Here is a 72089-nt window from a genome sequence, read left to right as displayed (position 1 = left end):
ATTTTCAAGAGTGTTTTTGAACCCCAAAGAATCACATAGCAAATGCTCAACAAATACTTGTTGGTGACCATCTCCTCTCCACTCCTTGTTGAGATCTGAGTAAAAAGCCAAGACTCCTAGGTCTCCACGCTGATGAACACAGTATGTCTGGTGGGACACCTGCAGGGTGGTTCTCACAGCCTAGTCCCCACCCAAGGCACTGGTCAGAAGCCTGCGGTGTCCCATTGCCCATCGAACACACAGTTCCTCCGCTCATAACAACCATTTGCCAAAAGTGTTGTCAAACAATTAACTGCACATTAATTGAGCTTCTGAAAAGAATGTGCCCTGGGGTGCGTTTAAAAGAAACCTTAAACACTAAGGTAACAGATGATTCTGTAAAACACAAACCAACACTGTCAGAAGGCTGCTAGCTCACAGATTAACAAACTCACCAAGCAGATGCGTGCGGTCCCACGGCTATACACTGAGTCCTCTCTCAGATTGCTTTATCCAGGGTTTTGCTGCCTTAGTTGTTGTAATGCTTATTGCACTCTCTTATAATCCCAGATTTGTACAAAGGGCTGATTGATACTGAAAAAAAAATACTCTCATTACTTGAGACACATTCCTGAGGTTTAAAACAAAAACTATCCAGATAGACAGGCCGGAGTTGGGGCTGCCTGAGGAAGGGCATTCTTGCTTCTTTGGATCAATGAAATTGATGGAATGATGGTTAAGTGAGTAAGAGATGAGGCCATTCCTGGCTGGTTCTCATCTGCCTCTGTGAGTGGAATGCTGAGTTTTCTCCATGGCTAAGCACACCCACTTGGGTTTTGTAGCTTTCACCCTGGGAGCTCCTCCATGTCCCGCAGCATCCACCATGGTCATGAGCACTGCCTGGAACGACTCCCACCGCCCTCACCCTGACTAGCCCCTGCCATCGGCCTCTGCCTGGCCCCTGGGAGCCCCCTCAGCCAGAGTGAAGGTGAGGCAGGGATATAATGGCTCGGGGGAACTCCTCAACCCCTGGCTGGGAAGAGTTATGGGATAGCTCTGTTCTCCTTCCTCTTGGGTGGGACAACTCTGGAGTTTGCTCTGTAGTGTCTCCTGGGGATTCCCCAGAGGTACCGAACTCAGGTACTCACTGTGGGAATTGCTCAATAATGAATGCATTTTTAAAATTTATTTTTAATTGGAGGATAATTGCTTTAACAATGTAGTGGTGGTGTCTGCTGTACATCAGTGTGAATCAGTCATATTATCTATCTATCTATACATCCCCTCTCTCCGGATCTTCGTCCCTCCCCCAAATCCCCATCCCACCGCTCTAGGTCATCACAGAGTGTTGAGTTGAGCTCCCGTCCTCGACTGCAGGTTCCCACTAGCTATCTGTTTTACACATGGTAGTGGATATACGTCAATGCTATTCTCTCAGTTCGGCCCACCCTCTTCTTCCCCGGCTGTGTCCACAGGCCATTTTGAGCACTGGTTTCCTTCCACACCTCCTCCCAGCTGATGTTTCCTAGGATCACCTCCCAAATAAACCACTTACACAAAATCGTCACCTGAGGACAGCTTCTGAGAAACCCAAACTAGGACTCGATTTAAAGAAGCACATGTCACAGAGAACAGACTTGTGGTTGCCAAGTGGAGAGGGGTTGTGTTGGAAGTTTGGGATTAGCAGATGCAAACTATTATAAACAGAATGGATAAACAATAAGGGCCTACCGTGTTGCACAGGGAACTATATTCAATATCCTGTGATAAACCATCATGGAAAAGAATATGAAAAAGAATGTATATATATGTTTAACTGAATCACTTCGCTGTACAGCAGAAATTGACACAACATTGTAAATCAACTATGTTGTTATTCAGCTGCTAGGTCGTGTCTGACTCTTTTGTGACCCCATGGACTATGGAGCCCATGGCCAGGCTCCTCTGTCCATGCAATTCTCCAGGCAAGAATACTGGAGTGGGTCGCCACGCCCTCCTCCGGGGGATCTTCCCCAACCAGGGATCGATCCTGCATCCTCTCCTGCATTGCCGGTGAGTTCTTCACCAGCGCGCCACCTGGGAAGCCTGTAAATCAACCATACTTCAATAAGATAAACACATTTTTAAAAGAAGCACATGTCAAAAGTTGAGTCTTAAGTTATTTTTGTTTCTCTCCCTGGTCCCCCTTAGAATTGATGGAACATAGCTGAGCATCTCTCCCACACTGAGACCCCAGCTCCAGGCATCCCACATCATCGCTCAGGGAGAATCACAGTGGGCAAACAGAACAAAGCTCATCCTTTCCCCGACCCACCTCAGCACCCTGCTCTGCCCCACGCTCCTCCCTGCCAGCTGCTTTCAGTTGTCTGCACCTACAGGGTTCCCAGGCAGATGTTGGGGAAAAGGGGTTCTCACCAGGGTGGAGCGGGACGAAGCCCAGCTGGGGCCGCCGGCAGTGGCCTCTGCCAGGAGCCTTCCCCCCGGGGTGACGGTGGGCCCGCCCCGGGCTCCGCAGCCCTGCCTCTGTGCGGTGACCCCGGGCTTCCCTGAGCCTCCCCGCCCAGCCCCCTGTGTATCCTTGATCTCACTTTGCTTTTCTGGCCCCTGACCCCTAGGTCGGCCCAAACTTCAAGTGTTATCAGGCTCTTTTGTCATCATCTCCGCTCTGTCCTGACCGCCTGAACCGGCCGTCAACACCACACAAACACAGAAGGAGGGGGCATTTCATGTGGTCAATTGAGTGGTTAAGAAGAAAAGAGGTTGCTTTTATTTCTTTTTTTAAAAAAAGCAAGTAACTTGTTTAACTTGCATTGGTCAACCATTTGACCTAATCGACTCATTGGTTCTGACGGTCAACCTGATAGAATTGGGTAAACAAATGGGGAAAAGCAAAGAGTTCAAGGCCTCCCAACCTTCCTTCCTTCTGATCTGAGAGTGAGAAAAATTGCTACCAAAGAAGTGGCGATTCCAAGCTCTTGCTGTCAATAGACCTTCTTTATTTCATGAGACAGTCGTGTTTGAGGAAACACAGCTTCATCTTCTCTGGGGTTTCAAAAACATTCTGTAAATCTCTTCTAGAAAAATAAAAACAAATTTCTCTCAAAGGCATCCATACTTTGGGTGGTATGTTAGGTCTTAAGATGATCTCACTGAGCAGATAAGTAGGTCATCCTGAAACCACCTGGAAAGTCTTGGTTTTAAAAAAAATCATCAAAGAAAAACATAACAACAGTGGAGGGGACAAAGTGGGGGGAAAGTCCAGAATTCCGCTGGCCACACACATATGTGCACATATGCACTTTCCCTGTAAACTCCCAAATAAGGCTTATGTATCAGTCACCTAAAAAAAACTGGGGCTTATTTTCCCAAAAAGAAAAATAGAAATACTTTAAAATGTATTTAATATATTAAGAAAAACACACACCTTGATGTTTTATCTGTTGGGGGTACAGCTAAGGCAATGTTTTTCATTCTTTCATTTCCCAGCATCATTTAATAAATTCTTAAATGGCAACCTACTTACTTCAGTATATTTTCCTGGGAAATCCCATGGACAGAGGAGCCTGGCGGGCTACCATTCATGGGGTCGAAAATGAGTCTGACACGACTTATTGGTTTTAGTGACTAAAACCAACAATAACATCCCATTTACAATGAAAATAAGAGCATCTAAAAGCTCTGAATACATAAGCAAATTGATTATTCTGACAAAACAGATTCATCAATATAATTGAAGGTGTGAGTAATTTTTTAAAAAAATTTATATCCATGTTTCAATTTTTCTGGAAAGTAATTTGACAAAATTCAAAAGAAACGTTAAAAATACTTATTCTGGGGAATTCTCTGAAGGTCCAGTGGTTAGGATTTCCTGCCTCCACCTCAGGGGGCAGTGTTGCAGTGTTGACTATAATAACACAAACCCGGAAGCAACTTACATTCCAATATTAGAATTAGACATAAGAGCAAATTATGATATATTTATGCTATAGAATATCATCAAAATTATCACAGTGAAAAAACTGTAATAATGCTCAAAAAGTAATGTTAAATAAAATAGGATGTAAAACTGCATAGTTGGTGTAATTTCAACTAACTTATGAGCAATACACACACATACATGTGATGTTGTCATTCACAGCGGCAGGAGGCCTGGAAATTTTGTTTCCCCAACTTTACAGAGAACAGAACTTTTCTAATAAAATGAGTCCTACCCATGGGGTGGTTGGTGAGACTCATTCACTCAGTACATGATTCCATTACACACTTCTGTGGTTTTAGAACTCACAACATGCAATGAATTTTCAGGAATATCCAAGGATGAGGGAAACCAAATATTCAGTCAATGACTCAATGACTTAGCAAATACATATGCATAAAAAGGACTAGAGAAAAAAAAAGGATTGGAGGGAATTACCCTTAAACAACACATTTTTCTTGGGAGTGATATTATGTACATATATCATATATATATAGAGAGAGAGAACATATATATAATCACTACTAGCCGAGGAATTGATGCTTTTGAACTGTGGTGTTGGGTAAGACTCTTGAGGGTCCCTTGGACTGCAAGGAGATCCAACCAGTCAATCCTAAAGGTAATCAGTCCTGAGTACTCATTGAAAGGACTGATGCTGAAGCGGAAACTCCAGTATTTTGGCTACCTGATGGGAAGAAATGACTTACTGAAAAAGACTGATGCTACGAAAGATTGAAGGCGGGAGGAGAAGGGGACGACAGAGAATGAGGTGGTTGGATGGCATCACCAACTTGATGGACATGAGTTTGAGCAAGTTCTGGAAGTTGGTGATGGACAGAGAAGGCTGGCCTGCTGTAGTCCATGGGGTCAAAAAGAGTCAGACATGGCTGAGCAACTGAACTGATTAATAAATAAACTATTATATAAAATCACTACTATTATTTTACATTCTCCTGCACTGTGGGAAGATTCTTTACTGTCTGAGCCACCAGAGAAGTCCCTTATAGTAAATATATGTACTATATATATATATATATATATATATACACATACATATAAGCCGTATAGGCTTATATAGGGCTTTCCTAGTGGCTCAGAGGGTAAAGAATCTGCCTGCAATGCAGGAGACCCAGTTTTGATCCATGGGCCAGGAAGATCTCCTGGAGAAGGGAAGGACTACCCACTCCAGTATTCTTGCCTGGAGAATTCCATGGACAGAGGAGTCTGGTGGGCTACAGGCCATGGGATCGCAAAGACTCAGACACAACTGAGGGACTTTCACTTTCCTCTTATCCTGGACATGGACAATTCTTTCCGCAGGGCCCACAGTGTGACTGAGTCCCCTTCACTGGCATACCCTCCATCATCTCTCTCCTTCCCGGCCTCATGTACCCCTCCGCTTCTCCCACTTCCTGAGGTGACCTCAAATGGGAAACACCTGCACCCACATCCTTGCCTCAGGCTCGGCTCTCAAGTGAGCCCAATGGGGACACTTGATTCACAGTGGGTTTTCAGTAAATGTTTCTGGATTGGATAGACTAGTGAATAAATTCTCACTGTGCCTGGTTTGGGCTTAACAGTGTCTGGCAAATCCTTTTCTCAAAAAGGGTGAGAAATCATTACCATAAACAGCCTGTGGTAAAAAAGAATCGACACAAATAAATTTCAGGACACACTTGCATCTCCTTCTTTTCATACAATTTCATTCTATACCAGTTATTTGTACAACCCATGGACTGAAGAGCCTGGCGGGCTACAGTCCATGGGGTTGCAAAGAATCAAACATGACTGAGTCGCTGAGCACACATATAAGTTATTTGTGTTAATAAATAAAGCATGTTTCCCCAAAACCCAGGCCACAGTATTGTAGCCATGTTTTTCCAGGTAAGGGAAGCAATCATTCCAACCAGGAAGAGAATCACCATTTTCAAAAGACCACCGTGGTCACAGTGTATTTTTGATCTCACTCCTTTCCAAGCAAATAAATGTCACGGGGTAGAAATCACATAGGTCACTTTTGACTAGGTACACATCACTAGGAAGATATTTCAGCTCCCCCATTCATGAGTCTCCTAATTTTCTTGGTGACTGCTTTCAACATCTGGGAACAGCTGGACAAGCCCACGGAGCTGGGATTGGCTCTTATATGGCCGAACATAAACAATCATTGGGACACTGATTAATTTCTCAAGACTCAAAAATAATTAAGGTAATAGTAATCCCTCACCCACACACTCCCGAATTCTTACAACCATTTAGTGGGGAGGTGGTGGAGGTCAGCCATGAAATCCTGTTCCCATTACTGCCCTGCAGGTTATTTCATGGTGCACCCTCGAGATTCATTAGGAAAAAAGATCCTTTGGCTGCCTGAACCTACAAGCTGGGAGTCAAACACCCATGCAAACCCCGGGGAGGGGAACACTTCCTTATGTGAACCTACACCAGAGAAGGTGCTGTGGTATGTGTGCTAAGTCCCTTTAGTCTTTGCACCCTCATGGACTGTAGCCTGCCAGGCTCCTCTGTCCATGGGATTCTCCAGGCAAGAATACTAGAGTGGGGTGCCAGGACCTTCTCTAGACACAAGAGAATATTTAAAGGTAAATACCTGGAAAGAATTGAGAGCAGGGACTCAGATATTTTACTCATAGCAACCAAAACGTTGCTACTGCAGGATCCAGCAACAGATGAATGGATAGAAAAATGTGGTCCATACACACAACTAAGTAATATTCTGCCAACAAAAGAAGAGGGTTTTCATTTCCTTAAGCATGGCTAAACTTGGAGGATAGATGCTAAAAGAAGTAAGCCAGTCACACATACTGTATGACTCCACTTTATAAGGTTCATAGAGGAGTCAAATCCACAGAGACTGAAGGTAGAATGGAGGTTGCTAGGGGCTGGGGAAGGGGAACAGGTGATTCGTGTATAAGGGGGGCAGAGTTTCAGTTTAGGCATTTCTTGCATCTTCTCAGTCCTTATCTCCAGGCTATTTATCTGTAACTCCATTTTGTTTTCAAGATTTTGGATCATTTTTATTATCAATATTCTAAATTCTTTTTCAGGTAGATTCCCTATCTCCTCCTCTTTTGTTTGGCTTGGTGGGCATTATTCATGTTCTTTTACCTGCTGGGTATTTCTCTGCCTTTTCATCTTATTTAGATTGCTGTGTTTGGGGTGGCCTTTCTGTATTCTGGTTGTCTGTGGTTCCTTTTTATTGTGGAGGTTTCTCCCAGTGGGTGGGGTTGGATGATTGGCTTGTCAAGGTTTCCTGGTTAGGGAAGCTTAGGTCAGTGTTCTGGTGGGTGAAGCTGGATTTCTTCTCTCTGGAGTGCAATGGAGTGTCCAGTAGTGAGCCTTGAGATGGGTCTATGGGTTTGGTGTGACTTTGGGCAGCCTGTATATTGATGCTCAGGGCTATGTTCCTGCGTTGCTGGAGAATTTGCGTGGTATGTCTTGCTCTGGAACTTATTGGCTCTTGGGTGGTGGTTGGTTTCAGTGTAGGTATGGAGGCTTTTGGATGATCTCTTAGTAATTAATGTTCCCTGTAGTCAGGAGTCCTCTGGTGTTCTCAGGTTTTGGGCTTAAGCCTCTTGCCTCTGGATTTCAGTCTTATTCTTCCAGTAGCCTCAAGACTTCTCCATCCATACAGCACTTGATAAAAAGATGTTCATCATGGATTTTATTTCCTTTTATTTCACTCTGAAGCTCCTGTGCATTCAAAACTTTTTCCAACTCCTTTCGAAGACAATGGGCTGCTTTTCTGGGTGCCTGATGTCCTCTGCTAGCAATCAGAAGTTGTTTTGTGGAATTTGCTCAGCGTTCAAATGATCTTTCGATGAATTTGTGGGGGAGAAAGTGATCTCCCCGTCCTATTCCTCTGCCATCTTAGCTCCTCCCTCAGAGTTTCAGTTTAGGAAGATGAAAAAAGTTCTGGAGATGGACAGTGGTGAAGGGTGTACAACAAAATGAATTAATTTAATACCCCTGAACATATACTTTAAAATGATTAACGAGGTAAAGTTTATGTATATCTTATAGCAATTAAAAAAAAATTAAGCATACACCTCCACACTAGGGCTTAGAAATTCAGTGCCTCCAGGGATCAGGCAAGTAGCTCAAACAATGAAACTGGCAGGCTGTCTTTGTCCATTCAGGCAGCTATAACAAAATATCACAGTTGTTGTTCAGTCACTAAGTTCTGTCTGTCTCTTTGTGACCCCATGGACTGCACAATGCCAGGCCTCCCTAACCTTCACTCTATCCTGGAGTTTGCTCAAATTCATGTCCATTGAGTCAGTGATGATATCTAACTATCTCATTCATCCTCTGTCGTCCCCTTCTCCTTTTGACTTCAATCTTTCCCAGCATCAGTGTCTTTTCCAGTGAGTAGGCTCTTCGAATCAGATGGCTGAAACACTGGATCTTCAGCTTCAGCATCAGTCTTTCCAATGAATATTCAGGGTTGACTTCTTTTAGTATTGACTGGTTTGATCTCCTTTCAGTCCAAGGTACTCTCAAGAGTCTTCTCCAGCACCACAATTTGAAAGCATCAATTCTCTGGCGTTCAGCCTTCTCTGGGGTGCTTCAGAACAACAGACATTTATTTCTCACAGTTCCTGGAGGTTGGAAGTTTGAGATGAGGGAGCTAGCATGGTCCTGAGAGGGTCCTCTTCCAAGTCATGGACCTCTTGCCTCGTCCTTAGCTGGGGGAAAGAACGAGGGGCTCTGTGCAGTCTCTTTTAAATGACACTAATCTCATCCATGCATCCTTTTCCCACTTTTTGCTCTTTGCCTCTCTTTCCATCTGGTAGTTCCTTTGGGGAGTGATATCTTTTACAACACAGCAACTCCTCTAGATACGAATGAGTTCCAGTCTGAGAGCACACCTGTAAGTCTGAATTGTTCATAAGTCCAACAAAATCAGCCTAGGTACCCAACCACAGGCTATATAGTTCTGTACCATAATGCATACTAAGTTGCTTCAGTCATGTCTGTCTCTGTGTGATCCTATGGACTGTGGCCCACCAGGCTCCTCTATCCATGAGATTCTTCAGGCAAGAATACTGGAGTGGGTATTCCCCAGGGGATCTTCCCCACCCAGGGATCGAAACTGCATCTTTTACAAATCCTGCATTGGCTGTGCTGTGCTGTGCTTAGTCACTTAGTTGTGTCTGACTCTGCCACCCCAAGGATTGTAGCCCGCCAGGCTCCTCTGTCCATGGGGATTCTCCAGGCAAGAATACTGGAGTGGGTTGCCATGACCTCCTCCAGGGGATCTTCCCAATCCAGGGATTGAACCCAGGTCTCCTGCATTGCAGGCAGATGCTTTACTGTCTGAGCCACCAGGGAAGCCCATGAATAGTGCAGTGGGTAATCTATCCCTTCTCCAGGGGGAACTTCCAGACCCAGGAATTGAACAGGGGTCTCCACCATTGCAGGCGGGTTTGTTTTTTGTTTGTTTTGTTGTTTTCAGGCGGATTCTTTACCAACTGAGCTACCAGGGAAATCACAGGTGGGCTCTTTACCCCATGGACTGCTGCATGCCAGGCTTCCCTGTCCCTCACCAACTTCCAGAGCTTGCTCAAACTCATGGCCATCGAGTCGGTGATGCCATCCAACCATCTCATCTTCTGTTGTCCCCCTCTCCTCCCACTTTCAATCCTTCCCAGCATCAGGGTCTTTTCCATGAGTCAGTTCTTTGAATCAGGTGGCCAAAGTATTGGAATTTCAGTTTCAACATCAGTCCTTCCAGTGAATATTCAGGACTGATTTCCTTTAGGATTGACTGGTTGGATCTCCTTGCAGTCCAAGAGTCTTCTCCAACACCACAGTTCGAAAGCATCAATTTTTCAGCACTCAGCTTTCTTTATAGTCCAACTCTCACATCCATACATGACTACTGGAAAAACCATAGCTTTGACTAGATGGACCTTTGTTGGCAAAGTAATGTCTCTGCTTTTTAATATGCTGTCTTTAATAGGTTGGTCATTGCTTTTCTTCCAAGGAGCAAGCGTCTTTTAATTTCTGGCTGCAGTCACTATCTGCAGTGATTTTGGAGTCCAAGAAAATGAAGTCTCTCAGTTTCCATTGCTTCCCCATCTATTTTCCATGAAGTGATGGGACTGGATGCCATGATATTAGTTTGCTGAATGTTGAGTTTTAAGCCAACTTTTTCACTCTCCCCTTTCACTTTCATCAAGAGGCTCTTTAGTTCTTCAGTTTCTGCCGTAAGGGTGGTATCATCTGCATATCTGAAGTTATTGATACTTGTCCCAGCAATCTTGATTCCAGCTTTTGTTTCATCCAACCTGGCATTTCGCGTGATGTATTCTGCATATAAGTTAAATAAGCAGGGTGACAATATACAGCCTTGACATACTCCTTTCTGTATTTGGAACCAGCCTGTTGTTCCATGTCCATTTCTAACTTTGCTTCTTGACCTGCATACAGATTTCTCAGGAGGCAGGTCAGGCAGTCTGGTTTTCCCATCTCTTTAAGAATTTTCCACAGGTTGTTGTGGTCTTTCCCTTCTCCAGGGGATCTTCCCAACCCAGGAATCGAACCCAGGTCTCCCAAATTGCAGGCAGATTCTTTACCATCTGAGCCACAAGGGAAGCCCAAGAATACTGGAGTGGGTAGTCTATCCCTTTCCCAGGGGATCTTCCCAACCCAGGAATTGAACCGGGGTCTTCCCGCTTTGCAGGCGGATTCTTTACCAACTGAGCTATCAGAGAAGCCTGAACAGGCAATTTAGTAACTAAAATTCTCTGTATTGTGTGAGCTACTCCAGCAAATTAATTGAACTCACAAAGGCGATTTGTAAGAACCTCCCACCTATATAGCCAGGTGGTCAGGAGGCCGGGCGACAACCTGGACTTATGATTGGCATCTGGAGCAGGAGGCAGGACAATCTGATCAGACTGAGACCTCACCCATGGATCTGATGCCATCTTCTTGGTGGTGCTGGAAAACCCACATACCAGATTCAGTAGTAGAATCATTTTACCTCTCAACAGAGTCTTACCTGCATGAGGTCAAGGATCACACCCACTGTCAGAATATCGTAGGTCATCATTAAATGTATTCTGAATACGTGTATTGTAATAACTAAGACCTCTTAAAAAGCAGTATGCTTTAAAACTCTTTAGTAATTACATGCAACTCAGGTAATTGCAATTGTATTTATAACTTAATACTTTTCTCTTTAAAATTAAATGGTTCTGAATCATGGATGGATCTAATCCTGGCCATGCACCAAGCTTGAGAAAAGCTCATTTTAATTTACCTTGAACCTTTATTTTGACATGAATTATGGAAAGAAAACTTTAAGGCTTCAGCACTAAGTGTGTGTCTACTAATAAAATGTGATTTTGGAGTAATCTGGCATCAGAAGGCTTTGAAGGAGACACAATGTAAAAAAATTCCCAAAACGAGTTGAAACTGAGTGTCTTCTGAGGCGTGGGAAGAGACAGGTGACTCACGGAGACATCATTTAGGTTGGAAGCCTTGGAGAATTCACTGCGTGCATAACTTTCATTTATAAAACCAAACATCTTGAAAAAAGAAAAGAAAAAGGTGAATAGAGAATTTAAGGCAAACGAAGGCAGAGAATGATTAGAGGTGAACACAGCTTACTATGGTGGCCCATAAAAATGTGTCATGGGGGGCAGGGCAGAAAAACTATCCACCAGAAACTTTAAAAGTCTAAAGAAGTGAGTAAAAGAATTCACTACTCAGAGGCAATCACTAAAATATTCTTGCATAACAAATATTTTAATGTGTTTTAAATCATTGCAATAACAATGAAGACACAATTTCATATCCTACTCTTTTTCATCTGATACTACAGAAAATCCATTTTTTCCCCAGATAACTATGGCTAAAAAAGAGGGAAAGTGGGACTTTCCTGGTGGTCCAGTGGTTAAATAATGTGCCTAGCAATGCAGAAGATACAGGTTCATTTCCTGGTTAGGGAACTAGGACGTCACATGGCATGGGGCAACTAAGCCTTCCTGCCTCAACAATAGAAAAAAAGATTCTAGTGCTGCAATTAAGGCCAATAAACAAATATTTTAGAAAGATTAAATTTAAAAAATTTTTGAAGAGGGAAAGCAATTCCATGATGTCTTTATAAAGGCCATAGCCTTTGATTCTGTGTCTGTCTACTAATTCTGCTTATATCTAGACTAAGAAAATAATCCAAAATGGATAAGTATTTATGTCTAGAATTTTCACTCAAGCATTATTTGTAACAGTAAAAAAATTGGAAACAGGCAGATTTTCCAATAACAGGAAAAAGGCTAAAGAAATTATGATAAAGGTGTAAGATGGACTACCTTGCAGTCATTAAAAATGATGTTTTCTAACAATGTGTATTGCTAAAAGCATGTTTAATGAGTGAACAAGCTTTGTTAAATAAATAAAGCAGGATACAAAATTACATATTTTTATCTAGCCAATATAATATACATGAATAAATTTATATACAACTATGGGCAGAAAAAACTGAATATTTGACCTGTGGGTGTTCAGCATGATTAATTCCAGGTGGTAGGAGTCAAGTGATTTTTATGTTCCCATTATATTTTTCTATAGTTTCTAAATTTTGCATAATAAGTAGGCACTAATTTCCTTATCCAGAAGGGGAAAGATAATATTTTAAGAAAGTTTCTTGATTGAGTTAATGCAGAAAAGTCATTAGAAATTAAAAAAAAAAAAGACTTGGATAATTCTACACTATACATGAGTGATAACTGTAGATAAATCACACTTGTATGACAGTCCTTAATTAGGTGGAAATAGTAGTACTTAAAAAAACTTTCTTGGCTTCAGTTTTAAAGCTTTTGCTTCATAAATTCCAAGCTAAGTACTAGAGCTGTCAGGCCCTCCAAATCAATCACTGCATTTCCAGACCACATTTTTTTTTCTTTATGACACTTCTGAAATGTTATTTCACCAGCTTAGGGGCTGAAGATGATCGAGGCGGTAGAGGATTGAATTTTACCAACTCTTCAGGTCAAAATTTATTTATTCAGGGACATATTTATGTTTCTTGCCTCTGAAACAGGGCAGTCCGTGCACAGAACAGCCTGCCAAAGGGAAAGATGCTAATGTTCCATGAAGAGCTTAAATGGGTTTTCTTATCAGTAGTGGAGTTTCCAAGCAGGCCAACCCACAAGGCCATGGGGGAGAGCAGACCCCTGAACAGGGCCTGTTGAGCTGGCCGTGAAGAAGGAAGCACTCTCGGCCCCAGGGAGGCACTGTTTTTGTCCACATTCGCTTTAAAAGTTGAGGCTGATTATTCTACTGGAAAAGACATAGACTCAGGGTCAGACAGGAGGGTAAGTCCCGGATGGACCACCTAAAAGGTGAGTAACTGCTTAGACACTTGCTTCACTTCTCCTGATAGCCTTGAGTTTATCCCTGGTATGGCAATAAGGGGGCTTCCAGAGTGGCTCAGACAGTAAAGAATCTGCCTGCAGTGCAAGAGACCTAGATTTGATCCCTGGGTGGGAAGATCCCCTGGAGAAAGGCATGGCAACCCACTCTAGTATTCTTACCTGGAAAATCCTATGGTCAGAGAAGCCTGGTAGGCTACAGTCCATGGGTCACAAAGAGTCAGACAGGATTGAGTGACTAAGTACACATATGGTGATAAGGATTCTTCCAACAGTGAAAAAAAAAATCTCCAACTTCTGCGATTTTGGCCATTGATTTTTGTTTTCATTAATTTTTTTATTTGTATTTTTTGACTGAGAGGCAGGTGGAATCTTAGTTCACCGACCAGGGATCCAACTTTTGCCCCCGAATGGGAAGTTCAGAACGGCAACCCACTCCAGTATCTTGCCTGGGAAATCCCATGGAGAGAGGACCCCGGTGGGCTACAGTCCATGGGGTCGCAAAAGAGTCAGACATGACTTAGCAAATAAACAAAAAATTTTAATGATATATTGCATTAAACCAAGTCATCAATCAGCAATTTGAAACACTTGATGCCTCACGCAATAGATTGTTTATGTATGGGTGTGTGTGTGCTGAGTCGTGCCCAACTCTTTGCAACCCCATGGACAGTAACCAACCAGGCTCCTCTTGTCTATGGAATTTCCCAAGCAAGAAGCCTAGAGTGGGTTGCCATTTCCTACTCCAGGGGATCTTCCTGACCCAGGGATCAAATCTGCATCTCTTGCATCTCCTGCATTGGCAGGCAGATTCTTTTCTACTAGCACCACCTGGGAAGCCCCAGTAGATTGTTTGATGCTATGCAAATGCCTGGATCCCTAAGAGGCCAAGAAGCCTTAAAGAACAAACATTCAAGGTGAGAATGTTTCACAGCTATTGACCAACTTATTACTGGACACTTGGTTCCATTCATGGGTCATTGAGGAAAAAGAGTTCAGTTGATATATCAATAGTATCAGAACAAAACTCTTTAAAAAAGAAACAATTATTATTTAAAAACTCGGTGGAATAATACCATTCTCCCCCAGAGTCCCCACTCTGGCTAAGATCTTCTCTGACTTCCAACAGTTCAACCTGCCCTTCCAGGCTCCCAGATACTTAAAGAGCTCATTTGAACTGGCGGTGCCCATAGTGTCATATCTGGGAAGCAGGCCAACTGGAAAGGCAGGGGTTAGTCAGCAAGCCAGGATCTGCCCCAGCCACCACTCCAACCAGGCCCTCATTCTTGATGCCCCCCCATCACCATGGCAACAGATGCGGCCTTCTTCACTTCCCATCTCCACCCGGCTTTCGTTCTGCTGGTTAAAGCAGCCACATCAGCATGTCAGCACGATACCCAAGTATGTGAATGCCAGGAGATGTGGCTCACAGGGGTCACCATCCACCACAGGCAGTTAGAAGAGACCCTCCCTGAGGAATTCAAGCAGACGGGGGCTGAGATCTGGAAGATGAGTGTCTGGTTAGCACGGCAAGGAGTTAGGAGAATAGTATCCACAAAGAGAAAGAAAACTACTGCAGCCGGAGCATGGGGACCAAGGAGGGAACAAGGAGGGATGTCCGAGACAAATGAGGGAGTCCGGGTTTATCTGAAATGTAACGGGAGGCTGTTTAAGTGCTTTTAGCCAGAGCAGTGCACCATCCAATTTGAGTTGTGTTAAAAGATGCTGCCAACTTCTGTGAGCAGAAGAGCTTGCAGGGAGCAGCAGGAAACGCGTGGGCGGCCAGGTGCAGGGCGACTGCAGGAGTGCAGGGATGCAATGGCAGCTTGTACCAGGTGTCAGAGGAGAGAGGAAGGAGTGGATGGATGTGGGAGACTTCTGGAAGTCATCTTGACAGGACTCATGATGGATTGGAAGCGAGGAATGTGCAGGGAAAAGATGCCAAGAAAGCCTCCAAGTTTTCTAGCTTGAGCACTGCAAGCAGGCGAGACAAGGGGAGAAGATTTAGGAAGGAGAACGTATTGAATGGATTTCAACTGGGAGCATGCTTTTATTGGAGATGCTCAGGGAGACATCCAAATAGATGTCGGGGGTTGGGGGGGTGGCAACTGGCTGAAGGAGTTTGCAGCTCAAAAGTAGTTGGACTGCAGTGAGCTTGCTTGCTTGAACTTGCCTGCGATACCATCTTCTGCTGGCCCCTCTAGAACCCTCTTGCCCCTCCCCCCCCCACACTCCAAGCACATCCCCGTGGATCTGCCTGCAGTTCCCAATTGGCTGGATTCCTGCACATCTATATCCTTGCATCGATTGATCCTCTCCCTCTGCCTCCTGACCACCCTCCAGCCAATCACCTGGCAGCATCCTACCGGTCGGGAGGGTTTGGCCCTTCCCTTCCCCCACCCCGCATCTGGCTGGACCCCCACTGTCCTGGCTTCCCACAGTACCTCCTCACGGCCCCTTGTCACACTTGTCACACATCTTTGCCTCCCCCAGGAATTCCTAGAGGCAGGAAGTGTGTCTTGTTTAGGTCGTGTCAGGAGCAGCCATAACCACTCAGTAAATATTTACTGAATGAATAAACTCATCTCTGCCCCCAGCCTCTTCCTGCTCCAAGTCATAGGGAACAGCGCACCCCAAACAGGCGTCTCTGAACTTCCCTCCCATCAGACGACTCCCCTTCCTGACGACTTCTGGAGCCTTTTGTTGTTGACGCTTCCGATGGAGATGTGGTGGCCTCCAGTGCTCCTTCTTCTGCTAAAGAGAAAGCACGCAAGTTTGAGATGCTTTGAGGTCAAGATCTGTGGAGAATGGTCACAGCTTCATCTTTATAAAGATGAAAAAGAGCCTCTGACACCTGCACAGGCATGTAGGCAGGCGGGAGAAGCCTCAATGTGTTCTACTCACCTTTCTCAGGACTCTATGCCCTGAGGTCCTTAAGCCCGTTTTCATTCCCATAAGACAGACGATCCCAGGCTCCCAACTGGAGAATGCAGGCTTGAGCCCACAGACATGACTACAGTAGGTCTTGGGCAGTATCATGAGCACTTGATCAACTTTAACCCCCAGTAATAATAAACATGAGTGGGAATGAAAAAAATAAAACTAGATGTTAGTGATGGGCACTGTCTGTTCAGATGAGCTTCTTGTAATTGAAAAGGTGACCTTGGGGGAATCTTCCACTTTGAATGGCCCATCAGTGTCCCTGAGGAAGTTAACTGTGTATTCAGTTGTGAAGGATAAGGAGAAATAACAATAGATCCCATACAAAGTGCCAGGAATATATTGGTGAAGACTGAATTGAGACCGGACAGTGACAATAGGGATTTCAAGGATTTGAGCTCTCTTTTTAAAATCCCTGATGATAAATCTGTCATCCCACTTCTGGGCAGTTTCAGGGACAGGTCAGGCTTTCCAGATGGCGCTAGTGATAAAGAAGCCACCTGCCAATGCAGGAGACGTAAGAGACCGGGGTTCCATCCCTGGGTCAGGAAGATCCCCTGGAGGAGGGCACAGCAATCCACACCTGTATTCTTGCCTGGAGAATCCCATGGACAGAGGAGCCTGGAGGGCTACAGTCCATGGGGTCACGAAGAGTCGGACACAACTGAGCGCTTGTCAGCAGCAGCAGGAACAGGTTAGTGATGATAGCTTGAGGGCTGCCCCATCAAAGAGGACCCAGTGGAGTGAGGGATGCCAGGCAGGCATGACCACAGTTTGAAATGCTGCCAGATGGACTTTCCCTTAGAGAAGACCCAGAGTTCCAAGGGGTAACTGCTTAGTGCTGTTCTTGGTAAAGAACACGGGGCAGAGGAAAAGGTACCCGAAGAGGAATCCAAGCTCTCCAGTGTTAAATTGAAGTGAAAACCAGTGGTTTTCAGACTTTAGCAGGAATCAGAATCATGTGGCACGCTCGTGAAACCCAGAGCTTCTGACTCAGTAGGTCTGATACCGGGCCTGAGGATTTGTGTGTCTATCAAGTTCCCAAGGAATGCTGATGTGGTCCAAGAAACACACCGGGGAACCAAGGCTCTCAGCTTTGGCTCCATATTAGAGTCAGTTGGGGAGATTTTCATATTATAAAAATTCTTTTCAGGTTTACTGAAATATAACTGACACCTTACATTGTGTAAGTTAAAGGTGTTACATCTTGACTGAATATGTTTATAAATTGCAACTTAGGGAATTCCCTGGTGGTTCAGTGATTAGGACTCTGTGCTTTCACTACAAGGGCATGGGTTTGATCCCTGGTCAGGGAACTAAGATCCCACCTGCCAGGTTATGCGGCATGGCCAAATAAATTAAATAAATAAATTGCAATTTGATGACCACCATTGTATCAGCTGGGCTTCCTTTGTGGCTCAGAAGGTAAAGAATCTGCCTGCCATGTAGGAGACTTGGGTTAGATCCCTGGGTGGGGAAGATCCCCTGGAGGAGGAAATGGCAACCCACTCCAGTATTCTTGCCTGGAAAACCCCATGGGCAGAGGAGCCTGACTGGCTACAGTTCATGACCTCCTCTATCCTGTTCCATAACTGCCATTTCTTTTTTTGTTTTGTGGAAAGAATCTTTAAGATCTGCTTTCTTAGCAACTTTCAGGTGCAGAATACAGTATTATAAGCTATAATCACCATGCTATATGTTAAATACTCAAGCTTTTATAACTGGAAGGTTGTATCCTTTGACCAATATCTCCCCATTTCCTCCCTCCCAGCCCCTGGTAACCACATTCTGCTCTGTTTCTCCGAGTTTGCTGTTTTTAGATTCCATACATAAGCGAGATGACACAGTATTTGTCTTTCTCTGTCTGACTTATTTCACTGAGCACAATGCCCTCCAGGTCCAAGCCCAGGGAGCTTTTTAAATGTACCAGTGTCGGGGCCTAGTCCCCTAGAGATTCTAATGTAATTGTTCCGAGGTGTGTCAGAGCGTCAGTAATTTTTAAGACCTCTCTAGGTCATCTGAGTATTTGCCCAAGCTTGAGAAATACTGCTCTAAAACTGTGCCATCAGGTTAATGAGTAGATTTTAGGTCCCTTTTATTACCTTTCTGTAGAAAAAGCAAGAAATTGATGGGCTGGGGTGTGAGGTCAGGTCAGTACTCAAGACCCACGAATACATCAACCAGTGGCATACTCCTGGGTTTGAAGGAGCGAGCTCTATAAAATGCAGGCTTTTCAACACCAAGTGTTAACTGGAGACCTGTTTCTTGGCTGAGCAGCAGGCATCCCCCCATTTGGAGGGTGCTCTTCTCGCTGCCCTTCCAAAATGGTAAAAGCTGGACTCAACCCCAAAAAGCAAATCATTCCCTCTTCAGTTCTCTTCCCTCCTTCATGGCAAGATGCACATCTCAGGTTAAGTGCGAGCCTTCAACAGGGGTGACCTTTGCCAGGAGCAGAGGTTAGCTTATGGCAAACATGGTTTGAGTTATACATAACTAGAAATTATTAGCATCAATTAGTTTTTGTTCTATTAATATTTATGCTTTTAATTAAGATTGCTTCTTTATGCATGAGAGAATGACTATTCACCTGAAACTGTTAAGATGTTTCCTTTTTAAATTGAATAAAATTTCAGTTCCACAAAACGAATTAAATCCAAGACACCTAATAGATACCACAGTGCCTACAGTTAACAATACTATACTGAATTCTTAAGCATTTGCTAAGAGGGTGGGTCTTTTGTAAAATGTTCTTACCACAAAAATATAAATAAAAACGGTGGGGGGGTACTTTTGGAGGTGATGGCTATGTTTATGGCATTGCTTTCACAGGTGTGTACTCACACTAAACTCATTCAGTGGTATACATTAAACATGCACACTTTTGTATACCAATCTCGCCTCAATAAAGTGGCTTATAAAACAAAAAAAATAGGTCAGGATTCTTGAGGCTTAATTTATTAACTTAGTGTTGGCTACTTTAAAATGCAACCAGAGGGACTTTCCCGGTAGTTCAGGGGCTAAGACTCCATTCCCCAATGCAGGGGGCCAGGTTTGATCCCTGGTCAGGAAACCAGATCCCACATGCCACAACTAAGACCAAATAAGACCACAGCCAAAGAAATAAATATTTTTAGAAAATAACAATAAAATACAATGCAACCAGAAAGTAAATCTCAATTGAAAATTTTAAAATATCAAGTAGAAGAATGAATCGAATGTTTAAAGTGGTAAATAATAATCCATATAACCATGGAGATGGTGTGCCTTGTTAAAAGAAAACAGGTTGTTTGCTAACGATATGGACCCTGATGCTGGGAAAGACTGAAGGAAAAAGGAAGAAGGTGCCAGAGGATGAGATGGTTAGATAGCATCATGGACTCAATGGATGTGAATTTGAGCAAACTCCAGGAGAAAGTGGAGGACAGAGGGGCCTGACGGGCTGCAGTCTATGGGGTCACAAAGATCTGGACATGACTTAGTGACTGAACAGCAACTACCACCTCCCTGTCCATCCACTACACATAATAAAACATAGAAGCACCCACGAGTTGGTAAAATATATTTTATTTGTTCATACAAAGAAATAGTATGAATTACCAGAATTTCATTTTCCTAGAAACATCTTTTTCTGTGTAAAATTAATTTGTGTTATACATAGGACAAAATACTTGATTTAATTTTTTTTTCCCTTTTTGTACATATTGGCTATTCTAACATCCAGGTTATAGAGGAAACAGCTAGGATTTGCACAGTATTTCAGATTACTGGGCTGAATGAAACTTAGTCATAAATTAATGTTACAAAAGTGAAAAAAAAAATCTAACCACACCTTGAAGTTTTATTGACCATCTTTCTTGATCAACTGAAAAGAAAAAGATATCGACTTCTACCTCGGCCTTTTCAACACTGAGTGTTTCTAGTTGAATGGACTCTTCCATTTTTCCTTTCTTATGAAAATATCCTGGCAGGATCGGAAACTCTGTTTCTCCAATGTCTATAATGTACCTGTCACTCAGAGTGACTTCCTGGGAGGAAGGAGACAATTTCTCCTCCTTCATCTTCCAACTAGATGCTTATGATGCAGTCAGTGTACCTAAACACCTTTCCAGGTCTCACATACCAAGTTCACAGACGACCGGACAAACACCTCAAAGACAGCGTGGGCTAGATAGGAACAACAGAAACCTCCAATTTTTTTCTCAGCACTTTTGTTTGCTTTTAAACACACTGAGTGGAGCAAAGAGTACCCCATGAATATCAGAGCTTTTCCTGTAACCTGGAAGAAACCCAAAACGTGCGTTAGGACAAAATTTGCCAAGAGGTGATATGGTGTTTGCCTTCTAGCAGCGAAAAAATTAAGTTGCTGGTCTTGCAGATGGCTGGAACAGGAAGAAAGTTAAGGCCTGATTTTATGTGTTGCCTGACTTCTCCAGGAGGAAGACATGTGGGCCCTGTAATAAGTATCACGCGATGGGGTGTAACCTTGGGAGCCATCAGGAACAGTCAGAAACCGCAAGCCCTCAGACCCCTCGGAAGAGATGCACAGGAAATCTGATTTATTTGTCTTCCATGGAAAAACTCACTCTAGTCCTTCAGTGCTAATTATCGACATCTGTTTGGATTCAAGGATTTGACCTAGAATAGAACCTTGACTTCAGTGTTCACGACTAAATGACCCTCCTTCAAGCTGAGGATTTCCTGTTTCAGTTTTAAGGCAGAGAATAAACAACTTAATCAAAAATGGTCCAGCTTGGAAAGACAAGCAGGGACCCGGAGGGGAAGGAGAAGCTTGTGTGCATTTCTCCCACTGCTTTGTGGCAAGCCCTTCTCTGAACTTCTCTGCAACTGGACATCACGTGCCACGGCAGGGCACCAGAGCGGCCAGAAAGCAGATGGGGCAGGAGCAGGTGGTGGCTGTGGACTGACTCTGACCTGAAGCCATGCTCTGCTGTCACGGAAAAGACGAGGTGTTCCTGGTTTTATTTCTAATCAGCTTTCTGATTGGAGAAATGTATGATTAGCACCCTTATGAGGATGTCTTTGACACCCAAGCAGCAAGAAGGGAGAACCACCCTGTGATTATGGGCATTCCCCTAAGTGCAGGTTCTCCTCGGCTTAGTGGAGGCAGTAACAAAGCTACCGAATGATTATAGCATCTCAGGAATGCACAGCTCCCTGCCCCCACCCCATGTCCATCCTCCTACACCCAACCTACATGATGACAGTTTTGCTGCTAAGCACAAGCTAGCTACGTGTGCAAATACAATCCAGCTTATCCACAAGACATCCCTTCAAGACCAGTGTTTTGCTTCTCTAGCAAGCGAGTTACCCCATAGAATAGACAAAAGTGTCCTTTGTAACCACTGCAACCCAACCAGGTTGACAACATCTTCCCATATACTCCTTGATGAAAGTATAATGCAAATGACAATTATTTGATGGTAGAACCATTCTGGGTTAGAAAACTGAGGATCAGGTGAAGAGACTATTATTATGTCATATTGCTATAGGGTTACCCAACAGCCACTAGCTGGTCAGCATCAAATGACTCCCCCGGCCTTCCCACCCCACCGCTCCCTCCAGAGAGAAGCAGAGGAGAGCATTTCACATCAGCAGCTACAAGGCTGGTACCTCTCCTGCCAGGGCCTGGCTAGAACAAGAGACAGCCCAGGCTCGAGTGTCATAAGCGACACGGGGCCAGCGTTCCCAGTCTCTTTTTATAAGAGCCACTCCTGGTTCTGTCTGGCGGTTGGCTGCAGACTATGTTGTCTGAGATGAGCTAGAAATTCCAGGGAGAGGAATTCCAGACCCCAAACAGGGGCTGGTCCTGGCATCTTGGTGGAGTCAGAAGGGGAGGCACCTGACCCCTTCAGGTCTCGACGCCCAGCACCCCTGGTTTGTGCTGGTCGTTCTGCTAGCCAGGAGGATTCTTTGGTGTGTCAAGGCAGAAACTGTCTGCCTGAGAACGGAGCACGCAGGATGCACTCGCATGCAAATTAGAAGGGAACATCTTTATTTCTAAAGCAGCAGCCAAGCACAGGACCTGGGAAAGTCGGGGGAGGGGACTGACATTTGCATACACTTCAAGCCGGCTGATGAACTGGGGATGGGGCAGAAGAGGAGGCAAGGGGGCAGCCTTCAAAATCAAAAGCTAAAGTCCATGACCTTGACCCCCTCACCAGCAGACTCTAAGAGCACGTGGATGTCCCAGCCAAGGTAGTGATTCTCCCGGGCGCTGAGTGGACTTGGGGGGGTGGGGGTGGGGGGGTGGACCTAGCGCTGTGGTCTGGAGTCTGCGCCCTTGGACGTGTCAGAAAGCGGCCGAGGAAGCTGCCACGTGGCGGTCTGTCACCTCAGAGCTCCCAGAGGTGGCCAGGCAGCCAGGGAGACCGGAGTTTCAGAACAAGGAGATGGCAAACGCATCCAGACAGCGATCGAAGGCTGCATACCCGTAACAACAAAAATCTCAAGTTGTGCTTTTCTTTTCTTTAAATACAATGGGTAGAAAGAAAACTCAAAGGAAAAAAAAAATGGAAGCACCATCCATTGCGAGGACGAGAAGAAAATATTAGAAAACACTTTGGAATGTTAACAGATTACGTGACTCTCTAAAAGAGTGTGGCTAGGCAGCTTAGTGAATTAATTGCTTATGAATTAAAAATAAATTATTATAAAATAGATTTCTGTACATTTTACATACATATAATCTCTCTCAATATTTCCTAAGCCCAAGGGAATGCCATCAGTCCCAGCCGAAGTCGTGGCCCGTCATCTGGTAGAACTTGCGGTTGAAGGGCCGGTAGAAATCCCGCAGCTGCCGCAGCACCTGCGCGTCGATCTCGGGGTGGGGTCTGCCCTTGGTCTTGCCCAGGCAGTGGGGGCGGCCGCTGCCCTCCGCCTTCTTGAGGCAGGGGAAGCCCTTGGTCTGGTTGAAGTAGAAGTGCTTGTCCGAGATGATGCGCTTGAGGCCCAGGAAGTCCTGCACGCGGCCCAGCTCGCCGGCCGGGTCGCGCACCAGGCGCTCGCCGCTCACGAAGAGCATCTGGCGGGCGGGGAAGTGGCGCAGCCAGCGCTCCAGGTGCTCCGCGTACAGGCCGATCTGGATGGCGCTCCACGAGCGGTCCACCAGGCCCGCCGAGCGGTTCCGGAAGGCCAGGCTCTCGAAGCTGGGGATGTCCGGCCGCTTGGAAAGCGTCTGCGTGTAGTCCGACACGGCCCGGGTCACCGGGTCCCGCACCACCACCAGGAGCTTGGTGTCCTTGGACATGGCCGAGATGCGCGCGGGCGCCTCGCGCGTCACGAAGTAGCTGGGCGTCTTCTCCATGGTGATCTGGCCATCCAGGGTCCTCGGCATCAGGTCCCTGCGCGGAGCAAACAGACCAGGGCGGGTCAGAGGTCACAGCTCTTTGGCCACACGTCTCAGTAGCAATACTTTTTTTTTTTTTTGCTATTCTTGCTTTTTTTTTTTTTTTTTCTGATTTTTTAATTGGAGGGTAACTGCTTTACAATATGTTAATTTCTGCTGTACAACACCCATGAATCAGCCATATGTATACATATATCCCTTCCCTCTTGCGACTCCTTCCCACCGGTACCCCCATCCCACCCCTTTAGGTCATCACTCAACATGGAGCTACAATGTCAGCACTTCTAATCCTAGCTCCATCTAATTTCAGTTTGTAGAAACATAAAAAAAAAATGCAAGTCGAATTTCAGAGCTGAGAGATACACGTATGTCCTATCTGAAGGTCGGGGGCCAGATGCTCTCCACCTAAGATGGAAAAGCACTTTAGGGTAGAAGGAGTAAGATTCGACCTTCTCTGAGATCTTCTCCTGGGTGTCTCTCCCTTATTTGGGGGGCATATCCAGCTTTTAGATGGCCCCGAATATCTGACTTCAGAACACAGAGACCTCTCACCTCTGGGTATGTGCCTTTCAAAATAATATCACCTGGGGCTCCTGGAGATTTTGGCATCCACACATCCTCCCTATCCTGCTCTGCTGTGCTTATCATGTTGGGACAAAAGCCCAGTGGACATGGGAACGAAAATGTCCCCTGAGCCAGTCAGGGTATACTAGCATCATCACAGTGACCACCGACCAAACGCCTTCACTATGAAAAACATCCCTGAAGGCCTCGAGGCACATAGCTGCCAAAAAATCCGGAGGAGTCAGATGAAGTATAAACTGATGCGAAGAGAGAATGTGCTGAGACACAACTCTAGAAGCCTCCAAAACGACTTCAGATTCCATTTTTTATAAATAGCTGGTGGAAATCTAATTTTTATAGATCCCTGGTGTATGATGCAGGGAGCTCAGATTCAGTGCTCTGTGACAACCTAGAGGGGTGGATGGGGTGGGAGGTGAGAGGGAGGTTCAAGAGGGAAGGGACATGTGAATACCTATAGCTGATTCATGTTGATACATGGCGGAAACCAACACAATATTGTAAAGCAACTATCCTCCAATTAAAAATAAGTAATTAAAAAAGAGACAGGGACTTCCCTGGTGGTCCAGTGGCTAAGACTCACTCCTCGATGCCAATGCAGGGGTCCTGGGCTTGATCCCTGGTCAGGGAATGAAGGGTCCACGTGCCACAACTAAGACCCGGTACAACCAAAATAAATAAATTAATAAATAAATATTTTTAAAGAGAGACTTGTATGATATTTATTTATTGCCACATAATTTAAATGTAACTACACAGGCAGAACTTGAGCAAACTCCAGGAGATAGTGGAGGAGAGGAAAGTCTGGCAGGCTGCAGTCCGTGGGGTTGCAGAGAGTCGGACGTGACTGAGCAACTAACACTCAGGATGTTCTAAACGTCCAGCTTCAAGCCATCCCTAATCTACTGAGACCAAAATTGCTTTACGAAGATGTTTACAGAAATGATGATATAAACTCTATCACACGAGCCACAGACTCCTTCACAGCGAATTAGAGGAAGCGGGCATCTCCCTGATGGGGGGTGGCCCCGCAACCCTGCAACCAGCCCCAGCTTAAGCTAAAGCTGGATTGACCCACTTTGCCCATTTACCACTTAGATGAAGGTAGCCCTGTCATCAGGCTAATTCGATGGAGGATTAAAGAGGGCCCGGCTTTCAACTTATTCTGCCTTTCCCTCAAAAGCAGGTAGAGTCTGATTAAGCCCGAGTTTTTTTCCCGTGTTCAGCCACCTACATCTAGACCGAGTCTACAAGGGTTCAATAGTCAGAATCCAAGTGCTATCCCTGTGACTGAAGAAAACCCCACCCGCCACGTTCTCCAGGGCCATGCACGTGCGGCAGCTTTGGGGTCTGTCTGCAGAGGCTCTGGGTGACCGACTACATACGCTGAAGTCCAGCCCCTGGTCGGACCCTCAGCACCCCGTGGATTGAGGTGTGTGCCCCTCACCTGTCCATGCCTCCGTTCTCTCATTTGGTCCATGAGAAAAAGGATGATGTCCACCACCCAGAGTTTCTCCTTGGGACCGAGCCTGGGAGCTAACTGGTGCCAAAGAAAGGCTGTCAGTTCCCTACTGCTGACAGCGTCAGGGAATGGGTTCAAGGAGGCAAGGCCCGCACGCAGGGACTGGTCACTGCCTTGGTTCACCTGCAGAGGAGCCATGGAGATGCCCCCGGGACAGGCAAAGCCTCAGAAGAGTGGACGTGCTCTCTGCCCACCTGGGCTCCAGAACCACCTCTGAACCTTTGCTGCCTGCATCCCCTCAATGTCCCTAAACAAGGGCCTGGTGATCATGGAACAAAATGGCCAAGTGAGAGAGGCCATACCAGGACGAGCAGAAAAGGAACAGGAGATGGTCACCATCTTACAGTCCAAAGGCACAGCCTACTCGGCCATAGTGCATCTCTGGACCGGGGTCAGATTCTTGGGTGACCCCTGGCACGCTGCAGTATGAGCTCCAAAGGACCCCGTCTCCCCGGGGCAGTCCAGAGGTTGCACATGGATGTCAGCAAGCACTCAGGGTCTTAAGACTTTCTCTGTTTATCAAATAACAGCCGGGGAACTGCAGACACCGAGTCTCAGTCCCCGCCCACTGCAGGTTCCACAGACACCTTTCCCTGGGTGTGCGTGGTGTGGACACAGAGCAGCTAGCGGATGGGCGAACATGCTATGCGGTTCTCCATCATTTCAGCAGGTGCTCCCTGAGTCCTCTCCACGGGTTTCCAGGTGCATTTCTGTGGCGGGGGGAGGGGAGTAGAATATGCCACACAAAATATGTCTCTTTGGGTTAAGGATTATTTTAAGCTGATTATTTTTAAGAAACAATGGACGTTGAAAAGCTCTGAAAACCAGTTAATGCTAACTTTTAGTAAGAGACATTTATATTTATAAGGGAAATGGTGGGAAAGATGGAGGGCAGGAGGAGAAGGGGCTAACAGAGGATAAGATGGTTGCATGGCATCATAGACTCAGTGAACATGAGTCTGAGCAAACTCCGAGAGATAGTGAAGGACAGGGAAGCCTGGCGTGCTGCAGTCCACGGGGTCACAGAGTCAGATACAACTGAGCAACTGAATAACAAGAGTGTCTTCCTGTCTGTACCAGGAGAAGATACTGGCTATATCTCTAGAATCTTGTATCCATGGAGTTAAGTCTGCCCAACAGCTGTCCCCTTATCTACTGGGCTTTTCACCACCACCTCCTAGAACTGGCCTCCCCCTTCCAAAAATCTTTTGTCTCCAGCTGGAGAAAGCATTTAAGATGGAGGCTTGGGCTGTTTCCAAGACTTGCTCAGGTTTCCTGGGCATCTCCCTTGTACACAGGAGGGACACATGTTATTAAACTTGTTTGTTTTTCTTCTGCTGACTGTCTTTTATTACAGGGAGCTGGGTTGGGTGGGGGGTGGTTCCTCAGCTAAGAACCTAGAAGGGAGGAGGGAAAATTATTTTTCCTCCCCTCCCCTGGCACTGGGGCCTGGGCTCAGACAGAGTGGGGCACCTCCCCAGCATGGCCCAAGAAGTGTGCTATTGACCCTTCTGGGCAGTTATAGGCAAGACCCTGTTCTTGCCTCCGTCAGCTTTTCTGTCACCCTCTCCCCCACCCGCCCCCCAGCACCCCTGGTCCTGGAGCAAAGCCCTTTTCCATTCACTTCCTGGGCCCAACTTCCTCCCACCCTCACCCTTTACTGGCCAGGCTCTCCTGTCCAGACACTCAGAACCTCCGGGCATAGCTGTGGCTCCAAGAAGAAGAGATGGAGACATGGCCGAGGGTGATCCCCCTTACATGGGCCCTACAGCTCACGCCAGTGACCCCTCCAGTGGTGGCTCCAGCCGCAGGCGGGCCTCCCAAGCCAGCAGGCGGGTTGCAGTTTAATTGAGCAGCTCATTAGGAAAGCCAGTTTCTCTAACTGATAGCCACAGCTAGTAATCTAGGCAGCACTTTGGGGCTCCCAGAGAAACTTTCACATACTGTGCCTCACCTAACCCCTCGTGCACAAGCCTTCGAGGGGGCACTGCCAGCCCCAACCTACTGAGGAGGGAGCTGGGGCTGGCAGGGAGGGTCACCCGCTGCCAGCAGGCCAAGAGCTGAGACCTGAAGTAGGGCCCTCTGATACCCCCAACACCACACCTCCTCCACCCAGCCTTCTGTGTTTTTCCTACTATGATGAAATGTACAAAGAGCTACACACCTGTCCTTTCTTTAAAGAGATACCTGTATTTCTTCTTCTCATTTGGAGATTAGCATCTTAATAATAGATATTCCAGGGCTAGAATCACATGACTATGATCATAATTGTTCAAAGATGAGTCAGATTTTGAAACAATAGATGTCTTAGGCTCACACAGGCTTTCTGCTAACTGCATAGGATGAGGCTGGGGGGTCAAGACAGAACCCAACAGTAGTTCCTCCTGCCAGAGGCCACCCCCCACCCCATCCTCCCCTCTCCACCACGTGGGTGGGAAGGGACACTCTTCCACACCTGGCACACATTCCCCACGGTGCTTATGAAGCCAGTGGACCTGGAGGTCTCTCTGGGGCAAGTCTCAGGAAGATGCATGCTCCCACCCACCCATCCTCAGGACAAGAAGAAGAGGTGCTAAGCAGAGGTCTCAGGTGACACCCACGACATTCAGGCCTGGGGATGACCAGTCTGGGAACACCAGGGCCCTCAAAGACCTGGACCACGGAGCAGGAACCTGGGAAACTGGAGGATTTGCAGCAGGTATTTCGGGCTTTCAACATATTTCAGGAAACTCAAAAGAAAGCAATGGGCCCCTTGGCAGTGGCGGAATTCAGCCTTGATGCTGGATGCCCGGGCCCCGCCCTAGACCCACAGAATCAGGCCCCTGTGGGTGGGGTCCCAGAAATTGTCACCCTGGGGCATCCATGAGCCTGGCAGCTGCCCTGCACTTCAGCCCCTTATTCTGCAGATGCCATGTGCACCTATGGGTTGGGGGGGCGTGGTGCTGGGTGGTGATGGAGGGCCCCCATGGTGGAAAAAAAAAATCAAGAAAACAATATTGTTAACAGAACAAAAGCTGTTCAGCTAATCCAAGGCAGGATTTGAGCCAAATTCCTGGAGTGAAGTCTAGAGAACTCGGGGTCATATCCTCCCAGTGCAAAGAAGACCAGGCCCCGAAGGGAGGGTGATGCCCCACCTGCCAAAGCATGAGACACAGGTTCAACCCCTGGGTCAGGAGGATCCCCTGGACAAGGAAATGGCAGCCCACTCCAGTATTCTTGCCTGGGAAATCCCATGGACAGGAGCCTGGCGGGCTACAGTCCATGGGGTCACAAAGAGTCAAGACACAACTGAGTGACTAAACAACAACAAAGACATGCATGTAGGCAGATGCACAGAGATGCACACCACACACACACACACACACACACACACACACACACTACACCCAGCTAATCATCAAACACAAATCAGGCTCTCCGTAAAACAAAATGAGGCAAACTGAAAGAACTAGAAGAAACTCGTGTGATGAGAGACTAAAAGATGCATCTAACTCTTTCATCATCAAAAGTTAGATAACATCAACATAAACAGAAGAAATAAAAAAACAAACAGGTGAAGAATAGTACAAGCCCCGAATTATCTGATTTATGCTTTTGCCAAATTCATGGCTTAAAATGAAACTAATGTCTCTTCATTTTTGAAAAGCTCATGAAACTAAGATGAATTGCGGTCAAAATGACCACTGGGCCATTTCCTCTTTCACAGGCTTGTGGCAGGTGAACCAGGAGGATGTCTAGAGTCAGGTTTGAGGATATAGAATCTCAGCCCCAGGTCTGGGCGCTCACCTGCACCTGTGCCTTCGCCAGACTCAGAAGCAGCTGAGAGCCAACCTGTGGACTCAGCCTCCCCAGGGGCATGGCCATCATGGGCTTTGGAGAAGCCCAGTGTTTACAATGAACAGCCCATGTCTCGCCGGGGCTCTTATGTGTTACCTCGGAAAGCAGACTCTTAAAAACAAACCTTCAAGCCAATAGGCAGAGGAAATTTGAATGAACCAGACAAGTTCTAAAAGCCTTGTAATTCTGATGTTCTTCAGCAGCCAACGTTGCCCTAATTTTCTTTTTCTGCTTCTTTTCTTTCTTTGGATGGCATGTCGGCTCCCAGAGTCCAGCAAGTGAACTTATTGTTGGAAATGGCAAGTTATGCAAGAAAAAAGAGGAAGGTTATTGAGATGGGTGTAACCCATAGCACTACAGCCAAACAGATGCTGAGACACTGACACAAAACAGATGATGGAAGTGAATGAACTTGAACTTCAGAGAGCAGACAAAGCTGCAAGCCACAATGGGGTGGGGTGGGCCCAGCTCCCTTTGGGACTGAGGAAAACTAGAAAGAGGGGAGGATGATCTCTCTGTTTAGTTCCAGAAATACCCTATATGTATATACTAGTATAGATAAAATAGATCAACAAGTATCTGCTGGATAGCACAGGGAATGCTACTCAATATTCTATAATGATCTATTTGAGAAAAGAATCTGAAGAAAGTTATAGTTAAACAGATAGAGACAGGAATACATATAACTAAATCCCTTTGCTACACACCTGAAACTAACATAAATTAGTTGTAAATCAACTATACTCCAATTTTTTAAAAAAAATGAAATATTCCCATGTTTCCTGACCTCCAGTAAATATCTTTTTCCTTCCTTTTTAGAACCTACAACCTACATACATAAATCATCATTCTGTCCAGTTCTATGACTTTGGACAAAGGCATAGAATTGTCTAACAGCCAGCATCACAGTCATAATCCAGCTCAGTTCCATCACTCCCCACTCTTTCTCTGGCACTGCTCCTTTCCATCAAAATCTAAAATCGAACTCTGTGCACAAGGCAAATCCCCTTACAAATGGCCCTAGGCAGCCCAAATCCTTGTGCTGATACCACTGGGATGGAAATATTGATTGAGAAGAGAAAATGGTCAATACAGACTTAGACATTTTGACATCACAAATCTATTTACCATTGCTTTAAAAGAAGAAGAAGAAGCTACAAGTTGTTTCCAGGTCTCTGTCTGTCTTCCAGTTCTGGCTCCTAACTAGCTTGTTCCCCACCCCCACTCCCACATCCCGGCGTCCTCGGCTTCCTGGTCTGTAAATCAGTAACACAGAGGAGGTCGAATTCTGATAAACTGCCCTGAGGACAAACTCAGGGTGGGGATTTCAGGCCTGGAAGCAACGATGCCGCATCGTCTTTAGCTGTTCCCAAAACCCACATCCTGGTGGCTCAGATAGTAAAGAATCTGCCTGCAACGCAGGAGACGTGGGTTCGATCCCTGGATCGGGAAAATCCCCTGGAGAAGGAAATGGCTACCCACTTGGGTATTCTTGCCTGGAGAATTCATGGACAGAGGAACCTGGCAGGGGTTCCATGGGGTCACAGTCCATGGGGTCACAGAAGAGTCAGAAATGACTGAATGACTAACACTTTCACTTTCAAAGCCCACATCCAGCCTCTGAGAGCTCAAAAGCCCATGGTGCAACCAGGAGAAACCTTTACAAACAGAATTATCAGCATCTCTAGGAAGGTTATATCTCTCCTCCCACCCTGCAAACAGATAGTAAATAGTCAAACCTCCTCTCACAGTCCCAAATCAGTGTGGGAAATAAGGATGTCCCCCCTTAGAAGGGTTAAACAAATGAGGCGCCATTTTTTAAAAATAGCTGTTAAACCCGCAAGTATCAGCTGCAAAACTCAAAAGCCCTGGGATCCCAGGGATGCGGGGAGTGGGACGCTGAACAGAGCACAGAGGAGTGAAAACACCCTGAACGATACCATCATGATGGACACATGGCACCATGTCTCACAGTCAAACCCACAGAACACAGCTCACCAAGGGTGGACCCTGCTGTGAACCGTGCACTTGGCGTGATGACACCTGATGTAGCAGTATGAGCTCGTCGTAACCAGTGGACCGCTCTGATGGGGGGTATGAATGGTGGCGGAGGCTGTGCTTGAGGGGGAGCAGGAAGCACAAGGGAATGTTCTTGAACCCCAATATGAATGCCCATGCTTGGTATCCAGAACTCTGCCCTTTCTGCTTGATTTTTGCAATGAACCTAAAACTGCTTAAGAACAGAAGAAAAAGAAGAAGGTTGAGATCCTGTCTGTCCTCTTCCTGTCTGTGGCCTATGGCTTCCTCCTTGGGAAGGATGGGGTCACGCACCCTTGTGTCCCTAGCCTGGACCACCAGCACTGGTGCGCCGTGCTCACGTGAGTCTTTTCTGTACCCTCGCCTCTACCGGCGACTCTAGGCCAAGGGCTCCTCCTGGGATGCTGGGGTCATGGCACCTTTGCATTCTCTATGCTGCCTCCTTCACCCCCAACCACTCAGGAAGAAAGAAAACCCTTTCCTCCTGGGGTTTGTCCTTGACATCTTGACCTGTGAACACAGGTAGAACATCTTAACCTGTAAGCAGAATGATAAGGGACTAAATCTCTAACTTCCTGCCTTGAAAATATATGACAAAAAATAAACTCAGAAAACAAGCAAAACATAACAAGCCTTCTCTTAGGAAAGGATGCCCTTGGGTTCTTGGGATCTGACTGCTCGCTGCCCAGGCCCCTCCTTTAGCTTTTCCTCCTGGGCTCAGAGGCCCACTGCCCTGCCTGGTCCGCAGGGGAGGGAGTTAGGCTGAGGTTAGCTGAGTGCCTCAACCTCCCATCACTGAGGCCAGGGAAGCACACGAGTTGGCCAACTTGAAAAGGGCAGAAAGGGCTGCTGGGGGCGTGGAGGGGAGGCCATGCTTCCTGGAGGAAGAGTGCAAATTGCTGACAGTCCAGGAGGTGACAGATGCTGACCGGTTGGGGGGAGAGGCAGGGGGACGTGTCCCCAGGCTTCAGCCGGTACTGGGTGCTCTGGAGTTAGAGCATTTTCAAAAGAAAAACCGGGGAGAGGGGCTTTCTTGTTTGTCCAGTGATTAGGAATCCGCCTGCCAGTGCAGGGGACGTGGGTTCAATCCCTGGTCTGGGAACTAGGACCCCATGTGCCACGGAGCAGCTGAGCCTGTGAGCCACAACTACTGAAGCCCATGCGCCCTGTAGAGCCCGTACTCCACAACAAGAGAAGCCGCAGCAATAAGAAGCCCACACACCGCAACTGGAGAGTAGCCCCCACTCGCCACAACTAGAGAAAGTCCACACAGCAATGGAGACCCAGCGGAGCCAAAAGTAAGTAAAAAAAAAATAAAATAAAATATTTAAAAAAAGGAAAACCAGGGGGAAGAAAAAGAGCAGTCTCCAGGGTCATTACCATCCTAATCAGAGGGGTTTTTGCTGTGACAAGTGTGGGAAGCTGGGGTCCTCTTTCCCGAAGGCCTGTCTACCAGCCCTGAACCTCCTTCCCGGGTGAGTACCCCAAACTGTCCCCGGGGCAGCATGCTTCTCCCTTGTGAGTTTGTAAGTTACAGTGGACTTCAGGCAGACCGGGGACAAAACCAATGGTCCAGGCTTGTGGCTTCTGTTCCCTTCCAGAAGATGAGAGCCGAAGAGATGAGAAAGGAACCCTTCCTGCAACCTCGACTGTGGACGAGGAGACACAGTTGCTCCTGAGGCTTGTAACTCGAGCTGTAAGTGGTAACCCTGGGAAGTTTCATCTTTAAAGCAGTTTTCTTCCCTGGGGAGGAGGGAGGAGGGAGGAGGGCTGGGAGGAAGGTGGGGATCAGCTCGCCCCCTTCTTATCTGGAACCTTCTTCCTTTGTAGGAAGTCACTGAGCCCAAGGATGCTGAGAGCGCCCTTTGAAAGGGCCACACATCTCCATAAATAATTATCTCCGTTTGGGCGAGATGTTTGCATATCAAAGAACTCCTTCGGGAGTGTTTAAAATAACTTAAAATGAAATTGTAAATAGTCTGCTGTTCTCCTGGTTTCTCCGGTCCCTGGAGCAGTTGGGCTCCCGGAAGTGATGTCATTATTCATTATAAAGTTTACTGGGTCTTTTTACTTTTTTTTTTTTAAAGGTAAGTGGTAGGAAAGAAGAGACATAACAAAGGATGGACTCCCCCAGGCCCCCTCCTCTGCCAGCCCTCGCCCCTTTCGCCCCTCCCACCCCCCAACCCCCACCGCAAGGATTTGGCCTCCATTGTATGAGAATTTCAATACTGCTCAGAAAATGAAAAGCCTTTGAGTGCCATAAGGGGGTGGTGCTCAAAAGAGCATCTTGCAGCTCTGGGTCAACCCAAGATTCCTTTCATTTTGGCAGAATCCTCCACTATAGACCCTGCTTCACAAAGGCCTGAGTTCCTGTTCCTGGAAGGGGCTGGGGGTGGGGGGTGGGGGGCGGAGGGAGGGTTTCAATTAAAAGCTAATAGCCTTTTGTGTCTGGGCGCACTGGGGCACTGCTCGTGTTTATTAGACCTCACTGTGTGCGGGCACAAACCATGTGAAATCAGAGTAATCTGTGTCCCCCGTTTCCTGGAAAAAAAAAAAAATTGTTTTTGATCAATAGAAAGAGAGGGAAAAAAAGTTTTCTGGGAAGCGCAGTCTTTAGAAAGTAAAATCAGCCTGTTCGTGGGCAGGGGGGTGGGGGCAGAGCTCAGGACCCAGAGGGAGAGGAGACCTCAGCAGCACAGCCAGATGTGGGAAGGCTGTCCCTCCCTGGACAGATTCTTCTCTGTGTAGACCCGCCCCGCCCTCCCCTCTGATCTGTGTGGGCTTCCCCTCTGAAATCCGCTTCTTCTCTCTGGGGTGCTGGGAGCCTGGCTCTGCTTCGGTGACTCTCCAGGAACAAGGGGCCAGCCCTCAGACGGCTGCACTGGCTGGTATGTTTCATAGGCTCCTGAAATCCTCTCCCAGCTCCAGCTTCACCCCAAGAAAGGCTCCTCCCTCCCCCGCCCCATCTCTGTGCTCTTGGCAACCAGGTACAAATGTTGGTAAACAGACCCTCACTCAAGACTGAACCACTCAGCACCGCCAGTCAACACAGAGTGGATGGAAATCACTTCCCCACCCAGGGAAGCGCACCACGCACCGCCCCCACCGCCTGCACCCAGGATGAGGGCAGGGGGCTTCCCGACACAGTGGAGCCTACCGGGTGCTGGACACTTGAGGCCCTGGGCTCTGGTTCCTGCGCAGCCGCTGCCAAAAGCCTAAGACCTGACTCTCAGAGCTTCCGGCTCAATGTAGAAAAATGAATGGGTGACTTACTTAACTCAGTATGACAATCCGTAGGCCCATCCATGATGCTGCAAATGGCATGATTTCATTCTTTCTGACAGCTGAGTGATATTCCATTGTAAAAAGACGTAGTACAAATGAACTTATTTACAAAACAGAAACACACTCACAGACTTAGAGAACCAACTTCAGGTGGCCAGGGGGAAGGACAGGGAGAACGGACAGTTGGGGAGTTTGGGATGGACATGTCCACGCTGCTGTATTTAAAATGGATAACCAACAAGGACCTACTGTGTAGCCTGGGGAACTCCGCTCAGTGTTACCTGGAAGCCTGATGGGAGAGGAGTTTGAGGAAGAATGGATACATGTATATGTATGGCTGAGCCTCTGCTGTCTGAAACTATCTCAACATTGTTGACTGGCTATATATATACTCCAGTACAAAATAAAAAGTTTAATCATAAAAAAAAGTTGACTTTGACACTAATAAAAAAAAATTAATAGGAATTTTCCTGGCGGTCCAGTGGTTAAGAGTCCATCTTCCAGTGCAGGGGGTGTAGGTTTGATTCCTGGTCGGGGAGCCAAGACCCCACATGCCTTGTGGCCAAAAACCCCAAACATAAAACAGAAGCAATGCTGTAAAAAAACATCAATAAAGAGTTAAAATGGTCCACATCAAAAATCTTTTAAAAAGCGAATGGACTGGTTTAAAAGGGAGGTTGGCTCTAAAATTCTCTAAGGGGACCCTTACAATCTCCATCTCTCCCACCACACCCTCATGCCACCTCCTTCCCCAGCCAGTCGTAGGTTGGCACAAGTCGGTACAAGAAAATCTATATAAATATTTAATGACTGAGTAGGTACAAAGGGTGCTTCAGGCACACTTGAGGATACAGGTCAACCCCAAGAATGTAATTCAGACAGAGGTTACTGTAAAGGGCACCCTCAAACTAGGCAACCTGGTGCCTAAAAGGACAGAAAGGAAAGTAGAGCTCAAGGTCAGGCTGTGGGTCCTCAGGCAAGTCTAACATCTCTGAGCTGTCTCTCCTCATTTGTAAAATAGAGATATTTTTCCTGTTTATTAAAAAAAACAAAAATGAGACTCACTTGTAGTTCATATGTGAACAAGCTCCTAACACAGCAAAACCCTACCTAAGGGTAAGGTGGGATGACCCCCACTAATGTCCCCACTTTATCTCCTTTGACTTTCGACTCTAGGTACTAGGGAGATTTCTAGGGAAATATTACTAAGGAAAAAGAAATTCCACATTGGTTCTCACATTCAAAGTCTCTTGTGAAACAAGTATTTGAAAGAGTCTCCATTTCCTGAAATTCTCACTTGTGCCAGGAAGGATCCCATGTTTGGACCTTCTTTCTTAGTCCCATGGTAGGACCTTGGCAACCAAGAAAAACCAAACTCCCCCTTCTTGCGTTGACATCACTGAATGGATGTGATCATCCAAGCCAAAGAGGAACAGGAAATGAGGCAGTCTTTCATATGAACACATCCTGCCTTGGAAGGTTCTTTCTTTCTTTCCTTCCTTCCTTCTCTCGTTCCTTCCTCCCTCCCTTCTCTCTCCCTCTCTCTTTCTTTCTTTCATTCCTTCTTTCTCTTTCTTTCCTCCTTCCCTCCCTCCCTCTCTTTTCCTTTCTTCCTTTCTTACTCTCCTTCCTCACCTCTCTCTGTCTCCCTCTTTCTTTCCATGGCAGAGAATGAGGCTTACATGAAGTAAAACAGCCCGTTTAGGGGCAGGAGCCATCTGAGGCTGATGAAAAGAAACAACCCAACTGCTGAAACCAGATCCACAGAGTGAAGACTTGACATAATCCGTTACCTTCCTGCCCCCTGACTGCGGAGCCAGCAGGAGTTGGGGATGAGAGAAACCCCAGTTAACTCTTAAGTCCAAGACAATGGCTCCATCCTGCTCCCTGCTCCCCTTCCACTTGACAAACAGAACCCCATTTTATGGTTATCAGCTGAAAACAGTATAAAGTAAATTACGTCAATAAAAACCCCAGACATAAGTTTGAGGGAAGCTCAACGAATGGGAAATGAGAACAAATAAACTCCCCTTATCACAGGCTCTAAATAGCTAAGAACACTTTAGAGAAGAAAAGAGGTGCTTTCTGCCCATAGAGAACATCCCTGGGAGTGTATTAAGCTGGAGACAGATGCTGCAGACAAAGAAGACCTGCAGTTTCTTATCCCACACACCTAGCAGCAGCAGCACGTGTTTCTTTCCAGTGGGTCTGACCTAGTGCTTGAAGCTAATCAGAAGGTGCCTTGAAACAGGAAGCGACACGCAAGGCTGATGGAAACTCTAAAGACATCCATCAAAGTGCACCCTCTCCTACGCTTATGGAGACTGTCAGTTTGGAAAGGATGGAGGCTTCTAAGAGCCAATTTTCAGGAGGAGAAAGGTAAGTGCAACCTCCTTAGAGTCTCATCCACTTATTGTCACAGTCACCGTTTTTTATAAAACGTCAATATATCTGTAACAGATTGCTAAGCAGAGTCCAACTTGCCTGTATATTTCACGTCCGAGGATAGGAGAAATGGAAAGTCTTGGAGGCTTGAAGTTTTGCTTAAGTGTTCTGGATTATTTCAGCACATTCCTTCATGACTGTTCATATTTGTGAGAACCTTTTGGTAGATGGTGAGTCTTAAAACTTCCAGCCTTTCTCTGTTCTTGACACAAAGCATTCCCTCCCCCTACCCTACAACTCCCACAAGGGAACAAAACTGTAAGCACCAGGGAGATCAAATAACCAAATGGTTAGTGAGAGGGCTGCTAAGAATTACAAGTGAGATTAGCCTTTTACCCTGCATTAGCCCCAGTGAAAAACTAACCCTGTAACTACTTTTAAGCCTAATGATGATTTCTAAGAACAAGATGTTTGGTTCAATGTTATGGCCTGCCATGTTTTGTTTTGTATTTCTTTGGACGGTACATAGTAAGACGGTACATCTTCAAAAGAAGTACAAGAAAAATGGCAAAAAACCTGGGATAGGAAGCAATGGAAAATAATCTGCTGAATGAACACATGAATGAATGAAAGGAAATTAACTTGTAGTGCTTAAAGCTAATGACTGGGGGTCACAGGGCAAATATGTAAAGAGAATTGGGGGCAACCTGGGATGATAAATTACCATTTGGGGAAGGTTTGAAAATGGTGATCATATCAGGATCTGAATGCCCAAAGTAATTAATGCTAGAGCACCACTTATGTACCTTCATACCCATTACATTAAGTGACACTATTCCATCAAGAGGCCATCCACATAAAGAAGGTCTTGACCTTGCATGCTAAGCTATAGCAAAGAACAAGTCCCTTATTTCACCTGAGGGACAGACGCCATCCACGAGCTCCTCTCACTTTTGAACTTTGGATGCCCCAGAGTTTTGGCGGGGGGCAGTAATAACCACCAATGGATATGAATCTGAGCAAACTCTGGGCGATGGTGAAGGACAGGGGAGCATGGCGTGCTACAGGCCATGGGGTCTCAAAGAATCGTACATAACACAGCAACTGAACCACAACAATAATAAAACGCCTTCTCTTCAAATAATAAGTGGTTGCAGAGGTTAACAGGAGAAAAAATGACCCTAATGAGCTGATTTATATTCATTGTCATTTTACTTATTATTTTGCTTTAATTATTAAAATTCATCTGCATTCTCCAAGAGATGGTGGGGTGAGAGACCCCAGATGTCTCTCCCCTGGTCATAAGAGGAAAGACTAGGAGTGTGAGCAGGATCTCTCACAGATGGTCAAGGAATCAGGAAGGACTAGGAATGTGGGTGGGATGGCTTGTGGATGGTTAAGGAATCACTGACATGGCGTGAAGGTACCATTCACGGGGATGTTTCTTGCCCTCCGGGGGCTCACTGTGTATTTGGAGAGAAATTCCACATCCAGGAAGTTCCCTGATAGATACTGCATTGAAATGTGCAAAGCAAGCATCCAAAGTCATGTTCTTCGGGACGTCTGCAGCTTCCTTGAGCTGGTGCCAAGGCCAAGGGGAACAAAGATGTCAAGAAGAAAAGATACCCAAGTGTAGGAACATAAGGCAGTGGTTGAGACACTGGGCTTGGACTGAAGTTTGTTTGTTTGTTTGAGGAATGGTAAGAAATAAGACTACAATGATTAGGAAGTGACTGGAGTGGCCCCCTTTCCACTCTGCCCAGCCCTCCCCACACTGCTTCCCCAACATCTTTTCCAGAAGCCAAACCTAGAAAACTTGACAGCTTCTCATGATGTTGAACAAGATGTTCAAGTTTCCTGGCCGGGAATCTCCCTGCCTTTCCACAAGGACATGCTAGTCCCCTTCCTCCATTCTTACCCTTCACCCCAGCCACGGGCAAGCAGAGTCCCCCTCCTTCTTGTACGTTCCTACAGCGCTCATTCCCACCCTAGGCTGGGTTAGCAGTTCTTGCTCCCTTCTTCTGATCCCACCCTGCCATCAGCTTTCCTGCAAATATACACATGTGCGTACACACACACACACACACACACACACACAAGTTAGCATACCTTTTCTCTATCTGCTATTATCCATTTCCAGAGGGTTGAAGCCTGGACTCTGCCTTATTTGCACTGTGGCCAAAATCAGTGGCTCTTAGATGAATGAAGGGTGCATAAATAAACGAACAATTGCTAGAAAGAACTTGGATTTGATCTCAGACAATGAGAAGTCACATCAAACATGGCAGTGAGTGACTTGAAGGTATATCAGGAGTGGGGGTGACAGATCTGGGCTGTTAGCTGATGATAAACTCTGTGAGGCTACTGAAGCTTGATACAAGAAGGTGTAAAGAAAACTGGAATAAGCAGAAAAGAATACTGGGCATCTCCAATGGAAAACTCAACAACAAGTTATCTGGAGATAGCTTTCTTATTGCTTTTGAGATATTTTGCAACTCTGTAAATTATAAGTAACAACCCAGCAAGGCAATATGATTCTTGACCACAGGCATGCAAATAAGTGCTTTCTGGTGGAACTTCTGTGGGTTTCCCTCTCCACTACCCGCTGCATGGGAAAAGTCAATTTTGCCCACTTGTTAAGTCATCTCAACGTTCCTTTATTCCAAGGAAACTTAGGTTCTTTTCACTTCTTTGGACCAATGGTAATAGCTGTCAGGTTTTCTCATTAATAATAAGTAAAATAAAATCCTTAACATGGTCATTAAGGAAATATAATCCTTAACACTGTAAGTGAATGAATCATGATTTTACCTTTTGCCTTTAGAAAATTATCCTTTGCCAAAAGCCTGGATTAGCCACGTGCTTTTCATAAGAGTGATATCCAAATGAAGATGTGGTATTTATGTGTGTGTGTGTGTGTGTGTACACATATGGATTTCCCTGGTGGCTCAGATGGTAAAGAATCTGCCCGCAATGCAGGAGACCAGAGATTAATCCCTGTGTCAGGAAGATCTCCTGGAGAAGGGAATGGCTACCCACTCCAGTATTCTTGCCTGGAGAATTCCATGCACAGTGGAGCCTGGCACGCTACAGTCTATGGGGTTACAAAGAGTCAGACACGAGTGAGCGACTAACACTTTCAGTTTCATACATGTACATACATACATACAATAGAATCCTACACAGCCATAAAAAAGAATGAAATAATGCCATTTGCAGCAACATGGAAGGACCCAGAGATTATCACACTAAGTGAAGTAACTCAGACAGAGAAAGCCAAATGCCATATGATGTCAATTATATGTGGAATCTGAAATATGACAGAAATGACCTTATCTATGAAACAGAAATAGACTCAAACATAGAGAACAGACCTGTGGTTGCTAAGGAGGCAGGGAGGGATGGAGTGGGAGGTTGGGGTTAGCAGATGCAACTATTACATATAGAATGGATAACCAAGGTCTGACTGTATAGCATAGGGAACTATATTCAATATCCTGTGATTAAGTCATAATGGAAAGGAAAATGAAAAAGAATACGTATATATATACACTTTGCTGTAGAGCACAAATTAATACAGCATTGTAAATCAACTATACTTCAATAAAATAAATATAAAAAGAGTGCTATCCACACCAGTGGCTTTTACCCCATAGCATCCTCCTGATACCAACCACCTTCCCATCTTAGTACCCAGAACAGTCATGCTTTCTGCTGAGCAAACAACCTGTTTGAATGACTTGTGTAAGTGAGGCCTGTCTGTCTGTGAAGGCTGCCATGAAGCTGAAGGCCACGTCCACTTTGTGGCCCCCACTATGGATTCTCCGTTCTTACTCTCACATTTTATGTGTTTGTGGCCCTTTAAGTATCCTTCAAAAACCACCTGAATTAAGTGTTCAAGAAGGCGGATGCAGAATACATGCAATTCCGTAGATCTGAAAGGGAAGGGGGTGTGGGGGCGAAACGGATGGGACAGCTGGGTGGAAAACACATGGAAGGAAGGGGAAAAGGAAAGGAGGTTAGAGATGAGGAAAGACCTTCAGTTTTTTAAGCAAGATGGATCGAGGGTGGGACGCTTATGGGTTCTGAGTTCACCCACAGAAACTTCAGCTTCTAACCCAGTTTTCAGGATGGAAGTCAGGACACAATGAAGGCGCTCAGCCCAGAAATGATACAAACACAAAAGGGTTTAGGATTCAGTGTCTATGTAAAAAGCAGAAATGGAAGTAAGGTGAACAGGACCCCAGATTCTAAGCTAGCTTTGGGTCTAGACAGATTAGCCTGGGTGGGGTGTGAGACTCCCTGGCAGGCCAGCCAGAGGCCGGGGTCGTGAACAACGACTGCCTCTCCCTGCAACGCTCAGCGCTGCCCTCCATTCACTGACAAAACCAAATAAAGACCTTTAAGATGCTACTTTCCCAAATGAATCCACTTCCAAATCCAGGGCTGGGAACACACAGCACTAAGCCCGTGAGCAAACACTCCTAAAGAAGAGAACAAGAGATGCCTCTCTGCTGCCCCATTAGCACATTTGGGAAGTTAACATACCTCCCCCACCCCCAGTCCCCCCAAGGACACTGTTTCCCTGGGTTGGCTGAACGCACATCAATTAACTTGTCACATGGAGGCAGGCAGGACCGCCAGGTATCAAAACGAGCCATGGAATCAACTGACTGTGTAACGACGCCAAGAACTGGAGTCCTGACCACCTTTTTTCTTTTCCCTTTTTTAAAAAATTGAAGTATTGGGCTTCCCGGGTGGTGCTAGTGGTAAAGAACTCACCTGCCAATGCAGGAGACAGAGAAATGGGGATTCGATCCCTGGGTTGGAAGATCCCCTGGAGAAGCTCATAGCAACCCACTCCAGTATTCTTACCTGGAGAATCGCTTGGACAGAGGAGCCTGGTGGCCTACAGTCCATGGGGTCACAAAGAATCGAACACGACTGACGTGACTTAGCATGCATAGTTGATATATATCATGTAAGTTAAACAATATAGTGATTCTATATTTTCATACATATACTCCATTTAAAGTTATTATAAATTATTGGCTAGATTTCCTGTGCTGTTCAATATATCCTGTAGATTATTTATCTTATGCATAGTAGTTTGTACCTTTTAATCCCCTCCTCCTATCTTGCCCCTCTCCCCAATGGTAACCACTGGTTTGTTCTCTGTGAGTCTGTTTCTGTTTTATTAATTTCATGTGTTTGTTTTATTTTTTAGATTCCACATAAAAGTGATATCATACAGTATTTATCTTTCTCTGATTGACTGATTTCACTCACATAATACCCTCCAGGGTCATCCAAGTTGTTGCAAATGGCAGAATTTCATTCTTCTTTATGGCTGAGTAATATTCCATTGTATATACCACATATATATATATATACCACATCTCCTTAAGCTGTCTCCATGAATGTGGAATTCTGAGAGATTTCTTTACAAGACAAATACAGTGTCTATCCTGGAAAGGACCCCTTTTCCTGAGGCCCTTCTTCCTCTGAAGAGAGAGGGTTCCCCTCTCACTCAGGACAGAAATGGGACTTATTAATTATCATTACAGAATGTTACCCTTGCTGCCTGCAAGACAGGCATGCAAATCTCAGAGTCGTGCCCTCAGAGCAGAGTGCTCCAGCTTTTAGGGGTTGCAGAGAATTTGGGGAAAGGGCTGTGCTCTCTGGAATCTCTAAGACCTCACACGCCACACAGTGAGGCCAAGAAAGAAAGAAATCTCTCAAAATTCCAGCATTCTGCAGGAGAAAAAAATACTTGCCCCAAACGCTAAGACCAACCTCAAAGACCAAAATGGTTCTATACGGCTCTCTCAGAAGGCTCTGCTCCCCACTCTGCTGGGGACAAGGAAAGAGCTAGGATTTCTCACAAGGTGTTTTCAGGTACCACAGACAGAGGCTGCATCCAGTCTGCTCTCCTTCTCCTCTTTAAACAAACCAGGTGCAGAAGGCAAAGCGAGCTGGTTCTAAACGTCCAGAGGCCAGAAGTCACGGCTCAATCCATCTTTAGAAGCCGGGAGATACACAAAGCTGTGCCAGGCTGAACAAGGCTCTCCAACCAAGGAAAACAGGCTGATAAATTAGTCCTGGAAGCCACAGAGCGGAGCCCCCAAGAATCAACTCAATAGGCTGCCTCCTCTTCTAGTTCATTAACTATTTGAGATTACCATCGTGTGGGGAGTCGCCTCTCGGCTGGAAATTAAATTAGCCTGGCTATAAACCAGGAATGTCGAGTGGAAAGTATCTGATGAGCCATCCTGGGGAAAAAAAACTCCACCACCCAAAACCACTCCCCAAGCAGCTTACTCCCACCCTCCCAGCTGGGCCCCTCAGTACAGTGTCTTTTCTGAACAATGAGGAAAACAACACAGCCAAAGGGGCAAGACTACTTTCTTGGTTTTTGGTTTTTGGAGAAAAGCACAGTTCACCTGGGCAGCTCCTAGGGAAATAACCAAAGAGGTGGCTTCATGAGACGACACGGTCAGGAATGTAGCATTCAGAAAGAGACAGGGTAAGAAGTGTGCAGATTAGAAAGAAAGAAAGATTAGAGAGGCAGGGGAGGGTGAGGAGGGAGAGGATAAACACACACGCAACTAGCATCCTCGGGGATGCTCCGTGCACAGTTGTCTGCCCAGTAAGGGGGCAGCAGATCCCGCCTGCACCTTCACAACAGGTGTGTGCTTGCAAAGCCACCTCATAATTACCGGGTTTGGCATTTGGGCGCTGGCAGCCGGGTCCGCGCAGATCCTAAGATTTCAGGAACCAGCCTCTGCAGGGCTGTTCCTGCCGTGGGTCCGTGAGCCGAGAAGTAGAATTTCTAATTACACGGCTTTGGGCTTTACCCTAATGACAGGCTCCATCCAGGCAGGCAAAAAGCACGCAGCTAAGAGGATATAGGTCTTCAAGCTCATCCTGAGAGGCTCCTAAAGCTTGCCTTTTTGTTTTTCTGGATGGCATCTTCTCTGATCGCCAGCAAAACAATTCCTGTTTCATACTATTGAGCGGCACCTTGTAAATACCTCTTTCAAGCTGAAATACTTGACAGAGAGGAAAAGAAAGATGCACGATAAACTGTACTACTTGCCCCCTGATTGTTTAAGACTCGCTCACCAAAGACCTCAGTCCCCTTGATGCTGTTTTCCTCGCCTTCCTTTCTCCTCTGCTGGTCCTTCCCTCATCCACAACACTTTTTCACACAAACCTCACTGTGTTTTCACGTGTGTTCCTTCTGCCAAGAAGACCTCCTTCCTTACTTGGTCTGCACACGAACTCCATTCATCCATCAAACCCCCCATCAAAACCCTCCTCTCTGAAGCCTTTCCAGGGAAGATCTTTCCCAACTTAGATTTAATCACTCCTTCTTCTGCAATATTTCTTTGCCTTGAGCATCCTTCTCTTTTTGCCTGCATTACACATGACTGTATTTAGCCACCTCACCCCCTGCCTTTGCTCGCACACTCTATACCCAATATCCACATCATAGGCTAAGCCTTGTCCCCGCCCTCATTTACAGAGCCCCCAACGGGCACCGCTCCACACTAAGAACAAGGCTAAGAACACGGAGAGCTTCCTCTCTGCCCCTAACCTGCCCTCTTTCTTTGGTCTCTGATCACAGTGGCTGCTCACAGGGGCCTGCTCTTGTCACCAGGGGCCCCAGATATCCTTTCTCTTCCTTCAGGTCTCTGCCCAACATCACCCCTTTAAAAAGGCCTAAAATAGCCCTTTTCTCCCATCATCCTCTCCGCCACAACTTTCCATCGCCTCTCTGTTTTACGGCTCTTCTGGGCTCCTATCACTGCAGGAGATCTTCTATTTCTAGTAGTTTGCTTGCATATCGGTCTCTCGCCCATCTCCCTAGTAGAATATAAGCGACAGGAAGGCAGGATCAGTGCTGACAAAATAGGCACTCAATAATATTTGTGGGATCAATAAGTGGCTGCATCCACAGAGCCTGGCACGGAATAGTTGCTCAGCAAATTAATAAAATCAATATGCAACTCTAAGGAACAAAGCTGACATCTGTGGCCATTCTAAACCAGGGACACCACGAGCTAAGTGAAACCAACTGGATTTGTCTGCAATTCTCTGCCCCCATAGCTGGTTTTCAAAGGACACAATCCACAGCATTTGTTGTTGCTGATGTTCTTCAGTTGCCAAGTCATGTCCGACTCTCTGCAACCCCGTGGACTGCAGCACTACGGGCTCCCCCGTCCTCCACTATCTCCCGAAGCTTGCGCAAACTCATGTCCATCCAGTCAGTGATGCCATCCAACCATCTCATCCTCGTTGCCCCCTTCTCCTCCTGTTCTCAACCTTCCCCAGCATCAGGGTCTTTTCCAGTGAGTCAGTTCTTCGCATCAGGTGGCCAAAGCATTGGAGCTTCAGCTTCAGCATCAGGTTTGTGGGGATACCCCTCATGCCTGCCACCCCCAGGGTGTCCTCTCGAGAGATTTCACTGAGGAAAGAGAAGCCAAAGGATTTTAGAGTCAAGACAGAACAGCCCCAAATCTAAATCAGAATGTAATCAACAAGCAACCAGCAGCCGGAAAATTCTTCAAGGAGGTCACGTGCTATAAATGAGTGGGGCTGAAATGAATGGTGCTGTCCCCCAAGAGCATCTTTCCCTGCTGCCCAGACCTCCATTGTCCACTAGCGCCGGATCCACAACTCGAGCATTTGGGACCTGGCTCCCATCTGCCGCAGCTAGGGGGTGAGCAACCATGGAGGATACACGCCCCTACGTGCCAAGCCCTGGCACTTCCCGTCCCCCAATGAAGAGTCCCTCAAAGACACCATCTGGGGTAGGATGAGGTGGCTTTGATCGGGGTCCTCAAAACAAATGCAAGCTTGAGTCTCGGGGAGACTGGCACTCATCCTCCCTCCTGCACAAATGCTCCTTTAACAGAACACAAAAAAAGCCACCAGCCTGTTCCCTACTTCTGTTTCCAGCTGGGACTGGAAGAAAACAACTCTAAAAATAACCACAAGTGACAGAACATCCCCCCAGAGGGGATGGATGGAGAGAGACAGGGCCGGGGCACAGGGCCCGACACTGGTCACACTGGCAGCCCCCTTACCCAGAGCCCCTGGCCACACTCTCCTGGATCCACCCCATGACCTCTGGCTCTGGTTCTTCCAAACTGAAATAGCCTCTGAATCAGGGAAATGCAGTTCCAAGCCAGGCTTGATCAATAACTCCCATCACTTTTATAAGCCAACATGGGCCACTCCCAAGTTTAACTGAGTTCCTCCACAGTAAGTGGTGGGAATAGGACTATATCACTTTGGGGACACTGGCAACCAGGAGCCCAGAGTGCTTCTCTCAGATCTGCCCAGGTTCTGAGACTATGGCCAGGGTCAGCCCTGCCCGGCAGGGCCAGGGAGCAGGGGCCACGTGGCATCCTCTCCTGGCTTCCTCTGCTTGCTCAGAACCTCACCCCAGAGGAATGACAGGGCTGCCCCCGCTGCAGAACCAGGGACCAGAGGAGGGGCCAGACAGCTCTGCCCGTGGGCTGCGGCCATCTGTTCCTTCCCCACATCTGCAGCCCAGTTGGGACTTGGGAAGAAGGGCTGTCTTTCCCCCAGAGCCCTTTGGGACAGTCGTCCAAGTCCCCAGAGACGAATGCTGGGTTCTGTCTCTCCTCCTAAGCACCACAGAAACATAGACTTGTCCTGGAATTCCAAGAGCCTCGCACAAACCATCCAGTGGGGTTGCGTGTTGTCCACCCCAGAAAACCATCCATATACATTTCTTGCTTTCTCTGCCTTGGAAAGACCAAATAATTTCATTTCCCTCAAAAATACATTAATATGATTCAAATGCATAATTTGTATAAAATCTGAATTTCTTCAGTGTGGGAGGCTCTGCTCGCCCCAAAATCTCCCAGTGAGTTGAAGGCCCAGCTTCAACATAACACTCTGCCTCTGAGCCAGCTTCCTGCACCCTCTCCCCATCCCCGACATGTCCATAGCACTCAACCAGGCCTTCTTCTGGGCCTTTTCACAGAGCGGCTCTACCCTGAATGCTTTCTGGGATAATCAGCCAGCAAACTCCTATGCATACATCAAAGCCCAGCTCAATGGTGACCTCTCCTCTGGGCCCTCTTCTCTCTGCTCCTCTGGCATTTCTCATTTTGTTCTATGTTATCTGTCACTACCACCCATTGCATAAGACCATGAGCTCCCTGAAGTGACTGACAACAGCTTAACATCTGATTTTCCAAGTACTTTCACACCTCTTGGCCCATCCCAGTTGTTCCAAACCGTCTGGTGGATGCAATCAAATCATGAGGGAAGTCCCATTAGGACGGCCACCCAGATGCTTCGGTCACGACTTGGCAGGAAGGCTGTGTCGTTACTGCCTGATGCTCACAGCCCCACAGAAAGAAAAGGTGGGTATTAAGTGTCCTGGTAAAAGATACGTAACTTTATAGGAAAGGAAGTGTGATAAGAGTGAAAAGCTAGTCAAGAATACACCATTGAGGACCCCACTACGGTGTGAAACTGTTCACCTCCAGACTGTGGGAAATGCCCTAGCCAGACTCCTCCCCCACCACCAGGTGGGGTGAGGGGGCCACGCACACAGGCACTCGGATTTCACCCAAGACAGCAGGGGTCCTTGCTAAGTGCGTCAGGAGATAACAAAGTCATTGGAGCAAGCAGAGCACATGGAGGGAAACGCAGATCCACCCTCCTGTAACTCAAGGTTTGTACCAATAGGAAAACTAATCCCCATCTCACTCCGTCAAAGGTCCTACTCATCTCCCCTGCCAGAGATACCCAATCTGAAAGTTTCCTTCATTTCCAGTGCTGTGACACCAAAGAACACTTCTAAGTGTTCCCCCCTTGGCCCGGACACAAAGAGGGGAAAATGCATGTTAAGGAAAAAAGGCTACTGGCTTTGTTTGTGGCTCAAGGCTGCCAGTGTTTCCACTTGGCCCTGCAGTTACTTCTCAGGCTTCCGTGTGGGGAGAGCAGTCAGCCTGGAGTGATGATAACAGAGATGGAGACCACAGGGGCGACCGTGGACCAGGCAGGGTGCAAAATAGCCTTGCCCCTTTGCCCAGCATCATCAGACATCCTGCTCTGTATAAGCAGCACAGAGACGAGCCCTTACCTTTGAAAACAGACATCATAAGCTTCTTGGAAAGCTGAACCGGCAATTAGCCTGCTGAGGGCACAGTGATGGAAGCTGGCGAAAGAAGTTGGTAGCCAGACCCGACTGTGAGACAATAAGGAACAGTGTGGACTGTGTTCAAGGGAGAGACAGATGCCTGCCCCACCCCAGTTCACAGGCTCAGCTGTTCTCCAGCTGCTGCCATGAGGAAGGCAAGCCCAGAACTGTCAGATCCTTCATCAAAAACAGAAAACGGGGTGGGAGGATAGACTAGGAATTTGGAATTGATATGTACACACTGCTATATTTATTTTTCTAAAGGGAAGGGCTTTGGGGGGGCATTGTTTTGGTTGTGCTGGATCTTCATTGCTGTGTGTGGGCTTTCTCTAGTTGTGGAGAGCGGGGGCTGCTCTCTAGTTGGGGTGCGCGGGCTTCTCACTGCAGTGCCTTCTCTTGTTGTGCAGCATCAGCTCTTAGAACCTTAGCCACCCTGTGGCATGTGGGATCTTCCTGGACCAGGGATTGAACCTGTGTTCCCTGCATTTAGCAGGTGGATTCTTAACCACTGACCACCAGGGAAGTCCCCCACTGCTATATTTAAAATAGATAACCAAAAGACCTAGTATATATCACAGAGAACTCTGTTCAACATTGTGTAATAACCTAAATGGGAAAAGAATTTGAAAAAGAATAGGTACATGTATATGTATAACTGAATCATTATGTATACCTAAAACTAACACAGCATTGTTAATCAACTATGCTCCAATATAAAGTAAAAATTAAAAGAAAAGAAAATCTGCATTTGTAGTGCAATCCCCAAATCTGTCAACATCGGCAATGAATTTGCATGTTTTTAAAACACTATAAATACTGCCGACAAAGGTCTGTATTCAAAGTTATGCTTTCTCTGGTAGTCATGTATGGATGTGAGAGTTGGACTATACAGAAGGCTGAGCACCGAAGAATGGATGCTTTTGAACTGTGGTGTTAGAGAAGACTCTTGAGAGTCCCTTGGACTGCAAGGAGATCAAACCAGTCTATCCTAAAGATAATCAGTCCTGAATTTTCATTGGAAGGACTGATGTTGAAGCTGAAACTCCAATACTTTGGCCACCTGATATGAAGAACTGAGTCATTAATGCTGTGAAAGACTGAAGACAAGAGGAGAAGGGGACAACAGAGGATGAGATGGTTGGATGGCATCACCGACTCAACAGGCATGAGCCTGAGTAAGCTCCAAGAGTTCGTGATGGACAGGGAAGCCCGGCATACTGCAGTCCATGGGGTCACAAAGAGTTGGACATGACTGAGCAACTGAACTGAACTGATAAATATTCATTCAAGGATTTAATTTAAGCCCATCAACAGGTGAACCAATCAGTAGTGGTGAGAGGTGGGACAGTGGTCATCCCTGGGATAGGGACAGTGTTCAGAAGGGAGTATGGATATGGCCTTGGGGACTCCGGAACCACCATTACAGAGGGATGTGGCTTGTGAAATTCATCAGGGTGCACACTTAATGATCAGTACACTTTTTCATAGGCATATGAATAAAAGTTACCAAAGAAATACATATATATGTATACATTGCTTCAGTTGCTTCAGTTATGTCCGACTCTTTGAGACCCCATAGACTATAGCCCCCAGCCTCCTCTGTCCATGGGGATTCTCCAGACAAGAATACTTGAGTAAGTTGTCATGCCCTCCTCCAGGGGATCTTCTCGACCCAGGGATCGAACCCACATCTTCTGTGGTTCCTGCATTGGCAGGTGAGTTCTTTACTACTAGAACCACCTGGCAAGCCGAACTATGTATGTGTATATATACACATACATATAGGTCAGATATACAGATGAAATTTATTTTCTTTAAATATTATTTTCTTCAAATAATATAGAAAAGAGAGTACACTTCCTGCAAACAATGGAGGGATGTTTTAGATAAAGTATACAGGAAACAAGGCCATGCAGAGAGGTGGCTGAAACAGCAGAATTCCTTCAGTTGCTTCAATTTCTATACAGTTTCTCCCAATGTTGGGGTTGGGGTGAGATGTGTTGACAGATACTTGCAGGCAGAGGATGTCATTCAGAAGGATCAATGCACATGGCAGTCCTGGCATGGGTCAGGGGTGGTGACAGTAGGGCTAATGACCTGAAGAGTAAGGTCCGAGTTCTTTGTGGAGGTTAGGAACTCCATGGGTCAGGGCCGCTCTGGGGGAGGACCTTCTCCTGCCAGCTACTGGGGATGATACACAACAGGCAGTGTGCAGAGCGGGGGCAAGGGTGGTTAGGTGTCAGATGATGCGGTAGCAGGAGATCGCAGAGGGTTTCAGTGTCATCTTGAGAACTAAGAACCTGAGTGTCCTGCTCATGGTGGGCAGCTTCCAGGAACAGGTGAGAGAAAGAGATGGGCTGGTGAATGAAGACATGGAGGGGGGCTGAGGTCAGAAAAGGGGCATCAGAGAGATACAGATCTTATCTCGGAAGGAAGGGCACGGGGGATGACGCCAGAGGCTGGGGTCAGTGCAGGGGTGACATGCATGAAATCCACCAGCACCCATGCAAATGTCTTTGCAACAGAGACAAGGCTGAGACTGAGCATAAATTGGGGCAGAAAAAGAGGAAAAAAATATAATCTTGGGGACACTTTAATATAGAAAACCTGTGTTTGGGGTGGGGTGGGTAGAAAGAAACAACAAAGGACAGGGCTTAATCTGCTCCAGAAGGAATGTCCTGTTGCATTTCAGCCCAGGAGAGAAGCTCCGAGTTGTGGAGTTTGCAGGGCCCTCAGGGAGGCCTTGGGTTCAAGGGGCTGAGCCACCTACAGACAGAGGTGGATGACCATGGCCATCTCTGTGAGTGCTCCTTTCCTCCTCTGCAGACTGGGGGAAACCACACAGGAAACAAGCTGCTAAGATGAAACCGGCTCCAACCACTGGCCCGCATGCAGCACACCTTGCTCGCTAAGGAGGGGCTGTTTCCCCCCTACTGCATCACCTCGTAACGGACATCCACTCTCCTTCCTTCTTCTCAGCTTTCTCTGGGACATCCCAGAAAAGTGAAATACAAAATCACATGTCTTAATTTTCACTATTTTATTACACACTCCTTTGTCTCCTTCCAATAGTTTTTAGATGTATTAGTGGTTCAACAGGACTAATGGTTTTTGCCCTGAACTTGCTCTGAAACCTCTTTGAACCTGTAGATTTTACTTCACCGACGAACATGGGCCCCTCAAGGACAAGCTCATGTCTCTTGATCTTCCCTGGGGCCTCAAATGCTGCCTGGGAAAGCCCTTGATAAAAGTGCTCAAACAGGGCATTTTAAGGGCACTAATACGGTTCTGTTGTTGTTGAGTCACTAAGTCATGTCTGACTCTTTTCGACCCCATAGATTGCACCACACCAGGCTTCCCTGTCCTTCACTATCTCCCGGAGTTTGCTCAAACTCATGTCCATTGATGCTGTTGAGTAAGATGGATATGTGTCATTATCTACTTGTCAAAAACCATAAAATGTGTAACATCAGAAGTGAATCCTGATGCAAACTAAGGACTCTGGACGATGATGGTTCATCAGTGGGAACAAAAGTGCAGCTCTGGGGCTGCAGGTTGATGGTGGGTGGAGTGTGTGGTGCTTGTGAAAGGCAGGGCATATACAGTGTTTTCACTCAATTTCGCTGTGAATCTAAAACTGCTCTAAAAAATAAAGACTATGTATATATTTTTAAAAGGAAGTACTCAACCAGGACTTCCCTGGTGGTCCAGCAGTTAAGTCTACACTTGCACAGCAGGGGCATGGGTTCAATCCCTAGTCAGGGAACTAAGATCTCACATGCCGTACGGTGTGGCAAATAAACGAATAAATAAATGCATGCTCTCTCTCTATATATATAAAGTAAGTGCCATGGCTCAGTGGTAAAGAATCAGCCTGCCAATGAAGGAAATGAGGCTGGAGCTGAAGGTTCGATCTGGAATATCACCTGGAATAGGAAATAGCAACCCACTCCAGGATTCTTGCCTAAGAAAAGCCTTGGGCAGAGGAGCCTAGTTGGCCACAGTCCATGGGTCAAAAAGAGTCAGACACAACTTAGCGACTAAACAACAACGAAGTGTTTGCTGGGTAAGTTTTTTTAAAAGGTACACATGATTTATAAGGATGTATTATTCATTGACTATGTAGTAGTGTGCATGTAGTAGAAGTGCATGCTCAGTCGTGTCTGACCCTTTTCGACCCTGTGGACTGTAAGCCCACCTGGCTCCTCTCTCCATGTAGTTATTTAGGCAAGAATACTGGAGTGGATTGCCATTTCCCTTTCCAGGGGATCTTCCCAACCCAGGGATTGAACCCCCATCTCTTGTGTCTCCTGAATTGGCAGGCAAAATCTTTACCACAAGTGCCACCTGGGAAGCCCTCATTGACGACAGAAAAAGACTTAAAATAGTCACCTTTCCCTTCTCCCAATAAGCATTTCAAGTCCATGACAATGTGAGGAGAGCTCCTTACCTGGCTCTCCTACCCCGGATCACATACACATACTTGGGCATCTATAAACACTCTTTGCTAGGAAAGGATGTCTGTTTCTTCGTGGATCTGTGTTAACTACAGAACCAGCACATGGTAAGTGCCTGGAGAATGAAACAGTCAGAGCAAGGACCAGCATACGAGCAGAATGGCTGGGCATGCTGAGCTAGGGTGCCTTTCCAGTCAGGGGGCAGGGTTTCCAGCCAGAAGGAGGACTAGTAGGAAGAGACCTTTTAGCTGGGGATGAGGGAGAGGCACCAGGAGTGATCTGTAGGTTACCTTTCTCTGTCAGCTGGGTGTGTGGTCTCCCTCAGGAAGATTACTTTAATGGACATGTGGGCCAAGTCCTATGTTCTTTCAGCATCTCCTGTGGCAGTAAGCAATGTCCTAAATGAGTTCCTGCCCTTTTAGGACAGGTCATCTCCTGCACCTTGGAAAAAACTTTCAGGACAAAGCTGTGTGTGCTCAGTCCTGTCTGACTCTTTGCGACCTCATGGGGTGTAGCCCACTAGCTCCTCTGTCCATGGAATCTTCCAGGCAAGAACACTGGAGTGGGTTGCCATTTCCTTTTCCAAGGGACCTTCCTGACCCATATCTCTTACATCGCCTGCATTGGCAGGCAGATTCTTTACCAACTGCGCGCCACCTGGGAAAGCCAAGGCTGCCCTCATCCAAACCCACAGCAGAATTCTCAGTGCCACTGTGTAAAGTTCATCCCGAGAGGAGCTCAGATTCTGCCTGAACAAGGGAAGGTCAGCTTATTAGTGCCACCCCACCTCACCCGATGCCCGCCGGTGTGGCTGGAGGAGCAAAAAGGCAGCTTTCAGACTGTCGGTGAAGACATTCCTTCCCCTTAGAGGCAGAGGCAGCTGCAGGCTGCGGGCACGTGTCAGAAAGACTGAGGGCGCCCGGGGACAGCGTGTCTCCGGGGACCCCAAGGGCGCCGCGGGGATGGGTTGGGGAGGACGGGCCCTGACCTCAGTGCAGCAGAGACTCAGGATTCGCAAGGGGGGCTGAGAATTACTGGCTTTTCCTTGCCCTCCTCTCCTGTCCGTTGGAGTCTTCTCCACCTTTCCTCTTCATTCTGTCATTTAAAGGGTCACATTATAGAAATGAACCTATTTTTGGCTTTCTACGTGCTGAATTGCATTTTAAGAATCCCTTATAGAAGTCAGTGAACTGAGGATTACATATTTCTTCCCCACCCTAGCCCATCCCACCCCCAAAAGAGAAAGGTGAGGAGTGGTAGTGAGGCGGAGAAAGCAAAGAACCATGCAGGTTGAAAACGGTCCCACTCTCTTCTCCACCCACAATAAGGCCCTAAAAATAAGACAAAGCTTCCTCCACACCCAGATCTACAGAATTCGTTCATTCAGACGCACGTCGGACATCGAGGACGCAGGAAAGGCAGACTCAGACTCCGGCGTCCCAACTGCTCCACCCAACAGAGGCAAACGTTCAAAGAGACACAGATCAGCAGAAAAGCCCAGTTTGTAAAGCGGCTCACAGCATCCGCGAAGCTCGCAGGAAGGATGCGCAGCAGCGAGGAAGCCCGGCCCGGCCGCGCCCCCGCCCGCCCCACTCTGGGCGGGGCCATCCCTAACACGGGCTACCATTGGCCTCCCGGCTCCCGCTCGGGCCAATCAGCGTGGGGCCAGGCCCGCCGGCACCACCCCCTGCGAGCGCGGGATGCCTGACTCAGCTGCGCCCAACAGGTGAGGCCCGAGCGCGGCGTCTCGGCTGGTCACGTGGCCGCGGCCGGCGACCCGCGGGGCCGAGGGGCAGCCGGGCCGCGGGCCCCGCCCCCGACACGAGGCGGCGCCGCCATCTGCTTCCTCCGACCAGATGCGGGGGTCCCACGCGACCCAGGGGCCGTGCGCTCTAGTCCCCGAGGCCAGCGGGCGGAGGAGCAGCGTCTCGCTTCTTGACTGCGCATCGCCCACCCCCTCTAGATATGGGGTCTCCGCGCAAACGCCCCAATGGCTGCCAGAGAGTAGACACGTGGCCTGTCGGGCCTGCTGGGACTTGTTGGCCATTTCTGTCACCAGACCTTCCCTCCCGCCCCCAATCATTATGTCGAGTGTGCCTGAAAAATCTTCTCTTCCCAATGTATATGTACCTTTTTTTCTCCCACTCTCCATTTGTAGCCCCAAGCTTCATGTTGCCCATAACTATCTTTCCACATTTTGTGAGTTTCTAAGCAAGTATAATCCTGTTAATTATTGTGGGGCAAAGATCTGGGGGGAAAAAAACAACAGGAATTCTGGATCATGTGCCCCCAAGTTGCCTGATGAACGCGTATGGCATCATTCACATCTACTCAAAGTGTAGTTTAAAAGAAGTGACCCCTTGGCAATAGTCTAGTTTGGACTGAAATGCAGTGTACAAAAATTAGTCTTAACACATTTGCTATAGTTAGGACAAAAATATTTTGTGCCAAGAGTTCATCTGTTCTGTAACAAATGTATCAACTTAAAGTCACAGCAAATTCTTGTCTACACACACACACACACACACACACACACACTTACTTTTAAAATGCAACAGAAAATATAAATGCCTTGCTGGCAGTACTCTTTATGCCAACTCTTTCTCTCCAGACCTGGACTCATTATTTTTAAAAGCAGCTCTCTTTGGGATGCAACAAACTGCATTTCAGCTTTGCAATTTAAAAATGCTTCATACTTGACACTGTGAAGCACAATTTTTTAATGCCCCAGTAAACTTAGGCTACTTTTAATATTTTTCAAGTCACAAAACTGGTATTTAAGGGAAGAATTTCAGATATAATATAAAGGAAACCAATGTCACTCATCTCCATACGGAGAAAATTAATGGGGGATTTTATAAGCATTAGACCTATTTTCACAGTCTTTTGACTGGAACGAAAATTATTTATTAACATATCAGTAAGCTGGTAATTGCTCCTCACATCCTAAACTTTCCCCCAAATCTAAAATCTGAAAGAAAAAACAACATACACTAATATCAGTTTTATTTGGTGTTAATTTTATTTTGGTATAGTTTGAGAAGAATAGGAGAGTTCTAACAAGGTCATCTTTTATATATATATATATATATATATATATATATATATATTTTTTAAAGTTTTACATTCTATTCCTGAAGAGTTTTCAAAGATATCAGTATCTTATTTCTTTTTGGTCATGGTAAATGTTTTCATTTGAGGTAGGCAGCATATTGTATTCATTACCCTTGAAAATATGCCACATACTTGGGGAATTCATTTTGCTGAGATGCCTGACTATCCCAACAGCTTAGCACTGAAATTTCCCTTACTCTCTGGAATCACTGACTGTTAAAAGAGGGAAGTAGCACCCTATTTGGGAACTAAGTCTATTCACAGCAAAAGAAGTGCTCATTATGCTGTGCCTCCAGACTGGACATTTTGTGTTTCTGTCAATCAACTTAATTTCCATGTTCACAGAATTGAGAGCATAGAGTATTCAAAAACTCTGACATCCAAAGCCATGGGCAGGCAGCCCTGGTTATGTATTTCAGACCTGAAGCTTTACGTAAATGCCTTTCTTTTTTTTTAATTCTTGGTGTGCTTTTAATTCTAAATAATTTTGGTGATTCAAAGAGTCATCTCATATAATCAGAAAACCTTATGTCCTACAACATTTTCAACAAAACAGTACATCAGCATATATATCTGGAGTGAGGTTTTTGTGGCATATTGATTTTTCAAATGTTTGATAGTTTGATTTTTCAAACTATCTAAAAGTTTTCCTTCAGACAAAAATAATAAGAGCAAAGCAGAAAAAAAAAAAAACAACAGAAGCTTGTGATGGGTTACTTTAAAAAATATCTAGCAATAAATATAACTTTAGCTGGGAAAAATATCTTTTATATGTAAAAGATATTTATATTTATAAAAGATAAATATTTATAAATATTAGTCTACATTAAGTTGAAAATTTTCAATAATCTGGCTCCATTAAAAAAGCAAAATCTAGTTTAGTAGCTTAGTCAAATTGCAGTATTCTGATACATATTTTTAATGACGTGGGTTGCAACCTGATTTTTAGAGATGAGTTCAATAATAGCATATCATTTGGAAAGTAATAAGTGTAATTTAATTCATGAACTTCAGCATTTTATTTACCTAAAACAAATAGGTTGCTATTTAATATTGACTATTTTATTAACCCAGAGCATCTGGGAAAACACTTATGATTAGGTTAATTTATGTTATATTTTCCCCTCAACTTGTAAAAGATTAATCAACCATTTTATGGTCTAATTTAGGTGCCTAATTGAAAACAGAGTCCAACACATGCTACACTGTCTTGCTAATAAATCTTGACAGCTTTGTAACAAGATGGTTTGTATTTCAAATTGTTGCATATAAATGTAGATTTTTGATCTCCACTCAGCAGCTTGAAGTGAGCTGCATATTTGATTTAAACTCATAGAATGAAAAAATGCAATTACTTCAAAAAAGATTATCCCCAATCAGGTCTTATCTTAAAGTTCCCTTAGGGAAGACAGAAACAGTCTTTGCCACCAAGTTTCTGAAAACAGACTAGATAAAGAGGGGAGAAATTAGTTTTCTCAGCATTTGTTAAATTTAAAATGTAGGGAAAGTTGTTATTTTCAGGTATAAGCTTTCCAGACAGAGATTTCTGAAGTTGCTGGGTTTTAGATTCTAGAACTAAAGCACTCTACTCAAAATGTAAGTTTTGTAATGGTCCTCTGGTTAAGAAGTCCATGTTTTCAGTCTTGATTTGAAGCACTGTACTTTTTAAAATGAATAAATTCATTCCAGGAGTTTCTGGAACATCTCATTTAACCCTGTGTTCTCCCACGTCTCCCAGCCTTAAAAGAGGACAAATGGAAGAGAATAAATTTACTCTCAGTGGGGACACTTGCCATGTTTTCTCAGTCTTTATGCTTGGGGATATTTTTGTCATTTTAATGACTCCATTGATTCTCACTGTCTGGTGCAGGCAGAGAAAGGAAACTGCCTGGGTAATATAATTACCCTCACTCTGGTTATAAACCAACTTTGGACGTCCTTACTATAACTATCCTGTTCTGGAGCTGGTCTTTTTTTATGCTGAATGACAAAGTGAGCAACCCTCATTGAGGTCACTGGAGGTACAACAGAAAACTCAAACCCTTAAAAAAAAAAAAAACTCAGCAACTCAGTTATGAATTCATCATATATGACCAATGTCACGTTTTGTCACTTAAGCAAGGCAGAATGGCACAGAGTGACCTCTGGAGCAGGACTGCCTGGGTTGGTGTATCAGCTTTGCCACTTTATAGCTGTGAGACCTCGGGCCAGTGTCTTAGCCTCTCTGTGACCATGTTTCCTCATCTGCACAAGTACAGACTTCCCAGGATCATGATGAGGATTAAATTTGCTAATCCTGTAGAACCTGAAACAGGTCCTGGCACATAGGGAAAATATTCAGTAAGTGTTAGCTGCCAACCTTACTAAACTACACACACACACAGACATACACAGACACACACACTGCACTTTTGTTTTAATGTGGCCACAGCATTAAAGTGTCAGTTTAGTTTTTACAACCAAACATGGATAGAAGAGTCAAGGTGGAAAGTCTAAGGAATATTTCTACATATTAAAAAAAAAAATAGTTACACCATATTTGGCTAACTTAAATCCCAAAGTGAGGTCATTCAAATTTGTGACAATCTACGAAGCCTAAGCCAAATCAAAAAGAAAAACTTATTAAAGAATGTATATACTTAATTTTGGGCTTCCCTGGTGGCTCAGATGATAAAGAATCTGCCTGCAATACAGGAGACCTGGGTTCCATCTCTGGATGAGGAAGATTCCCTGGAGAAGGAAATGGCTACCGACTCCAGTATTCTTGCCTGGGAAATCCCATGGACAGAGGAGCCTGGAGGGTTACAGTCCATGGGGTTGCAAAGAGCCAGACAGGGCTGACCGACTGGTCACAGTTTAAATCAATGTTGAAAGCCTAAATGTACCATCTTGGCAAGTATGAGGTTCTCTTGAACCACCTGTCTCTGTTTTTCAAACACTATCACCCCCTGCAACAGAAGGTAAGGGCCAGTTTCACCAGAAGTCCTGCTAAGCCCCTCCCCTGGGATCCTCATAAGTACCTGCTAAATTTGGGAGGCCAGATTCAAGAGTAAGCTGAGTGATGAACTGGAAAAGTAAACCCAGAAGAGTCTGCATCCCCGACTAAAACAAACTCTTAGGTTGAAGGGCAGCAGTGAAGAAAGCGGGTGACTGAGCACGCACTGCACGAACGATGTGGCAAACTTCCCGACCTCTGGCGGATGGCAGGTCAGCTCCGCATCGCCACCACTGTGGGCTCCATCCCACCACGATCCCGCCCGTTGGGGCTGATGGTGTCTCGTTTTGCCACGTGAAAGGAACTACAGTCAACTTGGGAGCCTTCAAGCAAATCTGCCCAGGCCTTGGGTCACCGGTTAGGCCTGCACCCGGGCTGTGTATCAATCCCTGAAACTTACTAACCGCTAGCTCAGACTCAGGCAGAATCTCCTTCTCCAACCCATGACCGATGTTGACCCTTGGATTCAACCATCCATCCTTGCCTTCAGAATGTCTCCCCTGTTTCCTATTTTCCAGCTTTGAGGATTTGTTTTAACTACTTGTTTCTGAACTGAAACGCTGGCTAATTATTATTTATACTCTTCTTCAATCCAGTGTCTGATGGCATAGACGGAGCCGAGCAGAGCTCCTCTAGCGAGCAGCAGACTGGGGCCCACGGACAAAACTCCGAGAGGCAGGGCAAGAAGGGGGGCTTACTCCCTGGACACCGATTTTAGGAAAAGCCTTCTGGGTTAGGCTTCTTCTCCCGGTGTGGTCGGTTTTTCAAGTTAAAACGGCCGCCTTCAAAATAATTAAGTCCACACATTTGCGCAGACATTCAGAATATTCCAAGTTAATTTAAAAGTTGTAAGTAAGCAGATGGCATTGAAAAGATTCCTTAATCCACTAACCCTGTGGCCACGCCCCGCGCGAATCGAGGCAGCCCCGGAACCCAGCTTTAGGGGTGAGCTGCGACGTTTAGAGTTCGCTCCTCGCGCGGCGCTCCGCGGGGTCATCGCCCCGAGCGCTGGGCCTCCGGGCCGGACAGTTCGGCCCATCAGTGTAGCGAGGTGACTGTGGGGGAAGAAGGCACTTTCCGCCCGCCCCCTCTACCCCGTCCCGCCCCGAGGCCCGGCGAAGCCCCCGCGCCCCCCAAGCCCAGCCGCCCCGCGGGCCACGATACGAGCGGCTGCAGGCGCGCGGCCAGCCTTTCTAGGGCGACTTCGTTCTTTATTCAGCATTTTGAGTCAATCAAAAGGAACGTGGCAGGTGGAGGGCGGCCGCCCAGGAGCCTGCGCGAGTCTTCCTGTGGGGATTTCCACTGCCTGCCCAGGTGCTGCTGGAACCGCCCGACATTAAGGATTCAATTCTTTTCCTGCCAGTTCCTCCCAGCCCGGCCCCCGGCGCGTCTGATCTCCGAAAACGCCAGACTGCCTCCGGCCTCCGATGGGTTCTACCTGGAGGGCGCTAGTAACAAGCCTGCCAGTCCGGGCTCCCGGAATCGTTATCCCCCAGGGGGAGGCGCGGTGGTGGCTGGAATAATGACAACAATACAGTCGATGACAATAGCCGGCAATTAGCGCGGCCCCCATCTGCCAGCCAGGCACCCGCACGCGCCGGCGCAGTCGCTCCTCCGCGCGCCGCCCGGAGCGCAGGTGAGGGCGCCCAGGACCCCTGCTAGCTGCCGGGGTCCGGACGAGCATCCAGGCGCCGGGCTCCAGAGCCACCATTCGCAACAACCGGTGTCCAGGGCCTGGGGACGGTGGGAAGGGTGACGGTCACGGCTGGCTAAACCTCGAGATTTGGGCAACTCCTGACAATAATAAAAATGTTAGGACAAAAGGGAGGGGGAGGGCGAGGCTGGGGGGAGAGCGGTTTTAATCCGCTCGGCCAGCCCCCTTTTATCTTTCGAGCTCTCCCGGTCCCCAAAGAGAGGATGGGGGCAGGGATGGGGTTTGGTTCGATTCTCCTCTTTTGTCTTCGGAAATCTCCAGCCTCTTGCAGGCTGATTGGGCCTGGAGGGGTGCCGGCGAGTCAAGGGAGTTATGTTTGTGGGGGTCTGAGGCAGTGACCGGGGAGAAGGGCCGGACCTCTGGTTGGCGACGAGACTTCCCGAGGCTGGAGTCTGGACCCCTTGCTCACCCGAGCCTCACCGGAAACTCAACCAACCCAACAGCTCACCCCCAAAGACTGCGGGAGACCTTGGTAAGAGGTCGTGATTATGACTCCCGGAGGGGGGGTGGGGGACAACGTCCCTTTGGAACCGCACCCATAACCCGACCCGAGAACCGAGTTTACGGGAGCCCACGCAACCCGCATTTCTCAAATCCATGCACCCAGAATATTCTTTGCACCCCGGCGCGTCAAGGGTCCGCGGAGACACGCGTCCCTCCCCCGGGTCTCTCAGCACCCGGGCCAGGGAGGCGGAAACCGGTGGGCCGTGCCCCCGGCGCCGGGAAGCCTTCAAAGCTGCGCGCCTCCCGTCGGCTGCAGTGCGCGCCTTTGCCCGACAGGGACCAGCACCGCTCCACGCGCCGCGCGCCTGCCCGCTCTCCCTCCGCAGCCCAGGCTGCCCGGCCGCGAGCGGTCTGACCCCCTTAGGAAAGTGAACGGACTCCCCGCGGCCTGCTCAGCACGGCGTCGCTCCCACCCCATCCCCATCCGGACAGCAGAAGCTGCTCTAGAAGTTGGTCTGGGGCGGAGACCGTCCCGGATCCGAGAGGAAAAATAAAACACGAGATTCGTTTGGGAGGCGGCCACGGTTAGAGGGTTGCGCGCTTTTCTGAGCACCTTCCCAGTGGCTGGCCTCCATCCTGAGGAAAGATCACCGGATTAATCCCTGGGCACTGTGGGCCGCTGAGCCGCCAGATATTCTGGAGAAGTGTCTCCAGACTGGGGCGAGAGCGGAGCCCGGGGCAGCACCGCGCGGTCGTCGCTCGGCTCCCCTTCCCGCCCGGGTGGTCTGAAGTTGTACCCCTGTCAGTTCCCTGGTGCATGCCACCTCCGCGTCCTCTCCCCGTCAGGATCGCGGCTGGAGCCCCTGGCCCTTCCCGGGACACTCACCGGTACCAGGCGAGGCCCTTGTCGTAGCTGCGGTCGAAAAAGTGGGGCTCTGCGCCCACGGCGCGCACGTCGGGGTGCACGCGCAGGAACTCCAGCAGCGCCCGCGTGCCGCCCTTCTTCACGCCGATGATGATGGCCTGCGGCAGCTGCTTGCTCCCGGACCCGCTGACGAAGCTAGAGATGGGGCTGGGGGAGTCCGGCGTCTCGGGGCTCTGCTCCTCCTGGCTCGCGGCGCCTTCGGCCATCTCTCCGCCCGCAGCCGGCTGGGTGGCTGGCGCCGCCGGGAACGGGAGCCTCTGGGCAGGCCCGTCGGGACCCGGGACCGGCGGGGCGTGGGCGCCGCGGGACCCGGAGCCCAGCAGCAGCAGCCCGGGCGCGGCGGCGCAGGAGCCGGCGCAAGAGTAGACGAGCAAGTAGAGCCAGACGCAGAGCATGGCGAACAGCAGCGCGAGCCTCCTCCTCACCGGCGGCGGGGGCGGCGGCGGCTGCGGCAGGAGCCGGCCGGGGACATCGAGGCAGGACCGGCCGCCGCTCAGGCGCTGCCCCATGCGCTGCCCGCGCGCGCGGCGAGGGGCATGGCTCAGCACGTGGCGCAGGGCCCGCGGGAGCAGGGAGCGCGGCGAGAGTGCCCTGGACGCCGGGCGGTTCGGCTTATTGGCCCCGCGCGCCCGCGGTCGCCGCTGTTGCTCTGCCCCAGGTGGCGGCGGCAGCTGCACGGCCAGCGGCTTTTGACATGTTGCCGGGAGGAGCCACAACTGGAACGAAGGTCGGGTGGTGGCAACTGCCGGCCTGGGGCTGCGACGCCGCGCTCGGGGCCGGCAGAGTTCCGCCCTCCGGCGTCCCGACCCCTCCGCACTGTGCGCGCCGCACGGCCGCTCGCCGGGGCTGCCTCGTCGCGGTCCTGTGAACCCAGCTCTGAGCGCAGCCCCGGCGCTTCCCCAGCGGAGGCTGCGAAGGAGGACTGCGCAGGAAGAGCGCCGGAGACCGAGGCAGAGTGGGCGGGCCCGGCCACCGGGAGTGATGGGTCGCTCCACCTACCAGAAACCCGAGGCGCCATGCAAATCCCGCCGCTTAGCTGAGGGTTCGGCAGCCAACCAGCTCCCGGAACATGGGGGTGTGGAAAGGGTTTGGGGGCGTGGAGAGCAATCGGGGGATTCTATTGGATGAGAGACAAGGGGCAGGCCTGGAGGGGCGGAACCAGGGGCTGGTGACAGGCGCAGCTGGGAGGAAGGATGCTGGAGAGACCGCGCACGCAGGGAAAGCACCGACCCTGCGATCCCTGCACCCCGCCGCCCGCGCGCACTTCCGCACTCGCTCCCGAGGAGCCGGGCTCGGCTGCATTTGCCCCTGTGTGCGGACACGCGTCCCCATGCAGATGGTTCGCGGGCGGGATCGTGGTGTGTGCGCGCGTTAGAAGTAGGGAAGGGGTGGAAGCGCGAGAGTCTGGCGGGAGATGCCAGCCCACCCCACGCCGAGACTCGGAGGGGGGCCCTTCCGGAACTGGCATGGTTTAGGAAGTTTAAGTAGAAAACGCTGTCGAACTTTTTTCTTTTTTTAAGTCTTCTTACTCTTTGCTGGGAGTTGATCTCTCTCGGGCAGCAGGTTAACGCGATCGGTGGATCGTTAGATAGTTCCTGAGGAACTGTCCTTAGAAAAAATTCTTCCCTCGCTTCCCCAAGTGCTGGAGAAAGGTCGGGAGAAATTAACATGGAGTTAAAGGCTGTGGGAATTTTTCCCGGCGCCGAAAAATGAGTGTGAAAGTTTTGTGCGGATATGAGTTGTTGGGGACGTTGGAAAACGTTCTCTTCCCTTCCCATGAATAAATATCAAAACCAACATTTGCCTGCATCAAGAGTCGGTTTGATTTGCTGACCTGTTACACCAAGTATTAGGTGTTTTTTCTATGCCAAAAGTCAACTCGGAGCAAATCGATCCCGGAGTTGCACTTAAAGTCCGCTCCAAGTCTCTTTCCAAGAGTTTCCTCCGTAGAGTGACCCGTCCCGGCCTGGCGGCGGCCTCGCTGCTACATTGATGCGCCGCGTTCCGGTTGGAAGCTTCGGTTCACGCCGGCGGCACTCAGGAAGTTCTGGATGAGAAGACTCGATCCCAGAGGGCTCAGCGGGCCTCCCACGCTTGGCCCCGCGTGGTTCCGGGACAGAACCTTCCTTCCGATCCCGACCTCCACGCGGCCCCAGGCTGAGCGCGGCCCCCGCTGCCTTCCCAGTGCGCGCGGGCGGGCGGCGGAATCGCCGAGCCCCGGTCCCCCTGCCGCGCTGTCCCCTCCCGAGGAAGTTCCCCGAGTCCCGCAGTCTCGCCGCGGGTCCTGTTCCCCTCCGCCGGGAACACACCAAGGACGCCTCTCGGTCGTGAGCTTCTGAAGTTGGAAAGTCTGCTGGAGAGCGGGAGCGGCGACCCCGGAGGGTTCGGGTGACCCTGCTGCCCCCACCCGGCCCCCACGCCCAGTTGTGCCCCGGGCGACCTCCTGGTAACTCTGGAGCCCAAGACATTTTCTAATAGAGTGGCTGCGGGGGAAGTAATTTAGGAAGAAGATTCCTTCCCCCTTTTATATTCTCAGGGAAATTTTATTCCCAGCGCCCGTTTCCCCTCTCCTTCGGAAGTGACTTATCTCCCCTTAGTTTTTAATTACATTAATTTATTACTAATTTATTTTAAAGTTCTGAAACATGAGAGTGTATTTCTGAGCATTAGCTTAGGCCAACTTTTTCTTTTTTTAAGCGAGAGGGAAAATCTTAGTGTCTCCGAAGCATTTCCTCAAATTCATATTATTTCGGGAAATGAAGTCACTGTATATTCTAGGCGGCTTTGAGTTTGTGGACGTCTGTGGATTTGGGGGTGGGTGATAGTAGTTTATGATTTGTGCGTGTTCACACGAATTGTAGCTACCACATGGCTAACTTTGGGCGTGGTTGGGTGTGAATGTTATAGTTTGTTTTTGGTTTCCTAAATCGATAATTCTAATTACAAATGGTTCCTGTCCCGAGGGACCAGTGTAAAAGAAGAAAAAAAAGTTCGCCGGATATATTTAGGACTTTTTTTTCCGGGGGCGGAGGGAAAGAGGGGGTAGAAGCAAAGACTTGGGCATCGGAAATTGTCAGGAGAGCGCCGCGGAGCCGAGCGACCCCAGGCCAACTCGCCGCCGAAGCCAGCCGACCGCGTTCGATCCCCACCGCCGAGCGAAGGGCCGCGCGCTGAGCTGATGTCCGCGGTGATACTGGCCTGAGCAGCGCCCGGCGGGCAGTTCAGCCGGGCGGAGCAGCCCTGCCCCGCGACCCTGCTCTTTGACCCTTCTTCCCACTCGGCTGGTCAGCCCCAAAGAGCTCCCCGAAATCCCCGGGCGCGGCTGCCTCGGTCAAAGCCATCTCCCCACTTCGTCCCAATCAGCTGATGCGTAACCCGAGGTCAACCTGCAGGGATCTGTCGGCGCGCCCGACCGTGAACCCAATTGGAGCTGCTGCCCTTAACCAGTGCCCAGCAGTCCTGGGTCCCCACGCCACGCGACCACCCAGATGCGAGAAAGGCCGCCCTTGGATACATTTATGCCTAAGTTTTGCCACCCCCGGGAAATCCAGAGAGGAGCGAATGGGATTTCAGCATACGTGGAAGGGCTGTTTTCTCTGGGTTGGTTTTTTGCGCTTACCTAATGGGGTGCTCACCTAGGACCACGGACGGTCTAACTTGGCCGGCAGCCCCTTCCGCTTAGAAACGCACAGGCCGCCCCAGAGGCCACCTCCTGTCCCTTTTCACCTCCTGCTGCCTACTACCCTGTCGGCTCACCCTCTGGCGCTAAAATCCCCCATCTGTAAAGAAGGGGACCTGCGCCAAAGGATCCCCGTGGTCTTTTCCGCGTGAAGGTTCTCTGGTTCTGGGCTCCGGCTCCTGCCGCTCATCCAGCCCTCCCTCCAGCTCCCCGGCCGGCCCCCAGCTGCTTGCCGCAAAGGTCGCACTTCCTGGGCTGCCTGAGCTGGTGGCCCGGAGCCCGGTTCCTGTCACCGGAACCCGTGTCTCCTCCCTGCCCCCCAGCCAGACGCCCCCGGAGTTGGCAGCTGCAAGCTCCCTCCACCCTATGCCCCGCTGCGCCCAGATGCCCGCCCGCAGAGGGGCGCTCCGACAGCTGCGGGGTGGGGGCGGGGGTCGCGGCGCCCCAACTCCCAGGGGGCTGTCCCTGGCGCGCCTCGGAGCCCCCTGTCCTCGCGGAAAGCGCCGATCAGAGCTAAGGGCTAGAGGCAGGCTAGCAGACCGGCCATCAGAAACCCCTTGAAAGAGTGGCCGGAGGGAAACGGCCAAGTGGAAATGGCTTCCCAGGCTGCGCTCCAGCTGCACCTGGGGGACAGTGTGTCTAGTGACCTCAGTTGAATCCATCACCCCGGCGCCGGGGCTCTGGCAGTTTGAGGTCCCAGGAGGACCCTCGGTACATCACAGAAGAGAGATGACTTCTCCTGTCCTAAGGATAAAAGAACTCTGGTGCCCAAAAACACCAGAAAAGAACTCTGGTAGTTGATGTCCTGAGGAGTCAAGGTCTTGTGCTGATTCCAGCTCCCTCCCCGTGGCCCCTGTGCTCTGGGTTTGCAGCTTCCCTTGTCCTCAGGCTTCCCTTATCCACAGGCTCCCTCTGGGCCAGGTCATCAAAGGCTGGCAGCTTCCCTCTTTTGCAAGACACAGCCCCTGTGTCCTCCTACACTGCCTTGCTTCCAGGTTCTGGAATGGTTGTCTGCTCACCTCTGCAGATTTAGGGTGGTGATGACACCTCCCCTTTCCAGGGCCAAATACATGCCTTCCCCAGGTTCTCCTTCCCCTCCAGCATCTTTGTAAGTGGTCCTTCTGTTACACAACCTGTGTGTTACTCAGGTGATGTCCCACAGCTTTCCTGCCAGGAACCTGACTTTGTCACTGTTAGTGTTAGTTGCTCAGTCTTTGAGACCCCCCATGGACTGTAGCCCACTGGGCTCCTCTATCCATGGCATTCTCCAGGTAAAAACACTGGAGTGGATTGCCCTGCCCTCCTCCAGGGGATCTTCCCCACGAGGGAATCGAACCCTGGTCTCCTGCACTGAAGGCAGATTCTTTTCCATCTGAGCCACCAGGGAAGTTTGTCACTAGGGTTGCATTACTTTGCCTAATCTGGTTCCCAGTCACTTACCAATTGTGTGACTTTAAATGAATCACCTTCTGAGCCTCAGTACCACTGGCTGTCATTGCGTGCCTCTGCTCCAGATGCCGTCAGCCCCTTCTTTCTCCGTCAAGGTCTCCTGGCCATGGAAATCCTCCAAAGCCAGTCCTGCCTTCAGTCTTCCGGACCCGAGCTGGAGGAGGTCAAGTCTTAGAGATGACGGGTCCAGCTTTAACTTTTCCTCCACAAACTTCCATGGGCATGTAAAGGTGCGACTCTCCTAAGTATCCCCAGGAGGCCCACTTCCTCAGCCCCTGAGACAGCATTTCTTATGATCCCTCTGGCATTTCTCAAAACCTCTTTGAGAACATAGATGTCCACACCTTTACACCACCAGACGACCACCCACCTGACTCCTCCTGACCCCTCCTTCCTCCCTCTTGTCACAATGGAGGAAGCTGTGGGCTAGCTAGCCTGACACAGAGTGAGCCCCAGGCCTACTCTGAACCTCAGCCCTTCTCACCTCCTATCTCCTCACCCATGAATCATCAGCCCTCCTGTGTGGACACAGACAGGCCACCCAGTCCCGGTCAGTGAAGGATGAGCTGTCTCAGCTGTTAGTGTGCTGGTGGCACACAGCCTCCAGCTGTCAGCCCCTCCAGATTGCAGAGGGTTCCTGCAGAGGCCGGAGGTCATGCCCTTTCCCAGGCAGGGGCAGGGGATTGGGGGGTGGGGTGGGGACATCCAATGACCACGCAGGAGGATAAGGCCTGGTCATCCTAGCCAGCTCCAGGCATCTCTGAGAGCCTCCTGCTGGGTGGGCAGAGGATGTGGGTCTCGAGTTGCCTCTGGAGTCTCCCTCTGCCCAAGCCTGCCTCGCCTCCTCTTCCTCCAGGTGTTTGTCCCAGGGCAACCTGCACGCTTGTCCAGGAGCCAGACCTGATGTATTTCCCTTCCTCTCTAGCTCTTCCCCAATGGCTCAAGTGGTAAAGAACCCATCTGCCAATGCAGGAGACATTAGAGATATGGGTTCGATCTCTGGGTCAGGAAGATCCCCTAGAGGAGGAAATGGCAGCCCCACTCCAATATTCTTGCCTGGAGAATCCCATGGACAGAAGGAGCCTGGCAGGTCCATGGGGTCGCAAAGAGAAGGACATGACCCAGCACACGAGCAAGCAAGCCTCCCTCTCTCTGCTGTGCCATGGGTCAGAATATCCTTCCTTTTTGAGAATGGATAATATTCCATCCTTAAACCATGGATGGCATCATGGACTCAATGGACATGAATTTGAGCAATCTCCGGGACATAGTGAAGGAAAAGGAAGCCTGGCATGCTGCAGTCCAAGGGATTGCAAAGGGTTAGACATGACTTAGGGATGGAACAATATTCCATCGTATAAGCCACACTTTGTTTATCCATTTATCCATCAATGGACAGTGGAGGTCCTTCCACTTTTGGCTATTATGAATGATGTTGCTATAACCAAGAGTATAGCCATATTTCTTCAAGACCTTCCTTTCAATTATTCTGAATATCTACCCAGGAGTGGAATTGCTAGATCCTGTGGTAATTCTGTTTCACTTTTTGAGCAACAGCCATACTGTTTTCCACGGCATCTGCTCTGTTTTACATTCCTACCAACAGGGCAGGAATGTTTCACTTTCACCAACGTGAAAACAAAGGTTTCATTTTCTCCACTCCCTCACCAACAATTGTTATCTTATTTTTTTCTCATCCTAATGGGTAAGACCTCACTGTGTTTTTTAATTTACATTTCTTTAATAATTAGTGCACCTTGCAGTATTTTTACACATTCATAGGATAAACTTTTTATAGTTTATAAGCCCTGCTTATAGAATGGATGCGGGCATCTGATGTAATACAGATGGGGAATTTTCAATCACGTCAGCATTTAATTTTAAAAATAGAACATGAATCCAGATTCCTTACCAATGCCCTTAAAATCCTGGCCTACTTGTATTTTTCAGCCATCACAGTGGGACCTTTTTCAGATACCCATCTGGTCTGTACTGAAACCCACCTTCAGAGACACAGCTTCTCACTGCACGCAGAGGAGCACATGGAGAGAATGGTAGAAACCACACCCAGGAGCCGAGAAGGCAATGGCGCCCCACTCCAGTACTCTCGCCTGGAAAATCCTATGGACGGAGGAGCCTGGTAGGCTGCGGTCCATGGGGTCGCGAAGAGTCGGACACGACTGAGCGACTTCACTTTCACTTTTCACTTTCATGCATTGGAGAAGGAAATGGCAACCCACTCCAGTGTTCTTGCCTGGAGGATCCCAGGGATGGGGGAGCCTGGTGGGCTGCCGTCTATGGGGTCACACAGAGTCGGACACGACTGAAGCCACAGCAGCAGCAGCAGCACACCCAGGAGTGTAAATGCCCTACAGTCATCGGCTCAGGGAATTTAAAGAGCTTTTCAAGTAGCGGGTGGCCACCTGAAAACCTTTGAGCAGATTCTCCTTGCTTATTGGCTGAAGAGGAACCCTGAGAATCCTCAGTGGTGTCTGGGGGCACTAGTGCTTCCTATAACTTATCTCCCAAAGGTCTGTATATGGTTCCAGATATTTCCCACTGATTCCCCTTAAAGTGGCAGGAAGTCGCTGGACATATTGTCATGTGGACCAACAGCCACAGACTTGCTGTATCACACACAGATTTTTCTCAGACCAAAGCCGCTGAAATATAACTTGCGATCCCTTCTAAATCCTGAGACATGTTTAGCCTGGAAGGGTCCCTAGAGCCAGGCGTTTGTGACCCTGTTTTTGCATATCATCACCAGTTTCTCCAGCTTGCCTTTAATAAATGCAGACGCACACTACCTCTTGTTCTCTTTTGTGTCCAAAAGGCTGCTGATTCCAGGGGTTTCCAGCTCTGTTTCACAGTCCCTTTAGTCTCATGCCAGTGTCACACCCACTTCATGATGGATGCTCTGTCCTCTTGCGTTTCTGACCGTTCTTTTCTGCTTTCCACTTCTCCCTCTGGAAATCACCTTCGTAACCTATTCCTCATTTCCAATTCCCAACAGTCACCAAACAGACAGACATAACAGATAAGTGAGTTGCCCATCATCATAAACACCACTCCCCGCCCCGCCCTGCCCCGTCTTCCTGGCTTTGCTAAGTGTATTATGGAAAAAACTGGCTGTACAACCAACGAAGATGGATTTCCGGTTGACTTCCATTAGCGCTTGATGAATTTTGAACTTTTGGGAAACCCACTTGAAATAGGAACGCCTGGTACTTTTTGTGAAGTAAGAGTGTGAATATAAAGTAGTGATGCTGACTTCCATCATCCATGCATGACAATTAGTTCTGAGCCTGAAAGGTGGGCTTCATCCCCATAGTGGTCTGCCCACCTCTTAAACTCCCAGCATCAGACTTTCAACCCCATTTCTATCTGGAAGGTACAAAAGTACAAAAGTGAATCTACCTAAGAACCAGCTTAGTTTATAAAACCCACAGCAGCTTCTTACTTGGTTTCCCTAATTCTGTGTCCTGAGGAAGTTACTCATGTGTTGAAAGTAACACACTGTCCTGGAGAAAAATTCTCTCTGAGGAAATTGCTTTTATCATTAACTCAATGGGTGTTTAGCCCTCAGGCTCTGCTGTGCTCATCTTAATTAACTGTACTCATCATCACTAATTTCTGCCTGTCCCCCTCCTGCTCAAAGAGTGGTTCTCGGTTGTGTGCACTTGTGGCTCTCGATTCGGATTTCATCTGGACAAGACTATCTGGTTCTGTCACCTGCTTTCCCACAACTCTTTGGAAAGTTAGTAATCTCTCTGTGCCTCAATTTCCTTCTGTAAAATGGGTGGTAATGCCATCAGGGCTTAGAGCAGTCCCAGCCCCATCCTGGCATCTAGGATATGCTGGCTCTCCGCATCAGAAGTAAATGACTGTCACCTCACTATCCCTTGCCACAGTGCCCTCCTCTGTTCTGTAATTCATGATGGCCCATGATTCTCAGATGAGCAAGTAGAGAGGGGGTGCCTTCAGAACCTCTGGAGCTGAAAACACACTTAGATGTTCTGGTCTAACCCCCCAGGGAGCACCCTCCCACCCTCCACCCCCACGGACGTTCCCCCATGAGCATCACTTGAATGCCTCCTGTTCAGATACATGTCCTGAAACTTGGCCGACAGTGTAGACCACGCCTGGCCGGGTGAGAGAGGAAGGCTGAGGAGGGGAGGCTGAGGAAACAGAAAAGCAGCAGGTGCACTCTGGGCTGGTAGGTCGGTGTTGCCAGATCTTCTAATTTTTCCAGCAAAGCTAAAATAGAAAACTGGGTTTTTATGTGAAATTGCCTGCATTTTATATGGGAGGGGATTTAAAAAGTTATATGTTTGAAATAAAGTTTTAAAAGAGCCTTGGGGGTCATCAAGCCAAACACAAGTAGATCAGACTGAGAAACTCCAACTGGTAACCTCTGTTTCTTCCAGAGAGTTCCTGAGCCCAAGCGGGAAATAACAACGTTTGCATCAAAAAGACTTCTGACTCTCGTTAACATAAGTGAACACTGATTTCCAACAAAGTGAAGGTCATCTAAGCTGCAGCAAAAGGGACTAGACAGAGCTTCATCCCCCATGGCCCCCACTCCACCATGCAAGAGACTCCCAGTCCAGCCTCTCTCACTGTGAATGGCTCACTATTGTCGATGGTTCACTTTCTCCTGTTGGTACCTTTCATCATTATCCACAGACCAACTCTCCCACTTTGTGAAAACCCTCCTCCAACCCTGCCCTGGCGCCTGGCACCATCCTAGACTGACAGTCAGTGGCCAACAAATTGTTGTTACTCAAAGTAATTAAAGTAATTAAGCACATTGGGTT

The 72089-nt window shown here is 47.9% G+C and overlaps 1 protein-coding gene across 1 annotated transcript; it reads right to left on the bottom strand.

Moving 5' to 3' along the window:
- Positions 1–19872: 19872 nt before the first annotated feature.
- On the bottom strand, positions 19873–62998 carry HS3ST3B1 (heparan sulfate-glucosamine 3-sulfotransferase 3B1). Its single transcript, XM_061143521.1, has 2 exons — positions 62106–62998; positions 19873–23654 (listed from the first exon to the last, which is right to left on the bottom strand). The coding sequence occupies exons 1-2, from the start codon at positions 62651–62653 to the stop codon at positions 23036–23038; spliced, it is 1167 nt and encodes a 388-aa protein (XP_060999504.1). The 5' UTR covers positions 62654–62998; the 3' UTR covers positions 19873–23035.
- Positions 62999–72089: the final 9091 nt, after the last annotated feature.

This window comes from Dama dama, chromosome 5 (assembly GCF_033118175.1).
Source record: "Dama dama isolate Ldn47 chromosome 5, ASM3311817v1, whole genome shotgun sequence".
In the NCBI taxonomy this organism is placed as follows: Eukaryota; Metazoa; Chordata; class Mammalia; order Artiodactyla; family Cervidae; genus Dama; species Dama dama.
Note: the sequence above shows the minus strand (reverse complement) of the source record. Positions and strands in the feature narration are given on the sequence as shown.

Excerpts from the sequence above, each read along its gene's own strand:
- HS3ST3B1 (XM_061143521.1), bottom strand. The coding sequence starts at position 62,653 with ATGGGGCAGCGCCTGAGCGGCGGCCGGTCCTGCCTCGATGTCCCCGGC. Across the intron at positions 23,655-62,105 it reads AAGGGCCTCGCCTGGTACCG|GGACCTGATGCCGAGGACCC; the intron begins GTGAGTGTCCCG and ends TGCTCCGCGCAG.